This window comes from Oncorhynchus masou, chromosome 29 (genome assembly GCF_036934945.1).
Source record: "Oncorhynchus masou masou isolate Uvic2021 chromosome 29, UVic_Omas_1.1, whole genome shotgun sequence".
NCBI lineage: Eukaryota > Metazoa > Chordata > Actinopteri > Salmoniformes > Salmonidae > Oncorhynchus > Oncorhynchus masou.
This window is the reverse complement of record NC_088240.1, coordinates 89,473,569-89,545,657: the sequence shown is the minus strand read 5'-3', so window position 1 is coordinate 89,545,657 and position 72,089 is coordinate 89,473,569. Positions and strand designations below refer to the sequence as shown.

Below are 72,089 nucleotides of genomic sequence, written 5' to 3'. Positions count from 1 at the left end.
GTCACGCTTGAACTGAGAAACATCATCACAGTCATTCTCCATGATAACATGTAGTCAGGCTTGACCTGAGAAACATCATCACAGTCATTCTCCATGATAACATGTAGCCACTCTTGACCTGAGAAACATCATCACAGTCATTCTCCATGATAACATGTAGTCACTCTTGACCTGAGAAACATCATCACAGTCATTCTCCATGACAACATGTAGTCACTCTTGACCTGAGAAACATCATCACAGTCATTCTCCATGATAACATGTAGTCACTCTTGACCTGAGAAACATCATCACAGTCATTCTCCATGATAACATGTAGTCAGGCTTGACCTGAGAAACATCATCACAGTCATTCTCCATGACAACATGTAGTCACTCTTGACCTGAGAAACATCATCACAGTCATTCTCCATGATAACATGTAGTCACTCTTGACCTGAGAAACATCATCACAGTCATTCTCCATGATAACATGTAGTCAGGCTTGACCTGAGAAACATCATCACAGTCATTCTCCATGATAACATGTAGTCAGGCTTGACCTGAGAAACATCATCACAGTCATTCTCCATGATAACATGTAGCCACTCTTGACCTGAGAAACATCATCACAGTCATTCTCCATGACAACATGTAGTCACTCTTGACCTGAGAAACATCATCACAGTCATTCTCCATGACAACATGTAGTCAGGCTTGACCTGAGAAACATCATCACAGTCATTCTCCATGATAACATGTAGTCACTCTTGACCTGAGAAACATCATCACAGTCATTCTCCATGATAACATGTAGCCACTCTTGACCTGAGAAACATCATCACAGTCATTCTCCATGACAACATGTAGCCACTCTTGACCTGAGAAACATCATCACAGTCATTCTCCATGACAACATGTAGCCACTCTTGACCTGAGAAACATCATTACAGTCATTCTCCATGATAACATGTAGTCACTATTGACCTGAGAAACATCATCACAGTCATTCTCCATGACAACATGTAGTCACGCTTGACCTGAGAAACATCATCACAGTCATTCTCCATGTAGTCACGTTTGACCTGAGAAACATCATCACAGTCATTCTCCATGACAACATGTAGCCACTCTTGAACTGAGAAACATCATCACAGTCATTCTCCATGATAACATGTAGTCAGGCTTGACCTGAGAAACATCATCACAGTCATTCTCCATGACAACATGTAGTCACTCTTGACCCGAGAAACATCATCACAGTCATTCTCCATGACAACATGTAGTCAGGCTTGACCTGAGTAACATCATCACAGTCATTCTCCATGACAACATGTAGTCACTCTTGACCTGAGAAACATCATCACAGTCATTCTCCATGATAACATGTAGCCACTCTTGACCTGAGAAACATCATCACAGTCATTCTCCATGACAACATGTAGCCACTCTTGACCTGAGAAACATCATCACAGTCATTCTCCATGATAACATGTAGTCACTATTGACCTGAGAAACATCATCACAGTCATTCTCCATGACAACATGTAGTCACGCTTGACCTGAGAAACATCATCACAGTCATTCTCCATGATAACATGTAGTCAGGCTTGACCTGAGAAACATCATCACAGTCATTCTCCATGACAACATGTAGTCACTCTTGACCTGAGAAACATCATCACAGTCATTCTCCATGACAACATGTAGTCACTCTTGACCTGAGAAACATCATCACAGTCATTCTCCATGACAACATGTAGTCAGGCTTGACCTGAGAAACATCATCACAGTCATTCTCCATGACAACATGTAGTCAGGCTTGACCTGAGAAACATCATCACAGTCATACTCCATGATAACATGTAGTCAGGCTTGACCTGAGAAACATCATCACAGTCATTCTCCATGACAACATGTAGTCAGGCTTGACCTGAGAAACATCATCACAGTCATTCTCCATGACAACATGTAGTCACGCTTGACCTGAGAAACATCATCACAGTCATTCTCCATGATAACATGTAGTCAGGCTTGACCTGAGAAACATCATCACAGTCATTCTCCATGACAACATGTAGTCACTCTTGACCTGAGAAACATCATCACAGTCATTCTCCATGACAACATGTAGTCACTCTTGACCTGAGAAACATCATCACAGTCATTCTCCATGATAACATGTAGTCAGGCTTGACCTGAGAAACATCATCACAGTCATTCTCCATGACAACATGTAGTCATGCTTGACCTGAGAAACATCATCACAGTCATTCTCCATGACAACATGTAGTCACTCTTGACCTGAGAAACATCATCACAGTCATTCTCCATGACAACATGTAGTCAGGCTTGACCTGAGAAACATCATCACAGTCATTCTCCATGATAACATGTAGTCACTCTTGACCTGAGAAACATCATCACAGTCATTCTCCATGACAACATGTAGTCACTCTTGACCTGAGAAACATCATCACAGTCATTCTCCATGACAACATGTAGTCACTCTTGACCTGAGAAACATCATCACAGTCATTCTCCATGATAACATGTAGTCACTCTTGACCTGAGAAACATCATCACAGTCATTCTCCATGATAACATGTAGTCAGGCTTGACCTGAGAAACATCATCACAGTCATTCTCCATGACAACATGTAGTCAGGCTTGACCTGAGAAACATCATCACAGTCATTCTCCATGATAACATGTAGTCACTCTTGACCTGAGAAACATCATCACAGTCATTCTCCATGTAGTCACGCTTGACCTGAGAAACATCATCACAGTCATTCTCCATGACAACATGTAGTCAGGCTTGACCTGAGAAACATCATCACAGTCATTCTCCATGACAACATGTAGTCAGGCTTGACCTGAGAAACATCATCACAGTCATTCTCCATGACAACATGTAGTCAGGCTTGACCTGAGAAACATCATCACAGTCATTCTCCATGATAACATGTAGCCACTCTTGACCTGAGAAACATCATCACAGTCATTCTCCATGACAACATGTAGTCAGCCTTGACCTGAGAAACATCATCACAGTCATTCTCCATGATAACATGTAGCCACTCTTGACCTGAGAAACATCATCACAGTCATTCTCCATGACAACATGTAGTCAGCCTTGACCTGAGAAACATCATCACAGTCATTCTCCATGACAACATGTAGTCACTCTTGACCTGAGAAACATCATCACAGTCATTCTCCATGACAACATGTAGTCAGCCTTGACCTGAGAAACATCATCACAGTCATTCTCCATGATAACATGTAGTCAGGCTTGACCTGAGAAACATCATCACAGTCATTCTCCATGACAACATGTAGTCAGCCTTGACCTGAGAAACATCATCACAGTCATTCTCCATGACAACATGTAGTCACTCTTGACCTGAGAAACATCATCACAGTCATTCTCCATGATAACATGTAGTCACTCTTGACCTGAGAAACATCATCACAGTCATTCTCCATGATAACATGTAGTCAGGCTTGACCTGAGAAACATCATCACAGTCATTCTCCATGACAACATGTAGTCACTCTTGACCTGAGAAACATCATCACAGTCATTCTCCATGATAACATGTAGTCAGGCTTGACCTGAGAAACATCATCACAGTCATTCTCCATGACAACATGTAGTCAGCCTTGACCTGAGAAACATCATCACAGTCATTCTCCATGACAACATGTAGTCAGGCTTGACCTGAGAAACATCATCACAGTCATTCTCCATGACAACATGTAGTCAGGCTTGACCTGAGAAACATCATCACAGTCATTCTCCATGACAACATGTAGTCAGGCTTGACCTGAGAAACATCATCACAGTCATTCTCCATGATAACATGTAGTCACTATTGACCTGAGAAACATCATCACAGTCATTCTCCATGACAACATGTAGTCACGCTTGACCTGAGAAACATCATCACAGTCATTCTCCATGTAGTCACGTTTGACCTGAGAAACATCATCACAGTCATTCTCCATGACAACATGTAGCCACTCTTGAACTGAGAAACATCATCACAGTCATTCTCCATGATAACATGTAGTCAGGCTTGACCTGAGAAACATCATCACAGTCATTCTCCATGACAACATGTAGTCACTCTTGACCCGAGAAACATCATCACAGTCATTCTCCATGACAACATGTAGTCAGGCTTGACCTGAGTAACATCATCACAGTCATTCTCCATGACAACATGTAGTCACTCTTGACCTGAGAAACATCATCACAGTCATTCTCCATGATAACATGTAGCCACTCTTGACCTGAGAAACATCATCACAGTCATTCTCCATGACAACATGTAGCCACTCTTGACCTGAGAAACATCATCACAGTCATTCTCCATGATAACATGTAGTCACTATTGACCTGAGAAACATCATCACAGTCATTCTCCATGACAACATGTAGTCACGCTTGACCTGAGAAACATCATCACAGTCATTCTCCATGATAACATGTAGTCAGGCTTGACCTGAGAAACATCATCACAGTCATTCTCCATGACAACATGTAGTCACTCTTGACCTGAGAAACATCATCACAGTCATTCTCCATGACAACATGTAGTCACTCTTGACCTGAGAAACATCATCACAGTCATTCTCCATGACAACATGTAGTCAGGCTTGACCTGAGAAACATCATCACAGTCATTCTCCATGACAACATGTAGTCAGGCTTGACCTGAGAAACATCATCACAGTCATACTCCATGATAACATGTAGTCAGGCTTGACCTGAGAAACATCATCACAGTCATTCTCCATGACAACATGTAGTCAGGCTTGACCTGAGAAACATCATCACAGTCATTCTCCATGACAACATGTAGTCACGCTTGACCTGAGAAACATCATCACAGTCATTCTCCATGATAACATGTAGTCAGGCTTGACCTGAGAAACATCATCACAGTCATTCTCCATGACAACATGTAGTCACTCTTGACCTGAGAAACATCATCACAGTCATTCTCCATGACAACATGTAGTCACTCTTGACCTGAGAAACATCATCACAGTCATTCTCCATGATAACATGTAGTCAGGCTTGACCTGAGAAACATCATCACAGTCATTCTCCATGACAACATGTAGTCATGCTTGACCTGAGAAACATCATCACAGTCATTCTCCATGACAACATGTAGTCACTCTTGACCTGAGAAACATCATCACAGTCATTCTCCATGACAACATGTAGTCAGGCTTGACCTGAGAAACATCATCACAGTCATTCTCCATGATAACATGTAGTCACTCTTGACCTGAGAAACATCATCACAGTCATTCTCCATGACAACATGTAGTCACTCTTGACCTGAGAAACATCATCACAGTCATTCTCCATGACAACATGTAGTCACTCTTGACCTGAGAAACATCATCACAGTCATTCTCCATGATAACATGTAGTCACTCTTGACCTGAGAAACATCATCACAGTCATTCTCCATGATAACATGTAGTCAGGCTTGACCTGAGAAACATCATCACAGTCATTCTCCATGACAACATGTAGTCAGGCTTGACCTGAGAAACATCATCACAGTCATTCTCCATGATAACATGTAGTCACTCTTGACCTGAGAAACATCATCACAGTCATTCTCCATGTAGTCACGCTTGACCTGAGAAACATCATCACAGTCATTCTCCATGACAACATGTAGTCAGGCTTGACCTGAGAAACATCATCACAGTCATTCTCCATGACAACATGTAGTCAGGCTTGACCTGAGAAACATCATCACAGTCATTCTCCATGACAACATGTAGTCAGGCTTGACCTGAGAAACATCATCACAGTCATTCTCCATGATAACATGTAGCCACTCTTGACCTGAGAAACATCATCACAGTCATTCTCCATGACAACATGTAGTCAGCCTTGACCTGAGAAACATCATCACAGTCATTCTCCATGATAACATGTAGCCACTCTTGACCTGAGAAACATCATCACAGTCATTCTCCATGACAACATGTAGTCAGCCTTGACCTGAGAAACATCATCACAGTCATTCTCCATGACAACATGTAGTCACTCTTGACCTGAGAAACATCATCACAGTCATTCTCCATGACAACATGTAGTCAGCCTTGACCTGAGAAACATCATCACAGTCATTCTCCATGATAACATGTAGTCAGGCTTGACCTGAGAAACATCATCACAGTCATTCTCCATGACAACATGTAGTCAGCCTTGACCTGAGAAACATCATCACAGTCATTCTCCATGACAACATGTAGTCACTCTTGACCTGAGAAACATCATCACAGTCATTCTCCATGATAACATGTAGTCACTCTTGACCTGAGAAACATCATCACAGTCATTCTCCATGATAACATGTAGTCAGGCTTGACCTGAGAAACATCATCACAGTCATTCTCCATGACAACATGTAGTCACTCTTGACCTGAGAAACATCATCACAGTCATTCTCCATGATAACATGTAGTCAGGCTTGACCTGAGAAACATCATCACAGTCATTCTCCATGACAACATGTAGTCAGCCTTGACCTGAGAAACATCATCACAGTCATTCTCCATGACAACATGTAGTCAGGCTTGACCTGAGAAACATCATCACAGTCATTCTCCATGATAACATGTAGTCACTCTTGACCTGAGAAACATCATCACAGTCATTCTCAATGTAGTCACGCTTGAACTGAGAAACATCATCACAGTCATTCTCCATGATAACATGTAGCCACTCTTGACCTGAGAAACATCATCACAGTCATTCTCCATGATAACATGTAGTCACGCTTGACCTGAGAAACATCATCACAGTCATTCTCCATGACAACATGTAGTCACTCTTGACCTGAGAAACATCATCACAGTCATTCTCCATGATAACATGTAGTCACTCTTGACCTGAGAAACATCATCACAGTCATTCTCCATGATAACATGTAGTCAGGCTTGACCTGAGAAACATCATCACAGTCATTCTCCATGACAACATGTAGTCACTCTTGACCTGAGAAACATCATCACAGTCATTCATTCTCCATGATAACATGTAGTCACTCTTGACCTGAGAAACATCATCACAGTCATTCTCCATGATAACATGTAGTCAGGCTTGACCTGAGAAACATCATCACAGTCATTCTCCATGACAACATGTAGTCAGCCTTGACCTGAGAAACATCATCACAGTCATTCTCCATGACAACATGTAGTCACTCTTGACCTGAGAAACATCATCACAGTCATTCTCCATGATAACATGTAGTCACTCTTGACCTGAGAAACATCATCACAGTCATTCTCCATGATAACATGTAGTCAGGCTTGACCTGAGAAACATCATCACAGTCATTCTCCATGACAACATGTAGTCACTCTTGACCTGAGAAACATCATCACAGTCATTCTCCATGATAACATGTAGTCAGGCTTGACCTGAGAAACATCATCACAGTCATTCTCCATGACAACATGTAGTCAGCCTTGACCTGAGAAACATCATCACAGTCATTCTCCATGACAACATGTAGTCAGGCTTGACCTGAGAAACATCATCACAGTCATTCTCCATGACAACATGTAGTCACTCTTGACCTGAGAAACATCATCACAGTCATTCTCCATGATAACATGTAGTCACTCTTGACCTGAGAAACATCATCACAGTCATTCTCAATGTAGTCACGCTTGAACTGAGAAACATCATCACAGTCATTCTCCATGATAACATGTAGTCAGGCTTGACCTGAGAAACATCATCACAGTCATTCTCCATGATAACATGTAGCCACTCTTGACCTGAGAAACATCATCACAGTCATTCTCCATGATAACATGTAGTCACTCTTGACCTGAGAAACATCATCACAGTCATTCTCCATGACAACATGTAGTCACTCTTGACCTGAGAAACATCATCACAGTCATTCTCCATGATAACATGTAGTCACTCTTGACCTGAGAAACATCATCACAGTCATTCTCCATGATAACATGTAGTCAGGCTTGACCTGAGAAACATCATCACAGTCATTCTCCATGACAACATGTAGTCACTCTTGACCTGAGAAACATCATCACAGTCATTCTCCATGATAACATGTAGTCACTCTTGACCTGAGAAACATCATCACAGTCATTCTCCATGATAACATGTAGTCAGGCTTGACCTGAGAAACATCATCACAGTCATTCTCCATGATAACATGTAGTCAGGCTTGACCTGAGAAACATCATCACAGTCATTCTCCATGATAACATGTAGCCACTCTTGACCTGAGAAACATCATCACAGTCATTCTCCATGACAACATGTAGTCACTCTTGACCTGAGAAACATCATCACAGTCATTCTCCATGACAACATGTAGTCAGGCTTGACCTGAGAAACATCATCACAGTCATTCTCCATGATAACATGTAGTCACTCTTGACCTGAGAAACATCATCACAGTCATTCTCCATGATAACATGTAGCCACTCTTGACCTGAGAAACATCATCACAGTCATTCTCCATGACAACATGTAGCCACTCTTGACCTGAGAAACATCATCACAGTCATTCTCCATGACAACATGTAGCCACTCTTGACCTGAGAAACATCATTACAGTCATTCTCCATGATAACATGTAGTCACTATTGACCTGAGAAACATCATCACAGTCATTCTCCATGACAACATGTAGTCACGCTTGACCTGAGAAACATCATCACAGTCATTCTCCATGTAGTCACGTTTGACCTGAGAAACATCATCACAGTCATTCTCCATGACAACATGTAGCCACTCTTGAACTGAGAAACATCATCACAGTCATTCTCCATGATAACATGTAGTCAGGCTTGACCTGAGAAACATCATCACAGTCATTCTCCATGACAACATGTAGTCACTCTTGACCCGAGAAACATCATCACAGTCATTCTCCATGACAACATGTAGTCAGGCTTGACCTGAGTAACATCATCACAGTCATTCTCCATGACAACATGTAGTCACTCTTGACCTGAGAAACATCATCACAGTCATTCTCCATGATAACATGTAGCCACTCTTGACCTGAGAAACATCATCACAGTCATTCTCCATGACAACATGTAGCCACTCTTGACCTGAGAAACATCATCACAGTCATTCTCCATGATAACATGTAGTCACTATTGACCTGAGAAACATCATCACAGTCATTCTCCATGACAACATGTAGTCACGCTTGACCTGAGAAACATCATCACAGTCATTCTCCATGATAACATGTAGTCAGGCTTGACCTGAGAAACATCATCACAGTCATTCTCCATGACAACATGTAGTCACTCTTGACCTGAGAAACATCATCACAGTCATTCTCCATGACAACATGTAGTCACTCTTGACCTGAGAAACATCATCACAGTCATTCTCCATGACAACATGTAGTCAGGCTTGACCTGAGAAACATCATCACAGTCATTCTCCATGACAACATGTAGTCAGGCTTGACCTGAGAAACATCATCACAGTCATACTCCATGATAACATGTAGTCAGGCTTGACCTGAGAAACATCATCACAGTCATTCTCCATGACAACATGTAGTCAGGCTTGACCTGAGAAACATCATCACAGTCATTCTCCATGACAACATGTAGTCACGCTTGACCTGAGAAACATCATCACAGTCATTCTCCATGATAACATGTAGTCAGGCTTGACCTGAGAAACATCATCACAGTCATTCTCCATGACAACATGTAGTCACTCTTGACCTGAGAAACATCATCACAGTCATTCTCCATGACAACATGTAGTCACTCTTGACCTGAGAAACATCATCACAGTCATTCTCCATGATAACATGTAGTCAGGCTTGACCTGAGAAACATCATCACAGTCATTCTCCATGACAACATGTAGTCATGCTTGACCTGAGAAACATCATCACAGTCATTCTCCATGACAACATGTAGTCACTCTTGACCTGAGAAACATCATCACAGTCATTCTCCATGATAACATGTAGTCAGGCTTGACCTGAGAAACATCATCACAGTCATTCTCCATGACAACATGTAGTCACTCTAGAACTGAGAAACATCATCACAGTCATTCTCCATGTAGTCACGTTTGACCTGAGAAACATCATCACAGTCATTCTCCATGACAACATGTAGTCACTCTTGACCTGAGAAACATCATCACAGTCATTCTCCATGACAACATGTAGTCACGCTTGACCTGAGAAACATCATCACAGTCATTCTCCAAGATAACTTGTAGTCACGCTTGACCTGAGAAACATCATCACAGTCATTCTCCATGTAGTCACGCTTGACCTGAGAAACATCATCACAGTCATTCTCCATGACAACATGTAGTCACTCTTGACCTGAGAAACATCATCACAGTCATTCTCCATGATAACATGTAGTCAGGCTTGACCTGAGAAACATCATCACAGTCATTCACCATGACAACATGTAGTCACGCTTGACCTGAGAAACATCATCACAGTCATTCTCCATGTCACTCTTGACCTGAGAAACATCATCACAGTCATTCTCCATGTAGTCACGCTTGACCTGAGAAACATCATCACAGTCATTCTCCATGACAACATGTAGTCACTCTTGACCTGAGAAACATCATCACAGTCATTCTCCATGACAACATGTAGTCAGGCTTGACCTGAGAAACATCATCACAGTCATTCTCCATGACAACATGTAGTCACTCTTGACCTGAGAAACATCATCACAGTCATTCTCCATGATAACATGTAGTCACTCTTGACCTGAGAAACATCATCACAGTCATTCTCAATGTAGTCACGCTTGAACTGAGAAACATCATCACAGTCATTCTCCATGATAACATGTAGTCAGGCTTGACCTGAGAAACATCATCACAGTCATTCTCCATGATAACATGTAGCCACTCTTGACCTGAGAAACATCATCACAGTCATTCTCCATGATAACATGTAGTCACTCTTGACCTGAGAAACATCATCACAGTCATTCTCCATGACAACATGTAGTCACTCTTGACCTGAGAAACATCATCACAGTCATTCTCCATGATAACATGTAGTCACTCTTGACCTGAGAAACATCATCACAGTCATTCTCCATGATAACATGTAGTCAGGCTTGACCTGAGAAACATCATCACAGTCATTCTCCATGACAACATGTAGTCACTCTTGACCTGAGAAACATCATCACAGTCATTCTCCATGATAACATGTAGTCACTCTTGACCTGAGAAACATCATCACAGTCATTCTCCATGATAACATGTAGTCAGGCTTGACCTGAGAAACATCATCACAGTCATTCTCCATGATAACATGTAGTCAGGCTTGACCTGAGAAACATCATCACAGTCATTCTCCATGATAACATGTAGCCACTCTTGACCTGAGAAACATCATCACAGTCATTCTCCATGACAACATGTAGTCACTCTTGACCTGAGAAACATCATCACAGTCATTCTCCATGACAACATGTAGTCAGGCTTGACCTGAGAAACATCATCACAGTCATTCTCCATGATAACATGTAGTCACTCTTGACCTGAGAAACATCATCACAGTCATTCTCCATGATAACATGTAGCCACTCTTGACCTGAGAAACATCATCACAGTCATTCTCCATGACAACATGTAGCCACTCTTGACCTGAGAAACATCATCACAGTCATTCTCCATGACAACATGTAGCCACTCTTGACCTGAGAAACATCATTACAGTCATTCTCCATGATAACATGTAGTCACTATTGACCTGAGAAACATCATCACAGTCATTCTCCATGACAACATGTAGTCACGCTTGACCTGAGAAACATCATCACAGTCATTCTCCATGTAGTCACGTTTGACCTGAGAAACATCATCACAGTCATTCTCCATGACAACATGTAGCCACTCTTGAACTGAGAAACATCATCACAGTCATTCTCCATGATAACATGTAGTCAGGCTTGACCTGAGAAACATCATCACAGTCATTCTCCATGACAACATGTAGTCACTCTTGACCCGAGAAACATCATCACAGTCATTCTCCATGACAACATGTAGTCAGGCTTGACCTGAGTAACATCATCACAGTCATTCTCCATGACAACATGTAGTCACTCTTGACCTGAGAAACATCATCACAGTCATTCTCCATGACAACATGTAGTCACTCTTGACCTGAGAAACATCATCACAGTCATTCTCCATGACAACATGTAGCCACTCTTGACCTGAGAAACATCATCACAGTCATTCTCCATGATAACATGTAGTCACTATTGACCTGAGAAACATCATCACAGTCATTCTCCATGACAACATGTAGTCACGCTTGACCTGAGAAACATCATCACAGTCATTCTCCATGATAACATGTAGTCAGGCTTGACCTGAGAAACATCATCACAGTCATTCTCCATGACAACATGTAGTCACTCTTGACCTGAGAAACATCATCACAGTCATTCTCCATGACAACATGTAGTCACTCTTGACCTGAGAAACATCATCACAGTCATTCTCCATGACAACATGTAGTCAGGCTTGACCTGAGAAACATCATCACAGTCATTCTCCATGACAACATGTAGTCAGGCTTGACCTGAGAAACATCATCACAGTCATACTCCATGATAACATGTAGTCAGGCTTGACCTGAGAAACATCATCACAGTCATTCTCCATGACAACATGTAGTCAGGCTTGACCTGAGAAACATCATCACAGTCATTCTCCATGACAACATGTAGTCACGCTTGACCTGAGAAACATCATCACAGTCATTCTCCATGATAACATGTAGTCAGGCTTGACCTGAGAAACATCATCACAGTCATTCTCCATGACAACATGTAGTCACTCTTGACCTGAGAAACATCATCACAGTCATTCTCCATGACAACATGTAGTCACTCTTGACCTGAGAAACATCATCACAGTCATTCTCCATGATAACATGTAGTCAGGCTTGACCTGAGAAACATCATCACAGTCATTCTCCATGACAACATGTAGTCATGCTTGACCTGAGAAACATCATCACAGTCATTCTCCATGACAACATGTAGTCACTCTTGACCTGAGAAACATCATCACAGTCATTCTCCATGATAACATGTAGTCAGGCTTGACCTGAGAAACATCATCACAGTCATTCTCCATGACAACATGTAGTCACTCTAGAACTGAGAAACATCATCACAGTCATTCTCCATGTAGTCACGTTTGACCTGAGAAACATCATCACAGTCATTCTCCATGACAACATGTAGTCACTCTTGACCTGAGAAACATCATCACAGTCATTCTCCATGACAACATGTAGTCACGCTTGACCTGAGAAACATCATCACAGTCATTCTCCAAGATAACTTGTAGTCACGCTTGACCTGAGAAACATCATCACAGTCATTCTCCATGTAGTCACGCTTGACCTGAGAAACATCATCACAGTCATTCTCCATGACAACATGTAGTCACTCTTGACCTGAGAAACATCATCACAGTCATTCTCCATGATAACATGTAGTCAGGCTTGACCTGAGAAACATCATCACAGTCATTCACCATGACAACATGTAGTCACGCTTGACCTGAGAAACATCATCACAGTCATTCTCCATGTCACTCTTGACCTGAGAAACATCATCACAGTCATTCTCCATGTAGTCACGCTTGACCTGAGAAACATCATCACAGTCATTCTCCATGACAACATGTAGTCACTCTTGACCTGAGAAACATCATCACAGTCATTCGCCATGATAACATGTAGTCACGCTTGACCTGAGAAACACCATCACAGTCATTCTCCATGTAGTCACGCTTGACCTGAGAAACATCATCACAGTCATTCTCCATGACAACATGTAGTCACTCTTGACCTGAGAAACATCATCACAGTCATTCTCCATGTAGTCACGCTTGACCTGAGAAACATCATCACAGTCATTCTCCATGACAACATGTAGTCACTCTTGACCTGAGAAACATCATCACAGTCATTCTCCATGTAGTCACGCTTGACCTGAGAAACATCATCACAGTCATTCTCCATGATAACATGTAGTCACGCTTGACCTGAGAAACATCATCACAGTCATTCTCCATGACAACATGTAGTCACTCTTGACCTGAGAAACATCATCACAGTCATTCTCCATGATAACATGTAGTCACTCTTGACCTGAGAAACATCATCACAGTCATTCTCAATGACAACATGTAGTCACTCTTGACCTGAGAAACATCATCACAGTCATTCTCCATGATAACATGTAGTCAGGCTTGACCTGAGAAACATCATCACAGTCATTCTCCATGATAACATGTAGTCAGGCTTGACCTGAGAAACATCATCACAGTCATTCTCCATGACAACATGTAGTCACTCTTGACCTGAGAAACATCATCACAGTCATTCTCCATGTAGTCACGCTTGACCTGAGAAACATCATCACAGTCATTCTCCATGACAACATGTAGTCACTCTTGACCTGAGAAACATCATCACAGTCATTCTCCATGTAGTCACGCTTGACCTGAGAAACATCATCACAGTCATTCTCCATGACAACATGTAGTCACTCTTGACCTGAGAAACATCATCACAGTCATTCTCCATGACAACATGTAGTCACTCTTGACCTGAGAAACATCATCACAGTCATTCTGCATGATAACATGTAGTCACTCTTGACCTGAGAAACATCATCACAGTCATTCTCAATGACAACATGTAGTCAGGCTTGACCTGAGAAACATCATCACAGTCATTCTCCATGATAACATGTAGTCAGGCTTGACCTGAGAAACATCATCACAGTCATTCTCCATGATAACATGTAGCCACTCTTGACCTGAGAAACATCATCACAGTCATTCTCCATGACAACATGTAGTCAGCCTTGACCTGAGAAACATCATCACAGTCATTCTCCATGATAACATGTAGCCACTCTTGACCTGAGAAACATCATCACAGTCATTCTCCATGACAACATGTAGTCAGCCTTGACCTGAGAAACATCATCACAGTCATTCTCCATGACAACATGTAGTCACTCTTGACCTGAGAAACATCATCACAGTCATTCTCCATGTAGTCACGCTTGACCTGAGAAACATCATCACAGTCATTCTCCATGACAACATGTAGTCACTCTTGACCTGAGAAACATCATCACAGTCATTCTCCATGACAACATGTAGTCAGGCTTGACCTGAGAAACATCATCACAGTCATTCTCCATGACAACATGTAGTCACTCTTGACCTGAGAAACATCATCACAGCCATTCTCCATGACAACATGTAGTCACTCTTGACCTGAGAAACATCATCACAGTCATTCTCCATGACAACATGTAGTCACACTTGACCTGAGAAACATCATCACAGTCATTCTCCATGTAGTCACACTTGACCTGAGAAACATCATCACAGTCATTCTCCATGACAACATGTAGTCACTCTTGACCTGAGAAACATCATCACAGTCATTCTCCATGATAACATGTAGTCACTCTTGACCTGAGAAACATCATCACAGTCATTCTCCATGTAGTCACTCTTGACCTGAGAAACATCATCACAGTCATTCTCCATGACAACATGTAGTCACTCTTGACCTGGGAAACATCATCACAGTTATTCTCCATGATAACATGTAGTCACTCTTGACCTGAGAAATATCATCACAGTCATTCTCCATGATAACATGTAGTCACGCTTGACCTGAGAAACATCATCACAGTCATTCTCCATGACAACATGTAGTCACACTTGACCTGAGAAACATCACCACAGTCATTCTCCATGATAACATGTAGTCAGGCTTGACATGAGAAACATCATCACAGTCATTCTCCATGACAACATGTAGTCAGGCTTGACATGAGAAACATCATCACAGTCATTCTCCATGATAACATGTAGTCACGCTTGACCTGAGAAACATCATCACAGTCATTCTCCATGTAGTCACGCTTGACCTGAGAAACATCATCACAGTCATTCTCCATGATAACATGTAGTCAGGCTTGACATGAGAAACATCATCACAGTCATTCTCCATGATAACATGTAGTCACGCTTGACCTGAGAAACATCATCACAGTCATTCTCCATGTAGTCACGCTTGACCTGAGAAACATCATCACAGTCATTCTCCATGATAACATGTAGTCACTCTTGACCTGAGAAACATCATCACAGTCATTCTCCATGATAACATGTAGTCAGGCTTGACCTGAGAAACATCATCACAGTCATTCTCCATGATAACATGTAGTCAGGCTTGACCTGAGAAACATCATCACAGTCATTCTCCATGATAACATGTAGCCACTCTTGACCTGAGAAACATCATCACAGTCATTCTCCATGATAACATGTAGTCAGGCTTGACCTGAGAAACATCATCACAGTCATTCTCCATGACAACATGTAGTCAGCCTTGACCTGAGAAACATCATCACAGTCATTCTCCATGACAACATGTAGTCACTCTTGACCTGAGAAACATCATCACAGTCATTCTCCATGATAACATGTAGTCACTCTTGACCTGAGAAACATCATCACAGTCATTCTCCATGATAACATGTAGTCAGGCTTGACCTGAGAAACATCATCACAGTCATTCTCCATGACAACATGTAGTCACTCTTGACCTGAGAAACATCATCACAGTCATTCTCCATGATAACATGTAGTCAGGCTTGACCTGAGAAACATCATCACAGTCATTCTCCATGACAACATGTAGTCAGCCTTGACCTGAGAAACATCATCACAGTCATTCTCCATGACAACATGTAGTCAGGCTTGACCTGAGAAACATCATCACAGTCATTCTCCATGACAACATGTAGTCACTCTTGACCTGAGAAACATCATCACAGTCATTCTCCATGATAACATGTAGTCACTCTTGACCTGAGAAACATCATCACAGTCATTCTCAATGTAGTCACGCTTGAACTGAGAAACATCATCACAGACATTCTCCATGATAACATGTAGTCAGGCTTGACCTGAGAAACATCATCACAGTCATTCTCCATGATAACATGTAGCCACTCTTGACCTGAGAAACATCATCACAGTCATTCTCCATGATAACATGTAGTCACTCTTGACCTGAGAAACATCATCACAGTCATTCTCCATGACAACATGTAGTCACTCTTGACCTGAGAAACATCATCACAGTCATTCTCCATGATAACATGTAGTCACTCTTGACCTGAGAAACATCATCACAGTCATTCTCCATGATAACATGTAGTCAGGCTTGACCTGAGAAACATCATCACAGTCATTCTCCATGACAACATGTAGTCACGCTTGACCTGAGAAACATCATCACAGTCATTCTCCATGATAACATGTAGTCACTCTTGACCTGAGAAACATCATCACATTCATTCTCCATGATAACATGTAGTCAGGCTTGACCTGAGAAACATCATCACAGTCATTCTCCATGATAACATGTAGTCAGGCTTGACCTGAGAAACATCATCACAGTCATTCTCCATGATAACATGTAGCCACTCTTGACCTGAGAAACATCATCACAGTCATTCTCCATGACAACATGTAGTCACTCTTGACCTGAGAAACATCATCACAGTCATTCTCCATGACAACATGTAGCCACTCTTGACCTGAGAAACATCATCACAGTCATTCTCCATGACAACATGTAGCCACTCTTGACCTGAGAAACATCATCACAGTCATTCTCCATGATAACATGTAGTCACTATTGACCTGAGAAACATCATCACAGTCATTCTCCATGACAACATGTAGTCAGGCTTGACCTGAGAAACATCATCACAGTCATTCTCCATGTAGTCACGTTTGACCTGAGAAACATCATCACAGTCATTCTCCATGACAACATGTAGCCACTCTTGAACTGAGAAACATCATCACAGTCATTCTCCATGATAACATGTAGTCAGGCTTGACCTGAGAAACATCATCACAGTCATTCTCCATGACAACATGTAGTCACTCTTGACCCGAGAAACATCATCACAGTCATTCTCCATGACAACATGTAGTCAGGCTTGACCTGAGAAACATCATCACAGTCATTCTCCATGACAACATGTAGTCACTCTTGACCTGAGAAACATCATCACAGTCATTCTCCATGATAACATGTAGCCACTCTTGACCTGAGAAACATCATCACAGTCATTCTCCATGACAACATGTAGCCACTCTTGACCTGAGAAACATCATCACAGTCATTCTCCATGATAACATGTAGTCACTATTGACCTGAGAAACATCATCACAGTCATTCTCCATGACAACATGTAGTCACGCTTGACCTGAGAAACATCATCACAGTCATTCTCCATGATAACATGTAGTCAGGCTTGACCTGAGAAACATCATCACAGTCATTCTCCATGACAACATGTAGTCACTCTTGACCTGAGAAACATCATCACAGTCATTCTCCATGACAACATGTAGTCACTCTTGACCTGAGAAACATCATCACAGTCATTCTCCATGACAACATGTAGTCAGGCTTGACCTGAGAAACATCATCACAGTCATTCTCCATGACAACATGTAGTCAGGCTTGACCTGAGAAACATCATCACAGTCATACTCCATGATAACATGTAGTCAGGCTTGACCTGAGAAACATCATCACAGTCATTCTCCATGACAACATGTAGTCAGGCTTGACCTGAGAAACATCATCACAGTCATTCTCCATGATAACATGTAGTCAGGCTTGACCTGAGAAACATCATCACAGTCATTCTCCATGACAACATGTAGTCATGCTTGACCTGAGAAACATCATCACAGTCATTCTCCATGATAACATGTAGTCACTCTTGACCTGAGAAACATCACCACAGTCATTCTCCATGATAACATGTAGTCACTCTTGACCTGAGAAACATCATCACAGTCATTCTCCATGACAACATGTAGTCACTCTTGACCTGAGAAACATCATCACAGTCATTCTCCATGATAACATGTAGTCAGGCTTGACCTGAGAAACATCATCACAGTCATTCTCCATGACAACATGTAGTCATGCTTGACCTGAGAAACATCATCACAGTCATTCTCCATGACAACATGTAGTCACTCTTGACCTGAGAAACATCATCACAGTCATTCTCCATGATAACATGTAGTCAGGCTTGACCTGAGAAACATCATCACAGTCATTCTCCATGACAACATGTAGTCACTCTTGACCTGAGAAACATCATCACAGTCATTCTCCATGACAACATGTAGTCACGCTTGACCTGAGAAACATCATCACAGTCATTCTCCAAGATAACTTGTAGTCACGCTTGACCTGAGAAACATCATCACAGTCATTCTCCATGTAGTCACGCTTGACCTGAGAAACATCATCACAGTCATTCTCCATGACAACATGTAGTCACTCTTGACCTGAGAAACATCATCACAGTCATTCTCCATGATAACATGTAGTCAGGCTTGACCTGAGAAACATCATCACAGTCATTCACCATGACAACATGTAGTCACGCTTGACCTGAGAAACATCATCACAGTCATTCTCCATGTCACTCTTGACCTGAGAAACATCATCACAGTCATTCTCCATGTAGTCACGCTTGACCTGAGAAACATCATCACAGTCATTCTCCATGACAACATGTAGTCACTCTTGACCTGAGAAACATCATCACAGTCATTCTCCATGTAGTCACGCTTGACCTGAGAAACATCATCACAGTCATTCTCCATGACAACATGTAGTCACTCTTGACCTGAGAAACATCATCACAGTCATTCTCCATGTAGTCACGCTTGACCTGAGAAACATCATCACAGTCATTCTCCATGACAACATGTAGTCACTCTTGACCTGAGAAACATCATCACAGTCATTCTCCATGATAACATGTAGTCACGCTTGACCTGAGAAACATCATCACAGTCATTCTCCATGACAACATGTAGTCACTCTTGACCTGAGAAACATCATCACAGTCATTCTCCATGATAACATGTAGTCACTCTTGACCTGAGAAACATCATCACAGTCATTCTCAATGACAACATGTAGTCACTCTTGACCTGAGAAACATCATCACAGTCATTCTCCATGATAACATGTAGTCACTCTTGACCTGAGAAACATCATCACAGTCATTCTCCATGACAACATGTAGTCACTCTTGACCTGAGAAACATCATCACAGTCATTCTCCATGATAACATGTAGTCAGGCTTGACCTGAGAAACATCATCACAGTCATTCTCCATGACAACATGTAGTCACTCTTGACCTGAGAAACATCATCACAGTCATTCTCCATGATAACATGTAGTCAGGCTTGACCTGAGAAACATCATCACAGTCATTCTCCATGATAACATGTAGTCAGGCTTGACCTGAGAAACATCATCACAGTCATTCTCCATGACAACATGTAGTCACTCTTGACCTGAGAAACATCATCACAGTCATTCTCCATGTAGTCACGCTTGACCTGAGAAACATCATCACAGTCATTCTCCATGACAACATGTAGTCACTCTTGACCTGAGAAACATCATCACAGTCATTCTCCATGTAGTCACGCTTGACCTGAGAAACATCATCACAGTCATTCTCCATGACAACATGTAGTCACTCTTGACCTGAGAAACATCATCACAGTCATTCTCCATGACAACATGTAGTCACTCTTGACCTGAGAAACATCATCACAGTCATTCTCAATGACAACATGTAGTCAGGCTTGACCTGAGAAACATCATCACAGTCATTCTCCATGATAACATGTAGTCAGGCTTGACCTGAGAAACATCATCACAGTCATTCTCCATGTAGTCACGCTTGACCTGAGAAACATCATCACAGTCATTCTCCATGACAACATGTAGTCACTCTTGACCTGAGAAACATCATCACAGTCATTCTCCATGTAGTCACGCTTGACCTGAGAAACATCATCACAGTCATTCTCCATGACAACATGTAGTCACTCTTGACCTGAGAAACATCATCACAGTCATTCTCCATGATAACATGTAGTCACTCTTGACCTGAGAAACATCATCACAGTCATTCTCAATGACAACATGTAGTCACTCTTGACCTGAGAAACATCATCACAGTCATTCTCCATGATAACATGTAGTCAGGCTTGACCTGAGAAACATCATCACAGTCATTCTCCATGATAACATGTAGTCAGGCTTGACCTGAGAAACATCATCACAGTCATTCTCCATGACAACATGTAGTCACTCTTGACCTGAGAAACATCATCACAGTCATTCTCCATGTAGTCACGCTTGACCTGAGAAACATCATCACAGTCATTCTCCATGACAACATGTAGTCACTCTTGACCTGAGAAACATCATCACAGTCATTCTCCATGTAGTCACGCTTGACCTGAGAAACATCATCACAGTCATTCTCCATGACAACATGTAGTCACTCTTGACCTGAGAAACATCATCACAGTCATTCTCCATGACAACATGTAGTCACTCTTGACCTGAGAAACATCATCACAGTCATTCTCAATGACAACATGTAGTCAGGCTTGACCTGAGAAACATCATCACAGTCATTCTCCATGATAACATGTAGTCAGGCTTGACCTGAGAAACATCATCACAGTCATTCTCCATGTAGTCACGCTTGACCTGAGAAACATCATCACAGTCATTCTCCATGACAACATGTAGTCACTCTTGACCTGAGAAACATCATCACAGTCATTCTCCATGTAGTCACGCTTGACCTGAGAAACATCATCACAGTCATTCTCCATGACAACATGTAGTCACTCTTGACCTGAGAAACATCATCACAGTCATTCTCCATGATAACATGTAGTCACTCTTGACCTGAGAAACATCATCACAGTCATTCTCCATGTAGTCAGGCTTGACCTGAGAAACATCATCACAGTCATTCTCCATGATAACATGTAGTCACGCTTGACCTGAGAAACATCATCACAGTCATTCTCCATGACAACATGTAGTCACACTTGACCTGAGAAACATCACCACAGTCATTCTCCATGATAACATGTAGTCAGGCTTGACATGAGAAACATCATCACAGTCATTCTCCATGACAACATGTAGTCAGGCTTGACATGAGAAACATCATCACAGTCATTCTCCATGATAACATGTAGTCAGGCTTGACCTGAGAAACATCATCACAGTCATTCTCCATGACAACATGTAGTCACTCTTGACCTGAGAAACATCATCACAGTCATTCTCCATGTAGTCACGCTTGACCTGAGAAACATCATCACAGTCATTCTCCATGACAACATGTAGTCACTCTTGACCTGAGAAACATCATCACAGTCATTCTCCATGTAGTCACGCTTGACCTGAGAAACATCATCACAGTCATTCTCCATGACAACATGTAGTCACTCTTGACCTGAGAAACATCATCACAGTCATTCTCCATGACAACATGTAGTCACTCTTGACCTGAGAAACATCATCACAGTCATTCTCAATGACAACATGTAGTCAGGCTTGACCTGAGAAACATCATCACAGTCATTCTCCATGATAACATGTAGTCAGGCTTGACCTGAGAAACATCATCACAGTCATTCTCCATGTAGTCACGCTTGACCTGAGAAACATCATCACAGTCATTCTCCATGACAACATGTAGTCACTCTTGACCTGAGAAACATCATCACAGTCATTCTCCATGTAGTCACGCTTGACCTGAGAAACATCATCACAGTCATTCTCCATGACAACATGTAGTCACTCTTGACCTGAGAAACATCATCACAGTCATTCTCCATGATAACATGTAGTCACTCTTGACCTGAGAAACATCATCACAGTCATTCTCCATGTAGTCAGGCTTGACCTGAGAAACATCATCACAGTCATTCTCCATGATAACATGTAGTCACGCTTGACCTGAGAAACATCATCACAGTCATTCTCCATGACAACATGTAGTCACACTTGACCTGAGAAACATCACCACAGTCATTCTCCATGATAACATGTAGTCAGGCTTGACATGAGAAACATCATCACAGTCATTCTCCATGACAACATGTAGTCAGGCTTGACATGAGAAACATCATCACAGTCATTCTCCATGATAACATGTAGTCACGCTTGACCTGAGAAACATCATCACAGTCATTCTCCATGTAGTCACGCTTGACCTGAGAAACATCATCACAGTCATTCTCCATGATAACATGTAGTCAGGCTTGACATGAGAAACATCATCACAGTCATTCTCCATGATAACATGTAGTCACGCTTGACCTGAGAAACATCATCACAGTCATTCTCCATGTAGTCACGCTTGACCTGAGAAACATCATCACAGTCATTCTCCATGATAACATGTAGTCACTCTTGACCTGAGAAACATCATCACAGTCATTCTCCATGACAACATGTAGTCACGCTTGACCTGAGAAACATCATCACAGTCATTCTCCATGACAACATGTAGTCATGCTTGACCTGAGAAACATCATCACAGTCATTCTCCATGACAACATGTAGTCACTCTTGACCTGAGAAACATCATCACAGTCATTCTCCATGATAACATGTAGTCACTCTTGACCTGAGAAACATCATCACAGTCATTCTCCATGATAACATGTAGTCACTCTTGACCTGAGAAACATCATCACAGTCATTCTCCATGATAACATGTAGTCACGCTTGACCTGAGAAACATCATCACAGTCATTCTCCATGTAGTCACGCTTGACCTGAGAAACATCATCACAGTCATTCTCCATGTAGTCACTCTTGACCTGAGAAACATCATCACAGTCATTCTCCATGATAACATGTAGTCACTCTTGACCTGAGAAACATCATCACAGTCATTCTCCATGTAGTCACGCTTGACCTGAGAAACATCATCACAGTCATTCTCCATGACAACATGTAGTCACTCTTGACCTGAGAAACATCATCACAGTCATTCTCCATGACAACATGTAGTCACTCTTGACCTGAGAAACATCATCACAGTCATTCTCCATGACAACATGTAGTCACTCTTGACCTGAGAAACATCATCACAGTCATTCTCCATGATAACATGTAGTCACTCTTGACCTGAGAAACATCATCACAGTCATTCTCCATGATAACATGTAGTCACGCTTGACCTGAGAAACATCATCACAGTCATTCTCCATGTAGTCACGCTTGACCTGAGAAACATCATCACAGTCATTCTCCATGTAGTCACTCTTGACCTGAGAAACATCATCACAGTCATTCTCCATGATAACATGTAGTCACTCTTGACCTGAGAAACATCATCACAGTCATTCTCCATGACAACATGTAGTCACTCTTGACCTGAGAAACATCATCACAGTCATTCTCCATGTAGTCACGCTTGACCTGAGAAACATCATCACAGTCATTCTCCATGACAACATGTAGTCACTCTTGACCTGAGAAACATCATCACAGTCATTCTCCATGACAACATGTAGTCACTCTTGACCTGAGAAACATCATCACAGTCATTCTCCATGACAACATGTAGTCACTCTTGAGCTGAGAAACATCATCACAGTCATTCTCCATGTAGTCACGCTTGACCTGAGAAACATCATCACAGTCATTCTCCATGACAACATGTAGTCACTCTTGACCTGAGAAACATCATCACAGTCATTCTCTATGAGAAAGAGAACTAATAAAGTAGTGACAGGTAGTGTAGAGAGCATTGTGAATCTATTGTAAGACAGCAAAAGGTAGATGGAAAGAGGTCCTCGGTTACTTGTGGTTGTCATCAGATGCTCAGCTGGTAAAACAATGCCAGGATAGCGGGTTCGATTCCCTGGACCACCCAGTCGCTCTGGATAAAATCGTCTCCTAAATGGCATATATTATAATTATTAATTAGTTAGTCTGACTGAGCTGCAGCTGATGGGTCCAGCTCACATGGACGTTAATGAGCCACGAGACTTGAGGCTACCTCAGATCTCTAAGAGGGAAAACACCAAAGCTTGTATTTAACAGCAGCAGGTGGCCGTCCTATCACCTCTGACCAGAACATCAGCCATCAATGTCTATTCATTTCTAGGTGGTTCTATATGTTGAATCACTGCCGTTTCTAACACCCAGCAGGGGGTGGCTGCCGTTCGTATCACCCAGCAGGGGATGGCTGCCGTTCGTATCACCCAGCAGGGGATGGCTGCCGTTCCTAACACCCAGCAGAGGATGGCTGCCGTTCCTAACACCCAGCAGGGCAGGTGATGGCTGCCGTTCCTAACACGAAGCAGGGGATGACTGCCCTTCCCGAACACCCAGCAGGGGGTGGCTGCCGTTCGTATAGCCCAGCAGGTGAAGGCTGCCGTTCGTATCACCCAGCTGGTGATGGCTGCCGTTCCTAACACCCAGCAGGGGATGGCTGCAGTTCGTATCACCCAGCAGGGGATGGCTGCCGTTCGTATCACCCAGCAGGGGATGGCTGCCGTTCCTAACACCCAGCAGGGGATGGCTGCCGTTCGTATCACCCAGCAGGGGATGGCTACCGTTCCTATCACACAGCAGGGGATGGCTGCCGTTCTTAACACCCAGCAGGGGATGGCTGCCGTTCGTATCACCCAGCAGGTGATGGCTGCCGTTCCTAACACCCAGCAGGAGATGGCTGCAGTTCGTATCACCCAGCAGGAGATGGCTGCCGTTCGTATCACCCAGCAGATGATGGCTGCCGTTCCTAACACCCAGCAAGGGATGGCTGCCGTTCCTAACACCCAGCAGAGGATGGCTGCCGTTCCTAACACCCAGCAGGGCAGGTGATGGCTGCCGTTCCTAACACGAAGCAGGGGATGAATGCCGTTCCGAACACCCAGCAGGGGATGGCTGCCGTTCGTATAGCCCAGCAGGTGATGGCTGCCGTTCCTAACACCCAGCAGGGGATGGCTGCAGTTCGTATCACCCAGCAGGGGATGGCTGCCATTCGTATCACCCAGCAGGGGATGGCTGCCGTTCGAAACACCCAGCAGGGGATGGCTGCCGTTCGTATCACCCAGCAGGGGATGGCTACCGTTCCTATCACACAGCAGGGGATGGCTGCCGTTCTTAACACCCAGCAGGGGATGGCTGCCGTTCGTATCACCCAGCAGGTGATGGCTGCCGTTGCTAACACCCAGCAGGAGATGGCTGCAATTCGTATCACCCAGCAGGAGATGGCTGCCGTTCGTATCACCCAGCAGGTGATGGCTGCCGTTCCTAACACCCAGCAAGGGATGGCTGCCGTTCCTAACACCCAGCAGGGGAATGCTGCCGTTCTGAATGGTTTCTGTCCGCACCTGACAGTCCCAAATCAATCTGAATTTGGTTTCTGTCCACACCTGACAGTCCCAATTCAATCTGAATATGGTTTCTGTCCACACCTGACAGTCATAACTCAATATGAATATGGTTTCTGTCTACACCGGACAGTCCCAACTCATTATGAATATGGTTTCTGTCTACACCTGACAGTCATAACTCAATATGAATATAGTTTCTGTCCACACCTGACAGTCCCAACTCAATATGAATATGGTTTCTGTCTACACCTGACAGTCATAACTCAATCTGAATATGGTTTCTGTCCACACCTGACAGTCATAACTCAATCTGAATATGGTTTCTGTCTACACCTGACGGTCCCAACTCGATATGAATATGGTTTCTGTCCACACCTGACAGTCATAACTCAATCTGAATATGGTTTCTGTCCACACCTGACAGTCATAACTCAATATGAATATGGTTTCTGTCCACACCTGACAGTAATAACTCAATATGAATATGGTTTCTGTCCACACCTGACGGTCCCAACTCAATATGAATATGGTTTCTGTCCACACCTGACAGTCATAACTCAATATGAATATGGTTTTTGTCCAAACCTGACAGTCCCAACTCAATATGAATATGGTTTCTGTCCACACCTGACAGTCATAACTCAATATGAATATGGTTTCTGTCCACACCTGACAGTCATAACTCAATATGAATATGGTTTCTGTCCACACCTGACAGTCATAACTCAATCTGAATATGGTTTCTGTCCACACCTGACAGTGATAACTCAATCTGAATATGGTTTTTGTCCAAACCTGACAGTCCCAACTCAATATGAATATGGTTTCTGTCCACACCTGACGGTCCCAACTCAATATGAATATGGTTTCTGTCCACACCTGACAGTCATAACTCAATCTGAATATGGTTTCTGTCCACACCTGACAGTCATAACTCAATCTGAATATGGTTTCTGTCTACACCTGACAGTAATAACTCAATCTGAATATGGTTTCTGTCCACACCTGACAGTCATAACTCAATATGAATGTGGTTTCTGTCCACAACAGACAGTCCCAACTCAATCGGAATATGGTTTCTGTCCACACCTGACAGTCATAACTCAATATGAATGTGGTTTCTGTTCACACCTGACAGTCCCAACTCATTCGGAATATGGTTTCTGTCCACACCTGACAGTCATAACTCAATATGAATGTGGTTTCTGTCCACACCTGACAGTCCCAACTCAATATGAATATAGTTTCTGTCCACACCTGACAGTCCCAACTCAATATGAAAATGGTTTCTGTCCACACCTGACAGTCCCAACTCAATCGGAATATGGTTTCTGTCCACACCTGACAGTCATAACTCAATATGAATGTGGTTTCTGTCCACACCTGACAGTCCCAACTCATTCGGAATATGGATTCTGTCCACACCTGACAGTCCCAACTCAATATGAATATGGTTTCTGTCCACACCTGACGGTCCCAACTCAATATGAAAATGATTTCTGTCCACACCTGACAGTCCCAACTCAATCGGAATATGGATTCTGTCCACACCTGACAGTCCCAACTCAATCGGAATATGGATTCTGTCCACACCTGACGGTCCCAACTCAATCTGAATGTGGTTTCTGTCCACACCTGACAGTCCCAACTCAATCGGAATATGGATTCTGTCCACACCTGACGGTCCCAACTCAATATGAAAATGATTTCTGTCCACACCTGACGGTCCCAACTCAATATGAAAATGATTTCTGTCCACACCTGACAGTCCCAACTCAATCGGAATATGGATTCTGTCCACACCTGACAGTCCCAACTCAATCGGAATATGGATTCTGTCCACACCTGACGGTCCCAACTCAATCTGAATATGGTTTCTGTCCACACCTGACAGTCCCAACTCAATCGGAATATGGATTCTGTCCACACCTGACGGTCCCAACTCAATCGGAATATGGTTTCTGTCCACACCTGACAGTCATAACTCAATCTGAATATGGTTTCTGTCTACACCTGACGGTCCCAACTCGATATGAATATGGTTTCTGTCCACACCTGACAGTCATAACTCAATCTGAATATGGTTTCTGTCCACACCTGACAGTCATAACTCAATATGAATATGGTTTCTGTCCACACCTGACAGTAATAACTCAATATGAATATGGTTTCTGTCCACACCTGACGGTCCCAACTCAATATGAATATGGTTTCTGTCCACACCTGACAGTCATAACTCAATATGAATATGGTTTTTGTCCAAACCTGACAGTCCCAACTCAATATGAATATGGTTTCTGTCCACACCTGACAGTCATAACTCAATATGAATATGGTTTCTGTCCACACCTGACAGTCATAACTCAATATGAATATGGTTTCTGTCCACACCTGACAGTCATAACTCAATCTGAATATGGCTTCTGTCCACACCTGACAGTGATAACTCAATCTGAATATGGTTTTTGTCCAAACCTGACAGTCCCAACTCAATATGAATATGGTTTCTGTCCACACCTGACGGTCCCAACTCAATATGAATATGGTTTCTGTCCACACCTGACGGTCCCAACTCAATATGAAAATGATTTCTGTCCACACCTGACAGTCCCAACTCAATCGGAATATGGATTCTGTCCACACCTGACAGTCCCAACTCAATCGGAATATGGATTCTGTCCACACCTGACGGTCCCAACTCAATCTGAATGTGGTTTCTGTCCACACCTGACAGTCCCAACTCAATCGGAATATGGATTCTGTCCACACCTGACGGTCCCAACTCAATATGAAAATGATTTCTGTCCACACCTGACAGTCCCAACTCAATCGGAATATGGATTCTGTCCACACCTGACAGTCCCAACTCAATCGGAATATGGATTCTGTCCACACCTGACGGTCCCAACTCAATCTGAATATGGTTTCTGTCCACACCTGACAGTCCCAACTCAATCGGAATATGGATTCTGTCCACACCTGACGGTCCCAACTCAATCGGAATATGGATTCTGTCCACACCTGACAGTCATAACTCAATCTGAATATGGTTTCTGTCCACACCTGACGGTCCCAACTCAATATGAATATGGTTTCTGTCCACACCTGACAGTCCCAACTCAATATGAAAATGATTTCTGTCCACACCTGACAGTCATAACTCAATATGAATATGGTTTCTGTCCACACCTGACAGTCCCAACTCAATATGAATATGGTTTCTGTCCACACCTGACGGTCCCAACTCAATATGAAAATGATTTCTGTCCACACCTGACAGTCCCAACTCAATCGGAATATGGATTCTGTCCACACCGGACGGTCCCAACTCAATCTGAATATGGTTTCTGTCCACACCTGACAGTCCCAACTCAAAATGAATATGGATTCTGTCCACACCTGACAGTCATAACTCAATCTGAATATGGTTTCTGTCCACACCTGACAGTCCCAACTCAAAATGAATATGGTTTCTGTCCACACCTGACGGTCCCAACTCAATCTGAATATGGATTCTGTCCACACCTGACGGTCCCAACTCAATCTGAATATGGTTTCTGTCCACACCTGACAGTCCCAACTCAATCGGAATATGGATTCTGTCCACACCTGACGGTCCCAACTCAATCTGAATATGGTTTCTGTCCACACCTGACAGTCCCAACTCAATCGGAATATGGATTCTGTCCACACCTGACAGTCATAACTCAATCTGAATATGGTTTCTGTCCACACCTGACGGTCCCAACTCAATATGAAAATGATTTCTGTCCACACCTGACAGTCATAACTCAATATGAATATGGTTTCTGTCCACACCTGACAGTCCCAACTCAATATGAATATGGTTTCTGTCCACACCTGACGGTCCCAACTCAATATGAAAATGATTTCTGTCCACACCTGACAGTCCCAACTCAATCGGAATATGGATTCTGTCCACACCTGACGGTCCCAACTCAATCTGAATATGGTTTCTGTCCACACCTGACAGTCCCAACTCAAAATGAATATGGTTTCTGTCCACACCTGACAGTCATAACTCAATCTGAATATGGTTTCTGTCCACACCTGACGGTCCCAACTCATTATGAATATGGTTTCTGTCCACACCTGACAGTCCCAACTCAAAATGAATATGGTTTCTGTCCACACCTGACGGTCCCAACTCAATCTGAATATGGTTTCTGTCCACACCTGACAGTCATAACTCAATCTGAATATGGTTTCTGTCCACACCTGACAGTCATAACTCAATATGAATATGGTTTCTGTCCACACATGACAGTCATAACTCAATCTGAATATGGTTTCTGTCCACACCTGACAGTCCCAACTCAATCTGAATATGGTTTCTGTCCACACCTGACAGTCATAACACAATCTGAATATGGTTTCTGTCCACACCTGACAGTCATAACTCAATCTGAATATGGTTTCTGTCTACACCTGACAGTCCCAACTCAATATGAATATGGTTTCTGTCCACACCTGACAGTCCCAACTCAATCGGAATATGGATTCTGTCCACACCTGACGGTCCCAACTCAATCTGAATATGGTTTCTGTCCACACCTGACGGTCCCAACTCAATATGAATATGGTTTCTGTCCACACCTGACAGTCCCAACTCAATATGAAAATGATTTCTGTCCACACCTGACAGTCATAACTCAATATGAATATGGTTTCTGTCCACACCTGACAGTCATAACTCAATCTGAATATGGTTTCTGTCCACACCTGACGGTCCCAACTCAATATGAATATGGTTTCTGTCCACACCTGACAGTCCCAACTCAATATGAAAATGATTTCTGTCCACACCTGACAGTCATAACTCAATATGAATATGGTTTCTGTCCACACCTGACAGTCCCAACTCAATATGAATATGGTTTCTGTCCACACCTGACGGTCCCAACTCAATATGAAAATGATTTCTGTCCACACCTGACAGTCCCAACTCAATCGGAATATGGATTCTGTCCACACCTGACGGTCCCAACTCAATCTGAATATGGTTTCTGTCCACACCTGACAGTCCCAACTCAAAATGAATATGGTTTCTGTCCACACCTGACAGTCATAACTCAATCTGAATATGGTTTCTGTCCACACCTGACAGTCCCAACTCAAAATGAATATGGTTTCTGTCCACACCTGACGGTCCCAACTCAATCTGAATATGGTTTCTGTCCACACCTGACAGTCATAACTCAATCTGAATATGGTTTCTGTCCACACCTGACAGTCATAACTCAATATGAATATGGTTTCTGTCCACACATGACAGTCATAACTCAATCTGAATATGGTTTCTGTCCACACCTGACAGTCCCAACTCAATCTGAATATGGTTTCTGTCTACACCTGACAGTCATAACTCAATCTGAATATGGTTTCTGTCCACACCTGACAGTCATACCTCAATCTGAATATGGTTTCTGTCTACACCTGACAGTCCCAACTCAATATGAAGATGGTTTCTGTCCACACCTGACAGTCATAACTCAATCTGAATATGGTTTCTGTCCACACCTGACAGTGATAACTCAATCTGAATATGGTTTCTGTCCACACCTGACAGTCCCAACTCAATCTGAATATGGTTTCTGTCCACACCTGACAGTCCCAACTCAATCTGAATATGGTTTCTGTCCACACCTGACAGTCATAACTCAATATGAATATGGTTTCTGTCCACACCTGACAGTGATAACTCAATCTGAATATGGTTTCTGTCCACACCTGACAGTCCCAACTCAATCTGAATATGGTTTCTGTCCACACCTGACAGTCATAACTCAATCTGAATATGGTTTCTGTCCACACCTGACAGTCCCAACTCAATCTGAATATGGTTTCTGTCCACACCTGACAGTCATAACTCAATATGAATATGGTTTCTGTCCACACCTGACAGTGATAACTCAATCTGAATATGGTTTCTGTCCACACCTGACAGTCCCAACTCAATCTGAATATGGTTTCTGTCCACACCTGACAGTCCCAACTCAATCTGAATATGGTTTCTGTCCACACCTGACAGTCCCAACTCAATATGAATATGTTTTTTGTCCACACCTGACAGTCATAACTCAATCTGAATATGGTTTCTGTCCACAACTGACAGTCCCAACTCAATATGAATATGGTTTCTGTCCACACCTGACAGTCATAACTCAATATGAATATGGTTTCTGTCCACACCTGACAGTCCCAACTCAATATGAATATGGTTTCTGTCCACACCTGACGGTCCCAACTCAATATGAAAATGATTTCTGTCCACACCTGACAGTCCCAACTCAATCGGAATATGGATTCTGTCCACACCTGACGGTCCCAACTCAATCTGAATATGGTTTCTGTCCACACCTGACAGTCCCAACTCAAAATGAATATGGTTTCTGTCCACACCTGACAGTCATAACTCAATCTGAATATGGTTTCTGTCCACACCTGACAGTCCCAACTCAAAATGAATATGGTTTCTGTCCACACCTGACGGTCCCAACTCAATCTGAATATGGTTTCTGTCCACACCTGACAGTCATAACTCAATCTGAATATGGTTTCTGTCCACACCTGACAGTCATAACTCAATATGAATATGGTTTCTGTCCACACATGACAGTCATAACTCAATCTGAATATGGTTTCTGTCCACACCTGACAGTCCCAACTCAATCTGAATATGGTTTCTGTCTACACCTGACAGTCATAACTCAATCTGAATATGGTTTCTGTCCACACCTGACAGTCATAACTCAATCTGAATATGGTTTCTGTCTACACCTGACAGTCCCAACTCAATATGAAGATGGTTTCTGTCCACACCTGACAGTCATAACTCAATCTGAATATGGTTTCTGTCCACACCTGACAGTGATAACTCAATCTGAATATGGTTTCTGTCCACACCTGACAGTCCCAACTCAATCTGAATATGGTTTCTGTCCACACCTGACAGTCCCAACTCAATCTGAATATGGTTTCTGTCCACACCTGACAGTCATAACTCAATATGAATATGGTTTCTGTCCACACCTGACAGTGATAACTCAATCTGAATATGGTTTCTGTCCACACCTGACAGTCCCAACTCAATCTGAATATGGTTTCTGTCCACACCTGACAGTCATAACTCAATCTGAATATGGTTTCTGTCCACACCTGACAGTCCCAACTCAATCTGAATATGGTTTCTGTCCACACCTGACAGTCATAACTCAATATGAATATGGTTTCTGTCCACACCTGACAGTGATAACTCAATCTGAATATGGTTTCTGTCCACACCTGACAGTCCCAACTCAATCTGAATATGGTTTCTGTCCACACCTGACAGTCCCAACTCAATCTGAATATGGTTTCTGTCCACACCTGACAGTCCCAACTCAATATGAATATGTTTTTTGTCCACACCTGACAGTCATAACTCAATCTGAATATGGTTTCTGTCCACAACTGACAGTCCCAACTCAATATGAATATGGTTTCTGTCTACACCTGACGGTCCCAACTCAATATGAATATGGTTTCTTTCCTCACCTGATGGTAGAAGTAGTTCAGTGTAGGTTTATCTTCTGAAAAATGGTTCAAGAATCCTTTTGGCAAGTAGCGTATCCGTAGCTCATACCTGTGGAGAAAGAAATGCCATATGGTTAGCTCGATGCTAACGAGGATGAAGGACAACTCAGAAACAAGGTTCCAAAGGAACGCATTGATGCAGAAGAGTTAGGACAGACAGAATGCTGTTTTGATATCTAACAACCTCTGTGTTATTATACAGCGCTGTGAATGTGGAAGTCAGCACGTTGTCATTATTCTGTACTTTCCCAGAGGATCCTTTCATATGGAACTTATCAAAGAGATCAGTGAGACTGAGTCTGCGTCCCAAATGGCACCCTATTACCTACATAGTGCACTACGTTTGACCAGAACCTTATGGGCCCTGGTCAAAATTAGTGCCCTATATAGGCATAGACATCATCGAGACATCATCATCATTACCTTTGGCAGGGAGAGACCTCAATGATCATTCCTGGAATAACTACAGCATCCAGCCACAGCCTTCTGATCAACCTACAAGGTGAAATAAACTACTGAACTGCTTGAAATAGCTGCTTGTTCAAACTCTGTTCTAAGCCTGTTCCTTCTAATTACAAAGTCTCTGACTAGAGAAAACCTTTCCTGGTCTTTGTAGTTCTGGTGTTTCTAGTCAGCTGTGATCTACACAAGAGAGAGATAATAGAACAGCAGCCAGTGGAAGGTACATGACTCAGTACATTGAGATTCTATGTGTAAAAGGCATTCATCTGCACGAATGTACGAATGGCTTGAGGACAGTGTCATGGGTATTGAATGAGTATTTTAGAGTGTCTGCTGCTCTGTCAACACTTCCATTGAACCAGTGTTCTAGAATGTTTCTTCGATGAACATGCTATTGATACGACTGCGAGAGCCAATGTTCAAGATAAATTTCCCTTCGACAATAAGGTAAATTAGGATCATTTTCTCCTAATGTATCAATCGCTTGCTTTTATTGTGCAACCTACGCACCATTCACCAGCTCAACAACGGAGACACAGAAAGACAAGCAGTAACAGGCTCCATGGCATGAAAGCATTGAGACGAGGTCAACCCCCCACACACACACACACACACAGATATCCATCCATTATCCATTCTTCCTTTCAACGGCCTTGTACAGCCTGGTGAGGAATGCAGGGCTAATGAGACACATAGCATGTGGTCTGACACGGTATGCGTCCCAAATGGTTTCCTATATAGCCCCTACAGGCCCTGGTCAAAAGTAGTGCACTTTAAAGGTAACATGGAACCATTTGGGATGCAGACATTGAAAGGCTCTAAACAACAGAAATGTAACAAATGGACACTGCAATAGGTCTACTTCCTGTGTTAAACAACTACAGCATCTGAGTGGTGTTTTATTTTTGCTATTACTGACGATACAGGGCTTATTCTATCGCCAGACGGAATTAAGGCTGAATAAATAGACTATTTCATAATGAATGAGCAGCACAGTCACTGAGTATCTCCTGAGCTAACTTCAGCAGAGAACCACTAACAATAGCACACAGTCAATTCATTTCCTCTCTATTATTTAGCTCCATTACTTCTGCACTGATGCCTGACTGAGATGAGGTGGGGACAGACAGAATGAGCTCTGCTGTGGTGGTTGTGGTCTACAGTATAAAGCATGTATTATCTCACTGTGTTCAATGGTAGCTCCTACCGTCCTATGCAAATACAATGCTGCTTAGGAGCAGAACAGGTTGTTCCCCGAGGTAGAACGTATTGTATCGTTGAGTATTCTTAGAACATTCACATTCACAGAACAGTTACGTTCCATCTTGATTTGTGAACAGCACAGTTGGGATTCATATAGAATTCTGAGACGGACAGGTGGCCAGGGTTTAAACTGAGTCATGAAACGCCTGCTGTCATGTTTTTATTCTTTGGGAACATCTATCTAGGCCTGCTACATTATTCAAATCTTCCAGCTGGACACATTTCAGAATTGAAGAGACGCATGCGCACATGCACACAAGCACACACACAAGCACACACACAAGCACACACACAAGCACACACACAGGCACACACACAGGCACACACACAAGCACACACACAGGCACACACAGACACAAAGTTATAATAAGGTGAGTGAGAAGCAACCTGCCCAGAGAACAGTAGTGTCTGTTAGAGGAAGGCTGGATACAGTTGTAAAACACGTCCTGTACCTCCCAAACATGTCAACACACTGCCCTGTCTGGCCATGAAGGAAGCAGAGGTGAGGGGGAGTACAGTGTGAAATATCACCCAAATAAAAGCTGTCTAGACATTGCTCTGCTATCTCTGATATGGCATTTCTCTCTCCATATCTTAATTCAGTCAGGAAGGGAATCTATCAGCATTAGGCTCCAACACTGAGATCACATCAACAGATAGTTCAGTCCTCTCTAATTACTCTCCTCCTCAACACTTTCTCACTTGACTTTGTCAGTGAATCTCTCATTGTAGTCTAATTTCCCTTCCAATAAGAGTGAAGAGACAGGAGGAAACATGTATCTCAGCCCATAGAGGCCTAATTCCACTGGAACGCCATATGAAGGGTTTTCAGCTTGCTTCTGTGGAACCATGATTTATGCAGGCGGATTGGAAGGAAATTCAAGGCCACTCGGCCCAACTGACAGGATGGCAACAATTGATTTTCAGTTCCGTTGCAACTCTGCCCAATTCCCCCATCAGTGGGTTTACATTTGAAAATGCAAGGCACATAAAGTCCTGATTTCATCCCCTTACTACATTGATTAAATAACCAAGCGCCTTGCAGCGACATAGACTGCACACATCTCCCTGGTAACAAGGTCACTTCTATCCGTGACATACTTTAGCCCCTTGGCTTTGCCACTGGTCTGAATCCATTAAAACAACCAAATTTGTTCCCAGATTTTCTCTTCCAAAAAACAGGCCTAGGAAATCTGCCATTTTAGCTAGTGAGCACTAGTTAGACAGTTAAAGCACGGTCAAGCGTTTCAAGGGGCAAGGCTGTAGCCCGGATGGCTTACTCACATAATTGAGTTATGACTTAAGTTACGCAAAGCTCATAAGGTGCTGTACATGCACTTATAATGCATTTATGCATATGATGATGGTATTCATAGGAAGTGTTTGAATATTTATATTAAAGCAGAATTACATGGAGCCAATATGCATAAAGGCGGCGGCGTCAAGGCTGTTCAGGTGACAGATCAGTGTAGATGTGGCTTTATACACTATTTCAACGTGGCTATGTAGCCTGCTCCCAGATCAGTTTGTGCTGTCTTGCCAAAGCAACAATGACAATAGGAGTTGGTCAAACAGCACACACGGACAGAACTGGGACCAGGGATCAGCAGTGTAAATATAGCTTCATACAGTATGTCTCTGTCCTAGTTCTTACCTCCACTCGTCCTGAGGGTGGAGCAGCTCGTACCTCTCCCTGACGCGGGACACCCCCATGTCAGGGTGCAGCCAGTGGATGTTCCCTGAGCGCAGGTGGCTGAGACGCAGGCCCAGACAGGAAACACACTTCACCTTGTGGATGTCTGCTATCTTCTGGATGATACCCTGTCAGGGGACACACATGTAGACACACACTTAGGCTATAGAGTCACTCTGAAAGGAATTTCAGTCAATGTCAATGGACAGACGTGTAGACAGTATACACACTGAGGTTAGAGGAGGAACCACTCAGAGATGAGATTCAAATCAACAACACGTCAGTCATAATCCCTAACAGATCAGTGTGGCTGTGTTCCAAATGGCACCCTATTCCCTTTGCAGACGAAGAGTTTGATTGACAGTAATTGACAGTAATGAACTGTCCTACATATTGTAGTTTGTGATTCAGAGGGCAGGAGATATAGATAAATAAATAGCAGTCATAGTGACATATTGGTAGTGTGAAAGACAGCAGTGGGGAGGGCCTTCCTTGGCCCATCCATCCCTGTAGTCCAGGAGAACCATCTATTCACCCATTCATCCCTGTAGTCCAGGAGATCCATCTATTCACCATCCATCCCTGTAGTCCAGGAGAACCATCTATTCACCCATCCATCCCTGTAGTCCAGGAGAACCATCTATTCACCCATCCATCCCTGTAGTCCAGGAGAACCATCTATTCACCCATCCATCCCTGTAGTCCAGGAGAACCATCTAGTCACCCATCCATCCCTGTAGTCCAGGAGAACCATCTAGTCACCCATCCATCCCTGTAGTCCAGGAGAACCATCTATTCACCCATCCATCCCTGTAGTCCAGGAGAACCATCTATTCACCCATCCATCCCTGTAGTCCAGGAGAACCATCTATTCACCCATCCATCCCTGTAGTCCAGGAGAACCATCTATTCACCCATCCATCCCTGTAGTCCAGGAGAACCATCTATTCACCATCCACCCCTGTAGTCCAGGAGAACCATCTATTCACCCATCCATCCCTGTAGTCCAGGAGAACCATCTATTCACCATCCATCCCTGTAGTCCAGGAGAACCATCTATTCACCCATCCATCGCTGTAGTCCAGGAGAACCATCTATTCATCCCTGTAGTCCAGGAGAACCATCTATTCACCATCCATCCCTGTAGTCCAGGAGAACCATCTATTCACCCATCCATCCCTGTAGTCCAGGAGAACCATCTATTCACCATCCATCCCTGTAGTCCAGGAGAACCATCTATTCACCCATCCATCCCTGTAGTCCAGGAGAACCATCTATTCACCCATCCATCCCTGTAGTCCAGGAGAACCATCTATTCACCATCCATCCCTGTAGTCCAGGGGAACCATCTATTCACCCATCCATCCCTGTAGTCCAGGAGAACCATCTATTCACCATCCATCCCTGTAGTCCAGGAGAACCATCTATTCACCCATCCATCCCTGTAGTCCAGGAGAACCATCTATTCACCCATCCATCCCTGTAGTCCAGGAGAACCATCTATTCACCATCCATCCCTGTAGTCCAGGAGAACCATCTATTCACCCATCCATCCCTGTAGTCCAGGAGAACCATCTATTCACCCATCCATCCCTGTAGTCCAGGAGAACCATCTATTCACCATCCATCCCTGTAGTCCAGGAGAACCATCTATTCACCCATCCATCCCTGTAGTCCAGGAGAACCATCTATTCACCCATCCATCCCTGTAGTCCAGGGGAACCATCTATTCACCATCCATCCCTGTAGTCCAGGGGTGACATCTCTTCACCCATCCATCCCTGTAGTCCAGGAGAACCATCTCGTCACCCATCCATCCCTGTAGTCCAGGGGTGACATCTCTTCACCCATCCATCCCTGTAGTCCAGGGGTGACATCTAGTCACCCATCCATCCCTGTAGTCCAGGGGTGACATCTCTTCACCCATCCATCCCTGTAGTCCAGGGGTGACATCTCTTCACCCATCCATCCCTGTAGTCCAGGGGTGACATCTCTTCACCCATCCATCCCTGTAGTCCAGGGGTGACATCTCGTCACCCATCCATCCCTGTAGTCCAGGGGTGACATCTCTTCACCCATCCATCCCTGTAGTCCAGGGGTGACATCTCGTCACCCATCCATCCCTGTAGTCCAGGGGTGACATCTAGTCACCCATCCATCCCTGTAGTCCAGGGGTGACATCTCTTCACCCATCCATCCCTGTAGTCCAGGGGTGACATCTCTTCACCCATCCATCCCTGTAGTCCAGGGGTGACATCTCGTCACCCATCCATCCCTGTAGTCCAGGGGTGACATCTAGTCACCCATCCATCCCTGTAGTCCAGGGGTGACATCTCTTCACCCATCCATCCCTGTAGTCCAGGGGTGACATCTCTTCACCCATCCATCCCTGTAGTCCAGGGGTGACATCTCGTCACCCATCCATCCCTGTATTCCAGGGGTGACATGAGGACTCCAGGGGAACCATCTATCTATAACAGTAGATAGAATAGAAAGAACAGCTTGGCAGAGTTACACTGAATGATAGATCGTCCCCTCTCTCTCTTCCAGGAAGAGATTGTCATTGTGTGCAGAAGCAAGGGAAGGGGAGTGGGGCGGGTTAAATAATCCATCATTGAAATGCCACTATGGGGCTTATGACACAATCTGAGAAGTGACACCCCTGCTTGGTTAAAATGATTAACGAGACGACCCCCCCATCTCTTTCAGGGATGACACGTTCCATCACATCCCTCAACATCATCTGACATCACTACTTCAGGTATTGAAGTTAGAGGCCATTGAAGCAGAAATTAGAAGCAGTCTACTTTGAAATGAAGCGCGTTGCCATTCCAGAGCCAGACACCTAACAGAAGAGATGGTAGCAAAGCCTTTTGGAATCTTTTCCAAGAAACACCTGTTTAATCACCTATTTAACTAGCTATTCTTATCACCTCCTAAACTCTCTTAGTCTTGTTTCATCTGAATAGAAGTCATTATTAAACGGGGATGGAAGACACTAAATGTAAAAATGTCAACCTCATAAATACCCGGGTTGTGTCCAGTAGGGAGAAAACGTTTTGAAACACTTTAAAATTGTGATGTAGTCCGAGGTACTAAGTGAATTTGTCTAATAAGAAAACTTGTTTTCATTTTCTGTTACAAAACATTGTAGCTACAGTGTGACCTACTGAACGGCAGGTCGCCTAGCGGTTAAGAGCTTTGGGCCAGTAACCAAAAGGTTGCTGGTTCAAATCCCTGAGCCGACTGGTTGAAACATCTGCCAATGTGCCCTTGAGCAAGGCATTTAACCCTAATTGCTCCTGGAAGTCGCTCTGGATAAGAGCGTCTGCTAAATGACTAAAATGCAAATGTTAAAGAAACATCGCCCAGGTGACAGGGGGAGTTCTACAGTGAGACGCTCAAGTCCCAAATGGCTGTCTGCATATGACACATTTCCATACAGTGTTTTACCAAAAAGGCCCAAAATGCTCTGTTTCCATCTAAAGGCGTCCGCATGCCTCAGTTCAGCTGGTGGCTAGCCTGAAGTCGTCTAGGCGAACTGAATGAGTGTCCTCGCATACTCCCTTAAAAAAACCTTTGCTTGAAAAACTAGAAAAAATACACAATAGTACTGTTTGTCCATTTAGAGAAGCCGTAGCCAGAGTACACTTCAGCAAAATAGTCAGAATTAATCGAAGATAACTCAAGAAATCTGTCATTCATTTGGACGTTTATGCGGAGGAGATCTTGGTTGAGCAATTTTACATCGAACTAAGACGTTTGGTGCAGTATTTCTCAATTTAAAAAATTGCATGAAAGCAGGTCGTCTCTCATTGAATGACAACAAAGTCTTTATTGAACAATGCCTACTGTTGACCAATCACCAACAAAGGGGCCTAGACTTCAGCTACTGACTTCGGCCTCAAGAAAGATGTGTGCCTGAACAGCCGGAAAAACCGTTATCGAAATCCAAAACTAACTAAACGTCACAAAATGGCATCATAATATATTCACTTAACTCTTCCTAACTGTTTTGGCTGGGAACCATTTGGAAGCCTTCAGCAGGCCGGCACCCGTGTCCCACTGGGCCATGGCTCCGGTGGACTTGCTCTCACCTGGGGCCAAAGCCAGGCCACTGGTACATTTACATAACAAGGCAAACTGTGGACTTTAACACCTAATCACAAAGCACCTTCTCACAAGTCCTCACTGTCAGCCCTAGCTATGGAAACACCATTTCCCTAGTATACCATTAGGGTGTCTTTTTTGATTTCACCTTTATTTAACTAGGCAAGTCAGTTAAGAACAAATTCTTATTTACAATGACGGCCTACCAGGGAACAGTGGGTTAACTGCCTGTTCAGGGGCCGAACTAGTGTAACACTGATGTTAAAGTTGAAAAGCAGCAATAGTGCACTTCTTTTGACCAGCGACTATAGGGCTGTATAGGGAACAGGGAGCCATTTGGGACACTCAGGGTGTTGATAGGTAACTGTCTGTCTGTCTAGTACGTAGAGTTGATAGGTAACTGTCTGTCTGTCTGTCTGTCTGTCTGTCTGTCTGTCTGTCTGTCTGTCTGTCTGTCTGTCTGTCTAGTAGGTAGAGTTGATAGATAACTGTCTGTCTGTCTGTCTAGTAGGTAGAGTTGATAGGTAACTGTCTGTCTGTCTAGTTGGTAGAGTTGATAGGTAACTGTCTGTCTGTCTGTCTGTCTAGTTGGTAGAGTTGATAGGTAACTGTCTGTCTGTCTGTCTGTCTGTCTAGTTGGTAGAGTTGATAGGTAACTGTCTGTCTGTCTGTCTGTCTGTCTAGTAGGTAGAGTTGATAGGTAAACTGTTTGTCTGTCTGTCTGTCTTGTAGGTAGAGTTGATAGGTAACTGTCTGTCTGTCTGTCTGTCTGTCTAGTTGGTAGAGTTGATAGGTAACTGTCTGTCTGTCTGTCTGTCTAGTAGGTAGAGTTGATAGGTAACTGTCTGTCTGTCTGTCTGTCTAGTTGGTAGAGTTGATAGGTAACTGTCTGTCTGTCTGTCTGTCTGTCTGTCTGTCTGTCTGTCTAGTTGGTAGAGTTGATAGGTAACTGTCTGTCTGTCTGTCTGTCTGTCTGTCTGTCTGGTAGGTAGAGTTGATAGGTAACTGTCTGTCTGTCTGTCTAGTTGGTAGAGTTGATAGGTAACTGTCTGTCTGTCTGTCTGTCTAGTTGGTAGAGTTGATAGGTAACTGTCTGTCTGTCTGTCTGTCTGTCTAGTTGGTAGAGTTGATAGGTAACTGTCTGTCTGTCTGTCTGTCTGTCTGTCTGTCTGTCTGTCTAGTTGGTAGAGTTGATAGGTAAACTGTTTGTCTGTCTGTCTAGTAGGTAGAGTTGATAGGTAACTGTCTGTCTGTCTGTCTGTCTAGTAGGTAGAGTTGATAGGTAACTGTCTGTCTGTCTGTCTGTCTGTCTGTCTGTCTGTCTAGTTGGTAGAGTTGATAGATAACTGTCTGTCTGTCTGTCTGTCTGTCTGTCTGTCTGTCTAGTTGGTAGAGTTGATAGATAACTGTCTGTCTGTCTAGTTGGTAGAGTTGATAGGTAACTGTCTGTCTGTCTGTCTGTCTAGTAGGTAGAGTTGATAGGTAACTGTCTGTCTGTCTGTCTGTCTAGTTGGTAGAGTTGATAGGTAACTGTCTGTCTGTCTGTCTGTCTGTCTGTCTGTCTGTCTGTCTGTCTAGTTGGTAGAGTTGATAGGTAACTGTCTGTCTGTCTGTCTGTCTGTCTGTCTGGTAGGTAGAGTTGATAGGTAACTGTCTGTCTGTCTGTCTGTCTGTCTGTCTAGTTGGTAGAGTTGATAGGTAACTGTCTGTCTGTCTAGTTGGTAGAGTTGATAGGTAACTGTCTGTCTGTCTGTCTGTCTAGTTGGTAGAGTTGATAGGTAACTGTCTGTCTGTCTGTCTGTCTGTCTGTCTGTCTGTCTGTCTGTCTGGTAGGTAGAGTTGATAGATAACTGTCTGTCTGTCTGTCTAGTAGGTAGAGTTGATAGGTAACTGTCTGTCTGTCTAGTACGTAGAGTTGATAGGTAACTGCCTGTCTGTCTGTCTGTCTAGTAGGTAGAGTTGATAGATAACTGTCTGTCTGTCTGTCTGTCTGTCTGTCTAGTTGGTAGAGTTGATAGGTAACTGTCTGTCTGTCTGTCTGTCTAGTAGGTAGAGTTGATAGGTAACTGTCTGGCTGTCTAGTTGGTAGAGTTGATAGGTAACTGTCTGTCTGTCTGTCTAGTAGGTAGAGTTGATAGGTAACTGTCTGTCTGTCTAGTTGGTAGAGTTGATAGGTAACTGTCTGTCTGTCTGTCTAGTAGGTAGAGTTGATAGGTAACTGTCTGTCTGTCTAGTTGGTAGAGTTGATAGGTAACTGTCTGTCTGTCTGTCTAGTAGGTAGAGTTGATAGGTAACTGTCTGTCTGTCTAGTTGGTAGAGTTGATAGGTAACTGTCTGTCTGTCTGTCTAGTAGGTAGAGTTGATAGGTAACTGTCTGTCTGTCTAGTAGGTAGAGTTGATAGGTAACTGTCTGTCTGTCTGTCTGTCTGTCTGTCTGTCTGTCTGTCTGTCTAGTAGGTAGAGTTGATAGGTAACTGTCTGTCTGTCTAGTAGGTAGAGTTGATAGGTAACTGTCTGTCTGTCTGTCTGTCTGTCTGTCTGTCTGTCTGTCTGTCTAGTTGGTAGAGTTGATAGGTAACTGTCTGTCTGTCTGTCTAGTAGGTAGAGTTGATAGGTAACTGTCTGTCTGTCTAGTTGGTAGAGTTGATAGGTAACTGTCTGTCTGTCTAGTTGGTAGAGTTGATAGGTAACTGTCTGTCTGTCTGTCTAGTAGGTAGAGTTGATAGGTAACTGTCTGTCTGTCTAGTAGGTAGAGTTGATAGGTAACTGTCTGTCTGTCTGTCTGTCTAGTTGGTAGAGTTGATAGGTAACTGTCTGTCTGTCTAGTTGGTAGAGTTGATAGGTAACTGTCTGTCTGTCTGTCTAGTAGGTAGAGTTGATAGGTAACTGTCTGTCTGTCTAGTTGGTAGAGTTGATAGGTAACTGTCTGTCTGTCTGTCTAGTAGGTAGAGTTGATAGGTAACTGTCTGTCTGTCTAGTAGGTAGAGTTGATAGGTAACTGTCTGTCTGTCTAGTAGGTAGAGTTGATAGGTAATTGTCTGTCTGTCTGTCTCGTTGGTAGAGTTGATAGGTAATTGTCTGTCTGTCTGTCTAGTTGGTAGAGTTGATAGGTAACTGTCTGTCTGTCTGTCTGTCTGTCTAGTAGGTAGAGTTGATAGGTAATTGTCTGTCTGTCTGTCTAGTTGGTAGAGTTGATAGGTAATTGTCTGTCTGTATGGACAGTATGTGTCCCTACTGTAGGAATGATAGGGAGAGACTATACAGACAGTAACCTAAAGAAGCATAGTTGCTGTAACTGTGGTAAACTGTGTTTACCCAATCAGCTGCTCAGCTCACCCTGATGTCAGTGGCGTCTCCATGGCGGATGTGGCTGGCCCAGGTGGATGGTTCACTGTTGCTCTCCAAGTAGTGGTGGATCTTGAGCACCCGGTCCATGGTCCCCGGCTTCGACACCCCACCGCCCAACCCAGCGTGGTGGTTCAGGTTGGGGTCCAGGTACGCTGACGCCATGCTTCCTTTGGTGGGGGCTAGCTGTCTGTCATATTCTGAAGGTAGAGAGACAGAGGGGAGAGAAAGAGAGAGAGCGAGGAGGGATGCAAAGAGAGAGATAGGGGAGGGAGAGGTAGAGATAGAGAGTGAGAGTGAGAGTGAGAGTGAGAGAGAGAGAGATAGATAGATAGATAGATGAGATAGAGGAGGTAGATAGATATATGAGATAGAGGAGGTAGATAGAGAGAGATAGGGGAGATAGAGGAGGTAGAGAGATAGAGAGAGAGAGAGAGAGAGAGGAGGTAGAGAGAGATGAGGTAGAGAGAGAGGAGATAGAGGTAGAGAGAGATGAGATAGAAGAGGTAGAGAGAGAGAGAGAGAGAGAGAGAGGTAGAGAGAGAGAGATATAGGAGATAGAGGAGGTAGAGAGAGAGAGAGAGGAGATAGAGGGGGTAGAGAGAGAGGAGGTAGAGAGAGAGAGAGAGAGAGATAGAGGAGATAGAGGAGGTAGAGAGAGAGGAGGTAGAGGAGGTAGAGAGAGAGAGAGATAGAGGAGATAGAGGAGAGAGAGAGAGAGAGAGAGGAGGTAGAGAGAGAGAGATAGAGGAGGTAGAGGAGGTAGAGAGAGAGGAGGTAGAGAGAGAGAGAGAGAGAGAGGAGATAGAGGAGGTAGAGAGAGAGGAGGTAGAGGAGGTAGAGAGAGAGGAGGTAGAGGAGGTAGAGAGAGAGAGAGAGATAGAGGAGATAGAGGAGGTAGAGAGAGAGAGAGAGAGAGAGAGGGGAGGTAGAGAGAGAGAGATAGAGGAGAGAGAGAGATAGAGGAGATAGAGGAGGTAGAGAGAGAGGAGGTAGAGAGAGAGGAGGTAAAGAGAGAGAAGGCTTCAGGTGAATTCCCACTAGACGACTGTGTAACTTTCTCACCATTATAACTTCATCTGTAATCAGTAACAAAAGTGGACGGCTGGACAGACTGGCAGATAACAGTGAGGTCTGCAGGTTGAAGTGGACTGAGCTGGGCTTGCTACAGTAGGCTGGCCAGACAGCTGGGTGGCTTTGGAGAGTGAGCAGGGAGCAGCACTGTCAGAAGCACTGCCAGCATTACAACAACCCTCCTCACCAACCACAAACTGGGGCCATTATACATAAGCTGTTTGGATTGTGGTAGAAACGGTCAGGGGTGAAATTTGGGGTGTGTGTGTGTGTGTGTGTGCGTGGGGGGGGGGGTGTATGGTAATAGGTACAGCGAAGACAGTACCGCTGTGCTTGTTAAAACATGGCTTTTCTAGTGTTTTGGAAAGACTGACCCAGAGCAGCTCAGTGACATTCCTCAGCCTTCCTGACTGTATCTGCTGTTGGTAACATCACTAGAATAGAGCACCACAGGAAAACCTGCCAACACCAAAAACACACACATTCTCAGATGGCGACCTCTTCGATGGTACTTTCTGGTAACCCAGGCAGAACACGTGTTTGAAGACAGAGGTAAATATCCTAACTCTTGACAATCAGTCAGACAACATTGAAGCAATGGAGATCAGTACAGACACAACTGGTCCATTTGACTGGTCCAACTTCCTTTCAGAGTTGTTCTTTAATAAACTCCTGTCAAACTCAATTCAAACACTACTATTCTGATCTAACACCAGCACAGCAACAACAGTCCAATCAGTCACTCCTCCTACCTTTACTGATGAAGGGCCAGCAGGTACACTCCACTGTAGAGTTCCGTAGTGACAACATTAGTGCTATAGCAAGAGCACACTAGGTTACCCAGTAGATGTCCACGAGGTTACACAGTAGAGTCTGTCCACGAGGTTACACAGTAGAGAATGTCCACTAGGTTACACAGTAGAGAATGTCCACTAGGTTACCTGGTAGAATATGTCCACTAGGTTACACAGTAGAGTATGTCCACGAGGTTACACAGTAGAGTCTGTCCACGAGGTTACACAGTAGAGAATGTCCACGAGGTTACACAGTAGAGTCTGTCCACGAGGTTACACAGTAGAGTATGTCCACTAGGTTACACAGTAGAGTATGTCCACTAGGTTACACAGTAGAGAATCGACAGATCCATGGGATTTCTTCTTGGTTTCTTCCAGGCACAAACACACTTCTTCTTACCCACACATTCCTCTCTCTCTCTCTCTCTCCCATACACACACACACAAAGTGAACAACACATTCACGTCTTTCCTGTCCAGTCACGTCACATCCTGGTTCTCACAATGCGTCCTGTCCGCTCAGGAGCCACAGTGAGTCATCACTCCTGTCTCCTCACACGGCACAGAGCTCTTCCTGGCTGAGAAGAGGAGAAGCCTGTGCTGTGATCAACATGTCACTCCTGTCTCCTCACACGGCACAGAGCTCTTCCTGGCTGAGAAGAGGAGAAGGCTGTGCTGTGATCAACATGTCACTGCTGTTTCGTGGTAGAGCTCTTCCTGGACTGAACTGAGGAGGGCGAGGCCAGAGTCCTCTCTGCAACACAACATAGCTCCTCTCTCTTCCTGAGCTGAGGGGAAGGCGAGGCAAAGCCCAGAAGCCTGTCTATATTCACAACAGAGTCCTCCAGCTCCACAACACAACACAGTCCTGTGAATAATGGGAATGCTGTGAACACAGTCAGGCTGCTAGCCTATAGCCTAACTCCACCGTGGCTGCTGTTACCCAGGCAAGACAGAATGAGGTTCACTTCCACAGGAAGAGAGAGGCAGGCTGTGATTGGCTTGGTGACAGACGGAGTTGAGTAAACAAGGCGTGCTTAGTGGGAGCCCAGCCAACATGGTGGATTGGATGATAGGAGGGCCGGCCTGGGAGGAGTCAACAACATGGTTGATAGGAGGATAGCAGGGCCGGCCTGGGAGGAGTCAACAACATGGTTGATAGGAGGATAGCAGGGCCGGCCTGGGAGGAGTCAACAACATGGTTGATAGGAGGATAGCAGGGCCGGCCTGGGAGGAGTCAACAACATGGTTGATAGGAGGATAGGAGGGCCGGCCTGGGAGGAGTCAACAACATGGTTGATAGGAGGATAGGAGGGCCGGCCTGGGAGGACAACAACATGGTTGATAGGAGGATAGCAGGGCCGGCCTGGGAGGAGTCAACAACATGGTTGATAGGAGGATAGTAGGGCCGGCCTGGGAGGACAACAACATGGTTGATAGGAGGATAGTAGGGCCGGCCTGGGAGGAGTCAATAACATGGTTGATAGGAGAATAGGAGGGCCGGCCTGGGAGGAGTCAACAACATGGTTGATAGGAGGATAGTAGGGCCGGCCTGGGAGGAGTCAACAACATGGTTGATAGGAGGATAGGAGGGCCGGCCTGGGAGGACAACAACATGGTTGATAGGAGGATAGGAGGGCCGGCCTGGGAGGACAACAACATGGTTGATTGGAGGATAGTAGGGCCGGCCTGGGAGGAGTCAACAACATGGTTGATAGGAGGATAGTAGGGCCGGCCTGGGAGGAGTCAACAACATGGTTGATAGGAGGATAGGAGGGCCGGCCTGGGAGGAATCAACAACATGGTTGATAGGAGGATAGGAGGGCCGGCCTGGGAGGAGTCAACAACATGGTTGATAGGAGGATAGTAGGGCCGGCCTGGGAGGAGTCAACAACATGGTTGATAGGAGGATAGGAGGGCCGGCCTGGGAGGACAACAACATGGTTGATAGGAGGATAGGAGGGCCGGCCTGGGAGGAGTCAACAACATGGTTGATAGGAGGATAGTAGGGCCGGCCTGGGAGGAGTCAACAACATGGTTGATAGGAGGATAGGAGGGCCGGCCTGGGAGGAGTCAATAACATGGTTGATAGGAGGATAGGAGGGCCGGCCTGGGAGGAGTCAATAACATGGTTGATAGGAGGATAGGAGGGCCGGCCTGGGAGGACAACAACATGGTTGATAGGAGGATAGTAGGGCCGGCCTGGGAGGAGTCAACAACATGGTTGATAGGAGGATAGTAGGGCCGGCCTGGGAGGAGTCAACAACATGGTTGATAGGAGGATAGGAGGGCCGGCCTGGGAGGACAACAACATGGTTGATAGGAGGATAGTAGGGCCGGCCTGGGAGGACAACAACATGGTTGATAGGAGGATAGTAGGGCCGGCCTGGGAGGACAACAACATGGTTGATAGGAGGATAGGAGGGCCGGCCTGGGAGGAGTCAACAACATGGTTGATAGGAGGATAGCAGGGCCGGCCTGGGAGGAGTCAACAACATGGTTGATAGGAGGATAGTAGGGCCGGCCTGGGAGGAGTCAACAGCATGGTTGATAGGAGGATAGGAGGGCCGGCCTGGGAGGAGTCAACAGCATGGTTGATAGGAGGATAGGAGGGCCGGCCTGGGAGGAGTCAACAACATGGTTGATAGGAGGATAGTAGGGCCGGCCTGGGAGGACAACAACATGGTTGATAGGAGGATAGCAGGGCCGGCCTGGGAGGAGTCAACAACATGGTTGATAGGAGGATAGTAGGGCCGGCCTGGGAGGACAACAACATGGTTGATAGGAGGATAGTAGGGCCGGCCTGGGAGGACAACAACATGGTTGATAGGAGGATAGTAGGGCCGGCCTGGGAGGAGTCAACAACATGGTTGATAGGAGGATAGCAGGGCCGGCCTGGGAGGAGTCAACAACATGGTTGATAGGAGGATAGCAGGGCCGGCCTGGGAGGACAACAACATGGTTGATAGGAGGATAGGAGGGCCGGCCTGGGAGGAGTCAACAACATGGTTGATAGGAGAGCCGGCCTGGGAGGAGTCAACAACATGGTTGATAGGAGGATAGGAGGGCCGGCCTGGGAGGAGTCAACAACATGGTTGATAGGAGGGCCGGCCTGGGAGGAGGAGTCAACAACATGGTTGATAGGAGGGCTGGCCTGGGAGGAGGGGTCAACAATATGATCAATGAGATGATAGGAGGGCCGGCCTGGGAGGAGGAGTCAACAACACACAAAGCTTTTGTGAATGTGAGGAAAGATTGTCAATTATACTGACAAGATCGTCAAGCGACCGCTCTAACAATGGAATTTTTAATTATTAATATATAATATATATATATATATATATATATATATATATATATATATATATATATATATATATATATATATATATAAAAATATATTAAGATATTTTTTTCTTCTAACAATGGAAATACATGTCCTCAAAGACAGAAGGCAGGCGGGAGGAGGCCAGATCAGGTAGGACCATTTAGATGGAAGATACACATGTGAACAATAGGGCATAGAGATCGATAGAGGACTCATCATTGTATCTGTGCACTTAAAACATCTGTGATAGCCTCAATGGTGCTGCCCATACTATCTCCATTATAAAGTAGTACATTTTCTCATTTTTCATTGGCCGATTTCCCAACTCATAGGAATCCCCACCCAGTTGACTACTTTAAAATGGTGGAAGCCCTCAACGACAACGCTAAAACGGGTTATATCCATGATGAGTCCTATATCCATCACTATGACAACAGGAACAACCCCGATTTTTTTTCCAAAGATGACAAAAAGCCACGTAAGTCCACATATCAGTGCATTCATTCGTATCAACCTAACCATTACAAAATGTAGTAGTCAGCCAGTCAGTCAGTCAGTAGTCAGCCAGTCAGTAGTCAGCCAGTCAGTCAGTCAGTAGTCAGTCAGTCTGTAGTCAGCCAGTCAGTCAGTAGTCAGTCAGTCAGTAGTCAGCCAGTCAGTCAGTAGTCAGTCAGTAGTCAGTCAGTCAGTAGTCAGCCAGTCAGTCAGTCAGTCAGTCAGTCAGTCAGTCAGTCAGTAGTCAGCCAGTCAGTCAGTAGTCAGCCAGTCAGTCAGTAGTCAGCCAGTCAGTAGTCAGCCAGTCAGTCAGTCAGTAGTCAGCCAGTCAGTAGTCAGCCAGTCAGTCAGTCAGTAGTCAGTCAGTCTGTAGTCAGCCAGTCAGTAGTCAGCCAGTCAGTCAGTCAGTCAGTCAGTCAGTAGTCAGCCAGTCAGTAGTCAGCCAGTCAGTCAGTAGTCAGCCAGTCAGTATTCATCCAGTCAGTAGTCAGCCAGTCAGTCAGTCAGTAGTCAGTCAGTCTGTAGTCAGCCAGTCAGTAGTCAGCCAGTCAGTAGTCAGCCAGTCAGTCAGTAGTCAGTTAGTCAGTCAGTCAGTCAGTCAGTCAGTCAGTCAGTCAGTCAGTCAGTAGTCAGCCAGTCAGTCAGTCAGTAGTCAGCCAGTCAGTCAGTAGTCAGCCAGTCAGTAGTCAGCCAGTCAGTCAGTCAGTAGTCAGTCAGCCAGTCAGTCAGTAGTCAGTCAGTCAGTAGTCAGCCAGTCAGTCAGTAGTCAGCCAGTCAGTAGTCAGTCAGTCAGTAGTCAGTCAGTAGTCAGTAGTCAGCCAGTCAGTCAGTAGTCAGTCAGTCAGTAGTCAGCCAGTCAGTCAGTAGTCAGTCAGTAGTCAGTCAGTCAGTAGTCAGCCAGTCAGTCAGTAGTCAGTCAGTAGTCAGCAGAGCAGGCACAAGGACAGTGATGAGGGGGAAGTATAGCCTAGCCTATCTGCTGACTCTGCTAGTTTACGGATTGACCAACAGTCACCTCTAACTGAGATACTCTCTCGCACACACTCAATCCAACATCAATCAAAATACTTGTTTATTCGATGTTGTCATCAGGTCATTGCCGTGGGATGTTTAGTTATCAAATGAATTCTTCATTTCCTTGTAGTATGGACAAAGCTTGGTATATAAGCTTAGATAATATAATCAATAGAGTAGCCCACTGTCTGTCTAGCTCGTGAGAGTATTGACCTCATGACTCTAGTTGTACTGTAGTCTCATCCTAAAGAGATTGTGTAACAGTGTCTCGTGGCTCAGAGGGATTGACTGTGGGACTGCAGTCTTCTCTCTAGGTTAGTTATTGACAGTAGTCTGAGCCCACATTGGCCAGAGCAACGCTGCTATAACAACACGTGTCAATTCCAATGAAAGTCAAACAGCACTTCATCAGCACTACTGAGCAACCATACATTTCTGTTCCACTGTTTCGCTGCGGTGAAGAAAAACATGGCCTTTTTCCCAACTCACAGAGGGCCCATTCAGCAGCTAGGCCAGGCTATCTCCAGGGAGAGCCCGTTCAGCAGCTAGGCCAGGCTATCTCCAGGGAGGGCCCATTCAGCAGCTAGGCCAGGCTATCTCCAGGGAGGGCCCATTCAGCAGCTAGGCCAGGCTATCTCCAGGGAGAGCCCGTTCAGCAGCTAGGCCAGGCTATCTCCAGGGAGGGCCCGTTCAGCAGCTAGGCCAGGCTATCTCCAGGGAGGGCCCATTCAGCAGCTAGGCCAGGCTATCTCCAGGGAGGGCCCATTCAGCAGCTAGGCCAGGCTATCTCCAGGGAGGGCCCATTCAGCAGCAAGGCCAGGCTATCTCCAGGGAGGGCCCGTTCAGCAGCTAGGCCAGGCTATCTCCAGGGAGGGCCCATTCAGCAGCCAGGCCAGGCTATCTCCAGGGAGAGCCCATTCAGCAGCTAGGCCAGGCTATATGGGAATTAATGGGGATGAACGGAAATATATGCAAATTAATATGAATTCCATTTAAATGTAAATGTTTTTTGCATTGCATATATTTACCATATCATATGGAGACAGAAACATAAACCTTTTACCTCATCATAAGTACACATACAGTAATTGTAAATGATTAAATCCTTCCAATAGAAATACAAAAAACTATTTAGTTACGAATTGAACTTTAATTAAATGAGTTGACTCTTCACATGGGATGATTTCACTGAACAACAAAATAAAGGGAATATCTAATGTTCCCCAATGAACCATCGCGTCTTCCAAAAATGTTCTCAACATACATCTGTAAAATGATAGTCTCGAAACTAAAGCTTTGGTAGTCTTCCTCTCAGGCTTCCATGTCTTCTCCCTGGACCTCCTGAACATCAGACCCTGAGGCCTCATGTTCACTGTCCCTTTCCAACCTTGTTGAGGACGGCTCGTTGTCAGAGTCAAAAAGCCTCAAATTTGCCTGGATGGTCACCAATTTTCCAACCCTTGTATTCGTCAGCCTGTTGTGTGCTTTGGTGTGTGTGTTCCCTACCAAGAACCAGATGCGCTCTGAGACGGCTGATGTTGGTGGGATTTGGAGGATGATGGAGGCAATGGGAAAGAGTCTCAGATCCACATAGTCCCTTCCACCAGGTGGGTGATGAGATATGTTGGCACGACTGCCATATTGTATCTCCATCCCAAAGCCCTTGCACTACGTCAGACTGCCAAGACCCTTGCCCTCATCCAGGCCAAGGTGGCGAGACACGGTAGTGATGACACCATAGGTCTTGTTGATCTCTGCACCAGACAGGATGCTCTTGCCAGCATACTTGGGGTCCAACGTGTACGCTACGGCGTGTATGGGCTTCAGGCAGAAGTCTTCACACTTTTTGATGTATTTCAGAACTGCAGTTTCCTCTGCTTGGAACAACAGTGAAGTGGGCAGGGCAGTACGGATTTCTTCTCTTACATCTGCAAGCAGAGTCTGAACATCAGACAGGATGGCATTGTCTCCCTCAATCCGTGCAATGACTACTGCTATAATTTTCAGGAGTTTCAGGCTGCTTACCACTCTCTCCCAAAATCCCGGAGGATCCTCTTGATGGGGCTGTCCATATCGGCAGACTGTGATATGGCCATTTCTTGGAGAGACTCCTTCCCCTCCAGGAAACTGTCAAACATGATGACAACACCACCCCAACGGGTGCTGCTGGGCAGCTTCAATGCGGTGCACTTATTCTTCTCACTTTGCTTGGTGAGGAAGATTGCTGCTATAACTTGATGACCCTTCACATACCTAACCATTTCCTTGGCTCTCTTCTGCCTTCAGCTCATCTGCAATGTAGAGACCGGTGTGCCTGTGCTCTTGTAGAATACTGGATGAGGGGTGGAGATGATTTAGTTAATTATTTCTTGCCCATGAACATTTGACCACCCATCAGAGATGATTGCAATACAGTCAGCTTGCTCTATGATTTGCTTGACCTTCACTTTAACTCTGCATCTAGAAAATAAGTAGATAAAGTATGTCTGGTTGGAGGGGTGTATGCTGGGCGAAGAACATTCAGAAATCTCTTCCAATACACATTGCCTGTGAGCATCAGAGGTGAACCAGTTGCATACACAGCTCGAGCAAGACATTCATCAGCATTTCTCTGACTACGTTCCTCCATTGAGTCAAAAAAAACTTCTGATTCTAGGAGGACTGTGAGCGGTTGATATCGATAAGGTGTCTGATTCATCATTTCCACCTCGAATAGAAGTAGAGGGACTTTTGTCAGAGGTTGCTTGTTGTGAGCGCAGAGAGAACTTTTTGCACTTCGTCGTATATGGATCTGTTGTGGCGGTATGCAAATTGGGAGTGGGTCTGGGTGTCTGGGATGATGGAGTTAATGTGGGCCATAACCTTCCTCTCAATGCACTTCATTATTAAAGAAGTAAGTGGTACAGGGCGGTAGTCATTGTGCCGTGAAGCCTAAGAGTTCTTGGGAACAGGAATGATGGTGGTCAGTTTAAAATATGTGGGGGACAAGGACAAGGAGAGGGTGTAAGCGCCATGATAAAAGCATATATCATATTTCAGATTAATACTAAAGAGGCATTTTCTATTGAACTGCCATTGTCCTCAATGTACAGCTGCTGAAACTCCAGTGGCCGTCCCACTGCTTGGAGGGGGGTGGAGAACGGAGCAGAAGACACATTTACGTTGTTCGCTGTAACACGTGGACAATAATATACGGTGCCGTGCGAAAGTATTCGGCCCCCTTGAACTTTGCGACCTTTTGCCACATTTCAGGCTTCAAACATAAAGATATAAAACTGTATTTTTTTGTGAAGAATCAACAACAAATGGGACACAATCATGAAGTGGAACGACATTTATTGGATATTTCAAACTTTTTTAACAAATCAAAAACTGAAAAATTGGGCGTGCAAAATTATTCAGCCCCCTTAAGTTAATACTTTGTAGCGCCACCTTTTGCTGCGATTACAGCTGTAAGTCGCTTGGGGTACGTCTCTATCAGTTTTGCACATCGAGAGACTGAAATTTTTTCCCATTCCTCCTTGCAAAACAGCTCGAACTCAGTGAGGTTGGATGGAGAGCATTTGTGAACAGCAGTTTTCAGTTCTTTCCACAGATTCTCGATTGGATTCAGGTCTGGACTTTGACTTGGCCATTCTAACACCTGGATATGTTTATTTTTGAACCATTCCATTGTAGATTTTGCTTTATGTTTTGGATCATTGTCTTGTTGGAAGATAAATCTCCGTCCCAGTCTCAGGTCTTTTGCAGACTCCATCAGGTTTTCTTCCAGAATGGTCATGTATTTGGCTCCATCCATCTTCCCATCAATTTTAACCATCTTCCCTGTCCCTGCTGAAGAAAAGCAGGCCCAAACCATGATGCTGCCACCACCATGTTTGACAGTGGGGATGGTGTGTTCAGGGTGATGAGCTGTGTTGCTTTTACGCCAAACATAACGTTTTGCATTGTTGCCAAAAAGTTCAATTTTGGTTTCATCTGACCAGAGCACCTTCTTCCACATGTTTGGTGTGTCTCCCAGGTGGCTTGTGGCAAACTTTAAACAACACTTTTTATGGATATCTTTAAGAAATGGCTTTCTTCTTGCCACTCTTCCATAAAGGCCAGATTTGTGCAATATATGACTGATTGTTGTCCTATGGACAGAGTCTCCCACCTCAGCTGTAGATCTCTGCAGTTCATCCAGAGTGATCATGGGCCTCTTGGCTGCATCTCTGATCAGTCTTCTCCTTGTATGAGCTGAAAGTTTAGAGGGATGGCCAGGTCTTGGTAGATTTGCAGTGGTCTGATACTCCTTCCATTTCAATATTATCGCTTGCACAGTGCTCCTTGGGATGTTTAAAGCTTGGGAAATCTTTTTGTATCCAAATCCGGCTTTAAACTTCTTCACAACAGTATCTCAGACCTGCCTGGTGTGTTCCTTGTTCTTCATGATGCTCTCTGCGCTTTTAACGGACCTCTGAGACTATCACAGTGCAGGTGCATTTATACAGAGACTTGATTACACACAGATGGATTGTATTTATCATCATTAGTCATTTAGGTCAACATTGGATCATTCAGAGATCCTCAATGAACTTCTGGAGAGAGTTTGCTGCACTGAAAGTAAAGGGGCTGAATAATTTTGCACGCCCAATTTTTCAGTTTTTGATTTGTTAAAAAGGTTTGAAATATCCAATAAATGTCATTCCACTTCATGATTGTGTCCCACTTGTTGTTGATTCTTCACAAAAAATACAGTTTTATATCTTTATGTTTGAAGCCTGAAATGTGGCAAAAGGTCGCAAAGTTCAAGGGGGCCGAATACTTTCGCAAGGCACTGTATACAATAATACTACTACTACTACTACTACTACTAATAATAATAATAATAATAATATGGACAATAAAGTTATATTCCAGGTTGAACAAAAACATGAGGGCTGGCCTTTTGCATCATGCTCCTTGTTTGGACTACAAGGCCCTGTAGCGACACAGTAGCCTATATTTCCCCCTACAGACTCCATCTACCCTCCATAGTTCCCCAGGTGGTCTCTGTAAGCTGTGGCACTAGAGGGAGGGAGATGACGGAGAGACAGCCTGGTGCGTGGGGCTGCCACATGCAGGGGTGACCTACAGGAGGCCTGGTGCGTGGAGGAGGCATCGGATGGACCAGGCTGTGGGGAGCACTGGAGCTCTGGTGTGCAGCCTTGGCACCACTCCTCCAGGCTGGATGACCACTTTAGCCCGGACCCTCCAGAGTGCAGGCACAGGTTGAACCGAGCTGTGGGGGAGCATTGGAGATCTGCTGCATACCACTTGCACCTCTCCCTTAGGCTCAATACCCATATTCGTCCGGCACGGGCGGAGCGCAGGCTTAGGACGCACTGCACCTTCCCAGCGCCCCGGAGACACAGCACGCGGCACCGGCGCAGGATACCCTGGGCCGAAACGGCGTACCGGAGACCAAACATGCTGGGCCTGCACAATACGCCCTGGCTGGATGTCTACACTCGCATGGCACTTGCGGGGGACTGGCCTATAGCGCACCGGGCTATGAGCGCATACTGGCGACACCATGCGCTTGAATGCATAACACGGTGCCTGACCAGTACTGCACTTCCTCTGGTAAGCACGAGGCGTGGGCTCAGGTCTCCAACCTGACTCCGCCACACTCCCCGTGTGCCCCCACCCAAAAATGTTTTGGGTCTGCCTCTCATGCCTGTCTCGCTGCCGTGCTATCTCCTCATATCGCCGCCGCTCAGCTCTCGCTGCCTCCAGTTCTTCTTTGGGGCGGCGATATTCCCCAGCCTGTGCCCAGGGTCCCTTACTGTCTAAAATCATCCAGACAATGCTGCTTATCGATACCACACTGCTTGGTCCTTGGTTGGTGGGTGTTTCTGTAACAGTTTTCGTTGGTGGAAGAAGGTGAGGACCAAAGCGCAGCGTGGTGAGTGTTCATGAGTATTTAATAGAACAGAACACTGAATGACAAAAACAACAAGAGACCGAAATGAAAACTAAACAGTTCTGCCAGGTGAACAGACACGAAACAGAAATGAAACACCCACAACCAAAATGGGGAAACCAGGCTACCTAAGTATGATTCTCAATCAGAGACAACTAACGACACCTGAATCTGATTGAGAACCATACTAGGCCAAACACATAGAAATATAAAAAGAACATAGACTACCCACCCCAACTCACGCCCTGAACAACCTAACTGTAACAATCCGGGTGTCGTGGGTGTGGAGTCAAAGGCAGGAGACAGAGAGTACAATGCTGTGCTCTTTAATGCACTAAACGCACCTCAGGGTGCTAACAATGATCACGGCCCCAAAACACAGGGAATGTCAAAATGTGTTAGTTCACTCGCATGGCACTTGCGGGGGACTGGCCTATAGCGCACCGGGCTAACACGTTCCTCTGATACAGAGCAGAAGGTTACAAAGAATAATCCCGCACAACAACCAGGCGGGCCGGCTGTCTAATAAAGACAAACTAATCATACACACAGGTGCTACCAATAAACATACAAGGGGGGGGGGGGAAAGACAATCAGTGGCAGCTAATAGGCCGGTGACGACGACCACCGAGCGCCACCCGACCGGGAAGGGAAACCACCCTCAGTCGGACTCGTGACACTAACACAAAGACATAAAAAGGAACTAAGGTCAGAATGTGACAGTGTCCTTTATTGCTGTTGCATCTCACATGTTTCATTGACCACAACATTCCTCCAGCTGAAAACTAAGCCTTATCTTTTAATGGCTTTGAAATCTCTTGCTTTGACCAAGAAATGTTAACAAAATACCACAGATCAGTGTGACTGTATTGTGTGGGGTGGGGTGGGGTGTGTGTGTGTGTGTGTGTGTGTGTGTGTGTGTGTGTGTGTGTGTGTGTGTGTGTGTGTGTGTGTGTGTGTGTGTGTGTGTGTGTGTGGGGACAAGTGAGTCACAGTACAAAATCTGATTTGATCCATTTGGCCCCAACAGCATTACCATGAACCAAGGGCTCAAACAAAACCCCTCCTTCTATTGTACAGTAGAACTGATCACATCATGTCCAGTACATGGAGCACCATAACTTCACCATCACCATCCTTTACTGTGGAGTTAGTGCTCAGGGTACAACACCTGCTGCCTCTGCAGCCTGTATGGTCACGTCCCAAACAGCACCCTATTCCCTACATACTGCACCTATGAGCCCTGGTCAAAAGTACTGCACTCTATAGGGAATAGGGTGACAATTAGAACGCATCCAGTATCTATCCTATAGCCTGTGGGGACCAAAGCGGATACCCACTGACTCTCTCCCTCAGTCCCACGGCTCTGCTCTACACTCCTACATCATCATTACGACCTGCTACTGCTGGAGCTACTTCCTCCCTGGAATAAAGCTTCCTTTCCTCTCATCCTCTGCCTACTGTACCAGCTCACACAGAACTATCCAGCCCCCCCCCCCCAAAAAACTACATCAAGGCTTTGCCTGGGTTTAATATATGCTGCGTTCACACTAACCCTGGAGGATGCAGTTAGAAGGAGAGCCATAGCCTCTAAATAGATGAAGACAGAAGGGAAGACATCCCCAGTGTTATTCTGTTCTGGCTTTTCTAAAGCACCAGGACTCATGATAGATACTGATATCCAGGGAGAGAGTAAAGCAGCTGCCACTGCTGCTGTTTCTGCTACTAGTTCTGTTTCTACTACTACTAGTTCTGTTTCTACTGCTACTAGTTCTGTTTCTACTGCTGCTAGTTCTGTTTCTACTGCTACTAGGTCTGTTTCTACTGCTACTAGTTCTGTTTCTACTACTACTAGTTCTGTTTCTACTGCTACTAGTTCTGTTTCTACTGCTACTAGTTCTGTTTCTACTTCTGCTAGTTCTGTTTCTACTGCTACTAGGTCTGTTTCTACTGCTACTAGTTCTGTTTCTACTACTACTAGTTCTGTTTCTACTGCTACTAGTTCTGTTTCTACTGCTACTAGTTCTGTTTCTACTTCTGCTAGTTCTGTTTCTACTGCTGCTAGTTCTGTTTTTACTGCTACTGCTGCTAGTTCTGTTTCTACTGCTACTAGTTCTGTTTCTACTACTACTAGTTCTGTTTCTACTGCTGCTAGTTCTGTTTCTACTGCTACTAGTTCTGTTTCTACTGCTACTAGTTCTGTTTCTACTGCTACTGCTGCTAGTTCTGTTTCTACTGCTACTAGTTCTGTTTCTACTGCTACTGCTGCTAGTTCCGTTTCTACTGCTACTAGTTCTGTTTCTTCTGCTGCTAGTTCTGTTTCTACTGTTACTAGTTCTGTTTCTACTGCTGCTAGTTCTGTTTCTACTACTACTGCTGCTAGTTCTGTTTCTACTGCTACTAGTTCTGTTTCTACTGCTACTAGTTCTGTTTCTACTGCTACTAGTTCTGTTTCTACTGCTGCTAGTTCTGTTTCTACTGCTACTAGTTCTGTTTCTACTGCTACTAGTTCTGTTTCTACTGCTACTAGTTCTGTTTCTACTGCTACTGCTGCTAGTTCTGTTTCTACTGCTACTAGTTCTGTTTCTACTGCTACTAGTTCTGTTTCTACTGCTGCTAGTTCTGTTTCTACTGCTACTAGTTCTATTTCTACTGCTACTAGTTCTGTTTCTGTTTCTACTAGTTCTGTTTCTACTGCTACTAGTTCTGAATCGGTTTCTACTTCTACTAGATCTGTTTCTGTTTCTACTAGTTCTCTTTCTACTGCTACTAGTTCTGAATCTGTTTCTACTGCTACTAGTTCTGTTTCTCCTGCTGCTAGTTCTGTTTCTACTGCTACTAGTTCTGTTTCTACTGCTACTAGTTCTGTTTATACGGTTTCTACTGCTACTAGTTCTATTTCTACTGCTACTAGTTCTGTTTCTACTGCTGCTAGTTCTGTTTCTACTGCTACTAGTTCTGTTCTACTGCTACTAGTTCCGTTTCTGTTTCTACTAGTTCTGTTTCTACTGCTAATGCTGCTAGTTCTGTTTCTACTGCTACTAGTTCTGTTTCTACTGCTACTAGTTCTGTTTCTCCTGCTACTAGTTCTGTTTCTACTGTTTCTACTGCTGCTAGTTCTGTTTCTACTGCTACTAGTTCTGTTTCTACTGCTACTAGTTCTGTTTCTACTGCTACTAGTTCTGTTTCTACTCCTACTGCTGCTAGTTCTGTTTCTACTGCTACTGCTACTAGTTCTGTTTCTACTGCTACTAGTTCTGTTTATACTGTTTCTACTGCTGCTAGTTCTGTTTCTACTGCTACTAGTTCTGTTTATACTGCTACTAGTTCTATTTCTACTGCTACTAGTTCTGTTTCTACTGCTGCTTGTTCTGTTTCTACTGCTGCTAGTTCTGTTCTACTGCTACTAGTTCCGTTCCTGTTTCTACTAGTTCTGTTTCTACTGCTAATGCTGCTAGTTCTGTTTCTACTGCTACTAGTTCTATTTCTACTGCTACTAGTTCCGTTCCTGTTTCTACTAGTTCTGTTTCTACTGCTAATGCTGCTAGTTCTGTTTCTACTGCTACTAGTTCTGTTTCTCCTGCTGCTAGTTCTGTTTTTCTGATTCTACTGCTGCTAGTTCTGTTTTTCTGATTCTACTGCTGCTAGTTCTGTTTTTCTGATTCTACTGCTACTGCTGCTAGTTCTGTTTCTATTGCTACTAGTTCTGTTTCTGTTTCTACTGCTACTAGTTCTGTTTCTACTGCTACTAGTTCTGTTTCTGTTTCTACTGCTACTAGTTCTGTTTCTACTGCTACTGCTGCTAGTTCTGTTTCTACTGCTACTAGTTCTGTTTCTGTTTCTACTGCTAATAGTTCTGTTTCTACTGCTACTAGTTCTGTTTCTACTGTTACTCGTTCTGTTTCTACTGCTACTAGTTCTGTTTCTACTGCTACTCGTTCTGTTTATATTTCTACTGCTACTGCTACTAGTTATGTTTCTGTTTATATTGCTACTAGTTCTGTTTCTACTGCTACTGCTGCTAGTTCTGTTTCTACTGCTACCATTTCTGTTTCTGTTTCTACTGCTACTAGTTCTGTTTCTACTGCTACTGCTGCTAGTTCTGTTTCTACTGCTACAAGTTCTGTTTCTACTACTACTAGTTCTGTTTATACTGCTACTCGTTCTGTTTCTACTACTGCTAGTTCTGTCTCTACTGCTACTAGTTCCGTTTCTTTTTCTACTGCTGCTAGTTCTGTTTCTACTGCTACTAGTTCTGTTTCTGTTTCTACTGCTACTAGTTCTGTTCCTTTTTCTACTGCTACTGCTGCTAGTTCTGTTTCTACTGCTGCTAGTTCTGTTTCTACCGCTACTAGTTCTGTTTCTACTGCTACTAGTTCTGAATCTGTTTCTACTGCTGCTAGTTCTGTTTCTACTGCTACTAGTTCTGTTTCTACTGCTACTAGTTCTGTTTCTACTGCTACTGCTGCTAGTTCTGTTTCTACTGCTACTGCTGCATGTTCTGTTTCTACTGCTACTAGTTCTGTTTCTACTACTACTAGTTCTGTTTCTACTGCTACTAGTTCTGTTTCTACTGCTACTAGTTCTGTTTCTACTGCTACTAGTTCTGTTTCTACTGCTACTGCTGCTAGTTCTGTTTCTACTGCTACTAGTTCTGTTTCTACTGCTACTGCTGCTAGTTCCGTTTCTACTGCTACTAGTTCTGTTTCTTCTGCTGCTAGTTCTGTTTCTACTGCTACTAGTTCTGTTTCTACTGCTGCTAGTTCTGTTTCTACTACTACTGCTGCTAGTTCTGTTTCTACTGCTACTAGTTCTGTTTCTACTGCTACTAGTTCTGTTTCTACTGCTACTAGTTCTGTTTCTACTGCTGCTAGTTCTGTTTCTACTGCTACTAGTTCTGTTTCTACTGCTACTAGTTCTGTTTCTACTGCTACTAGTTCTGTTTCTACTGCTACTGCTGCTAGTTCTGTTTCTACTGCTACTAGTTCTGTTTCTACTGCTACTAGTTCTGTTTCTACTGCTGCTAGTTCTGTTTCTACTGCTACTAGTTCTGTTTCTACTGCTACTGCTGCTAGTTCTGTTTCTACTGCTACTAGTTCTATTTCTACTGCTACTAGTTCTGTTTCTGTTTCTACTAGTTCTGTTTCTACTGCTACTAGTTCTGAATCGGTTTCTACTTCTACTAGATCTGTTTCTGTTTCTACTAGTTCTCTTTCTACTGCTACTAGTTCTGAATCTGTTTCTACTGCTACTAGTTCTGTTTCTCCTGCTGCTAGTTCTGTTTCTACTGCTACTAGTTCTGTTTCTACTGCTACTAGTTCTGTTTATACGGTTTCTACTGCTACTAGTTCTATTTCTACTGCTACTAGTTCTGTTTCTACTGCTGCTAGTTCTGTTTCTACTGCTACTAGTTCTGTTCTACTGCTACTAGTTCCGTTTCTGTTTCTACTAGTTCTGTTTCTACTGCTAATGCTGCTAGTTCTGTTTCTACTGCTACTAGTTCTATTTCTACTGCTACTAGTTCTGAATCTGTTTCTACTGCTAATAGTTCTGTTACTGTTTCTACTAGTTCTGTTTCTACTGCTACTCATTCTGAATCTGTTTCTACTGCTACTAGATCTGTTTCTGTTTCTACTAGTTCTGTTTCTACTGCAACTAGTTCTGAATCCGTTTCCACTGCTACTAGTTCTGAATCTGTTTCTACTGCTACTAGTTCTGTTTCTCCTGCTGCTAGTTCTGTTTCTACTGCTACTAGTTCTGTTTCTACTGCTACTAGTTCTGTTTCTACTGCTACTGCTGCTAGTTCTGTTTCTACTGCTACTGCTGCTAGTTCTGTTTCTACTGCTACAAGTTCTGTTTCTACTGCTACTAGTTCTGTTTCTACTGCTACTAGTTCTGTTTCTCCTGCTACTAGTTCTGTTTCTACTGTTTCTACTGCTGCTAGTTCTGTTTCTACTGCTACTAGTTCTGTTTCTACTGCTACTAGTTCTGTTTCTACTGCTACTAGTTCTGTTTCTACTCCTACTGCTGCTAGTTCTGTTTCTACTGCTACTGCTACTAGTTCTGTTTCTACTGCTACTAGTTCTGTTTATACTGTTTCTACTGCTGCTAGTTCTGTTTCTACTGCTACTAGTTCTGTTTATACTGCTACTAATTCTATTTCTACTGCTACTAGTTCTGTTTCTACTGCTGCTTGTTCTGTTTCTACTGCTGCTAGTTCTGTTCTACTGCTACTAGTTCCGTTCCTGTTTCTACTAGTTCTGTTTCTACTGCTAATGCTGCTAGTTCTGTTTCTACTGCTACTAGTTCTATTTCTACTGCTACTAGTTCCGTTCCTGTTTCTACTAGTTCTGTTTCTACTGCTAATGCTGCTAGTTCTGTTTCTACTGCTACTAGTTCTATTTCTACTGCTACTAGTTCTGAATCTGTTTCTACTGCTACTAGTTCAGAAATCTGCTTCTACTGCTACTAGTTCTGTTTCTCCTGCTGCTAGTTCTGTTTTTCTGATTCTACTGCTGCTAGTTCTGTTTTTCTGATTCTACTGCTGCTAGTTCTGTTTTTCTGATTCTACTGCTACTGCTGCTAGTTCTGTTTCTATTGCTACTAGTTCTGTTTCTGTTTCTACTGCTACTAGTTCTGTTTCTACTGCTACTAGTTCTGTTTCTGTTTCTACTGCTACTAGTTCTGTTTCTACTGCTACTGCTGCTAGTTCTGTTTCTACTGCTACTAGTTCTGTTTCTGTTTCTACTGCTAATAGTTCTGTTTCTACTGCTACTAGTTCTGTTTCTACTGTTACTCGTTCTGTTTCTACTGCTACTAGTTCTGTTTCTACTGCTACTCGTTCTGTTTATATTTCTACTGCTACTGCTACTAGTTATGTTTCTGTTTATATTGCTACTAGTTCTGTTTCTACTGCTACTGCTGCTAGTTCTGTTTCTACTGCTACCATTTCTGTTTCTGTTTCTACTGCTACTAGTTCTGTTTCTACTGCTACTGCTGCTAGTTCTGTTTCTACTGCTACAAGTTCTGTTTCTACTACTACTAGTTCTGTTTATACTGCTACTCGTTCTGTTTCTACTACTGCTAGTTCTGTCTCTACTGCTACTAGTTCCGTTTCTTTTTCTACTGCTGCTAGTTCTGTTTCTACTGCTACTAGTTCTGTTTCTGTTTCTACTGCTACTAGTTCTGTTCCTTTTTCTACTGCTACTGCTGCTAGTTCTGTTTCTACTGCTGCTAGTTCTGTTTCTACCGCTACTAGTTCTGTTTCTACTGCTACTAGTTCTGAATCTGTTTCTACTGCTGCTAGTTCTGTTTCTACTGCTACTAGTTCTGTTTCTACTGCTACTAGTTCTGTTTCTACTGCTACTGCTGCTAGTTCTGTTTCTACTGCTACTGCTGCATGTTCTGTTTCTATGGCTACTAGTACTGTTTCTACTACTACTAGTTCTGTTTCTACTGCTACTAGTTCTGTTTCTACTACTACTAGTTCCGTTTCTACTGCTGATAGTTATGTTTCTACTACTACTAGTTCTGTTTCTACTACCAATAGTTCTGTTTCTACTACTGATAGTTCTGTTTCTACTACTACTAGTTCTGTTTCTACTGCTGATAGTTCTGTTTCTGTTTCTACTACTACTAGTTCTGTTTCGACTGCTGATAGTTCTGTTTCTACTGCTACTAGTTGTGTTTCTTTTTCTACTGCTGCTAGTTCTGTTTCTACTGCTACTAGTTCTGTTTCTGTTTCTACTGCTGCTAGTTCTGTTTCTACTGCTACTAGCTCTGTTTCTGTTTCTAATGCTACTAGTTCTGTTTCTACTGCTACGGCTACTAGTTCTGTTTCTACTGCTACCAGTTCTGTTTCTGTTTCTACTGCTGCTAGTTCTGTTTATACTGCTACAAGTTCTGTTTCTACTACTGCTAGTTCTGTTTCTACTACTACTAGTTCTGTTTATACTACTACTAGTTCCGTGTCTACCACTACTAGTTCCATTTCTACTACTACTAGTTCTGTTTCTGTTTCTACTACTACTAGTTCTGTTTCTACTACTACTAGTTCCGTTTCTACTACTACTAGTTCCGTTTCTACTACTACTAGTTCCGTTTCCACTACTGCTAGTTCCGTTTCTACTACTACTAGTTCCGTTTCTACTACTACTTGTTCTGTTTCTACTGCTACTAGTTCTGTTTCTACTACTACTAGTTCCGTTTCTACTACTACTAGTTGCGTTTCTACTACTACTAGTTCCGTTTCCACTACTGCTAGTTCCGTTTCTACTACTACTAGTTCCGTTCTACTATTACTAGTCCTGTTTCTACTGCTGATAGTTCTGTTTCTACTGCTGATAGTTCTGTTTCTACTACTACTAGTTCCGTTTCTACTATTACTAGTTCTGTTTCTACTACTACTAGTTCTGTTTCTACTACTACTAGTTCTGTTTCTACTGCTACTAGTTCTGTATCTGTTTCTATTGCTACTAGATCTGTTTCTGTTTCTACTAGTTCTGTTCTACTGCTACTAGTTCTGTTTCTACTACTAATAGTTCTGTTTCTACTGCTGATAGTTCTGTTTCTACTACTACTAGTTCTGTTTCTACTACTACTAGTTCTGTTTCTACTGCTACTAGTTCTGAATCTGTTTCTACTACTACTAGTTCTGTTTCTACTGCTACTAGTTCTGAATCTGTTTCTACTACTACTAGTTCTGTTTCTACTACTACTAGTTCTGAATCTGTTTCTACTACTACTAGTTCTGAATCTGTTTCTACTACTACTAGTTCTGAATCTGTTTCTACTACTAATAGTTCTGTTTCTACTGCTGATAGTTCTGTTTCTACTAGTAATAGTTCTGTTTCTACTACTAATAGTTCTGTTTCTACTGCTACTAGTTCTGAATCTGTTTCTACTACTACTAGTTCTGTTTCTACTACTAATAGTTCTGTTTCTACTGCTACTAGTTCTGAATCTGTTTCTACTACTACTAGTTCTGTTTCTACTACTACTAGTTCTGAATCTGTTTCTACTACTACTAGTTCTGTTTCTACTACTACTAGTTCTGAATCTGTTTCTACTACTACTAGTTCTGTTCCTACTAGTAATAGTTCTGTTTCTACTGCTGATAGTTCTGTTTCTACTGCTACTAGTTCTGAATCTGTTTCTACTACTACTAGTTCTGAATCTGTTTCTACTACTACTAGTTCTGTTTCTACTGCTACTAGTTCTGAATCTGTTTCTACTACTAATAGTTCTGTTTCTACTACTACTAGTTCTGAATCTGTTTCTACTACTACTAGTTCTGTTTCTACTACTACTAGTTCTGTTTCTACTGCTACTAGTTCTGAATCTGTTTCTACTACTACTAGTTCTGTTTCTACTACTACTAGTTCTGTTTCTACTGCTACTAGTTCTGAATCTGTTTCTACTACTACTAGTTCTGTTTCTACTACTACTAGTTCTGAATCTGTTTCTACTACTACTAGTTCTGTTTCTACTACTACTAGTTCTGAATCTGTTTCTACTACTACTAGTTCTGTTTCTACTACTACTAGTTCTGAATCTGTTTCTACTACTACTAGTTCTGAATCTGTTTCTACTGCTACTAGTTCTGAATCTGTTTCTACTACTACTAGTTCTGCTGCTACTGCTACTAGTTCTGAATCTGTTTCTACTACTACTAGTTCTGCTGCTACTGCTACTAGTTCTGAATCTGTTTCTACTACTACTAGTTCTGCTGCTACTGCTGTGCAGTTCCTGGGCACCTCTCGCTCTACCTGGCCTAGTTATTCAACAGCTATCCCCTCTCCTCACAAGAACACTAATCACAGCCCTGCCCGACACTTAATCAGTTCAAGACTAATGGGAATTCACCCCTCTGCTCCGTAATATGTTCAGGGGACAGACAGACAGCAGTCCTCCTGTAAGTCAGTGCTCAGCAGTAGTCAGCGTTTCCCAGCTCCGGTTCTCCAGTACCCCCACCAGCACACATTTCTGTTGTAACCCGGGACAAACATACCTCATTCAACTCCTTTAGGGCCTGATGATTAGTTGAATCAGGTGTGCTTGTCCAGGGCTACAATAAAAATGAGGACTGGAGTTGGGAAACCCTGTGTTAGATGCTGTACTGATTACTTAATAACCACTGTGGCTTGGTTTGTTGTGGTGATCAGATGACAGAAGAATACCTTTGTCTCTATGGCAACCTACGGTACAGTGCTACTGTACACATTGGGGCATTGCCATTCAGCGCACCTGACGTCTTGGCATGTTATAGTAGGAGAGGCAGCAATAATACCTGCATAAAGCAGGGCATGGCAAATCACATTCATCTCTAACTGTAGCAGAGTTCTGGGAATTAGCATTCAGTCAGTGTAGCCTTAAATCACATTCATATTCATCACACATCCAAACACAGCCATCATCAACAGAAAGACCTCAAAAACACTGAGACCTAGTGTGCATAACATATCTGCTGTGTGTACACAGTACATACTTGGGAGTGGAGGGTGTTGAGCATAAACACAGGCGCCCCGGGCCCAGCATAGGGGGATGCAGCCACTCCTCTCCATGATGGCCGCAGCAGCGCCTGTCTTTCTATCCCACCACCAGACCCTGCAGCCTGAACCAGCCCCAGGCTCCCTGACCCTGTCCCTTTCCACAACCGCATAGAGGCCAGGCCAGGCTGTTGCTTCTTCCTTTGCCCCTGAGGACCCCGGCACAGCCCCTCTCCGCTCCTCACAGCCCCTACCGCTGCCCCCCTCGGACCCGTTCACACAGCCCTGCCTCAGGGGAGAGAACTGTGGGGTGAGGAAGAGAAGACGTCAAGGGAGCAACTCAGTGAAATCCTCAAGAGGTTTTAATCCTAACATCCACCTTGCCTGACAGACAGGCTGTTTCCGGGTTAGAGGTGTTTGGTGTCACTCCGAGAGAGAGAGAGAGAGAGAGAGAGAGAGAGAGAGAGAGAGAGAGAGAGAGAGAGAGAGGGAGTGAGACAGAGACAGAGAGAGAGAGAGAGAGAGAGAGAGAGAGAGAGAGAGACAGAAGATCAATATGGGACAGGTCTGTGTTGTCAGCTCCTTATCTTCCGATTCCTCTTCAGATCCCCTCAGCGTTGACTTCCAGCCTCTAAATAAATCCCTCTGCGTGCCTCTGCACAGCCTTGTAAATTAATCAAGCCCGGGAGGCAGCTGACTTGGAAAACAGTGTAGTAGAAGACACAGAGGAGGCAAAAAACCAAAACAATCCTTCAGTTAGTTCAGCACTACAACCGCCTGTCTACTCCGATGTGACAGCCTTGTAATCCAGGACAAGCTGCTGCTGCTGCTGCTGCTGCTGTTCAACCCTGCTGCCGAGTCGGCTGTGTCAGGAGGGAGTGTGAGCTGGGTTTGTGTGTGACTCAGAGAGAGAGAGGTAGAGGTAGGGAGAAAGTGAGGGAGGCGGGAGGCAGGGTGGGAGGAGAGAGAGGGAACCTCATTTAGGGAACTACACTCAGCTCTTCTCCTGTTTACAAAATGGACAGCGACTCTTACATCCAGGGTCATGACTAGCGTTCAGTTCATTAGCAAACAATATCTCTTCCTCCTCCTCATCCTTCTCCTCCTTACAACAAGGTCTGCCCCTATGCCTCTGGCTATCAATCAAAACATGTCCCTCCCGCTCTCATTTCCTCCCTTCTTCCTCTCCTCCTCTCTCCTGTATGCTTTCCATTTGCAGCATTCTATTTTCCTCCAAGGTGTAGACAGGTGAGGAATATTGATGACGTTACATAAGATGTTTTCAGTGATATGAAAAGTAACTCTGCAATGCTATCACCATCCTAGTGAATGTCTGGGATCAGATACTGGATCTGTGGTGTGTTGAGGTCACAGCTATCTCCATGTCTTAGTGGCAATGGAGCTTTTTGATTTCACCAATCACACAACAGAACAGAGGTTCTATGGAATAACGTCATAATGCATGAATTAGGCCTTGGCTATTGCATACACAAGCAGTTCTAAACCTGCTGCAAAACACAATGGTATCATCAAGCTTTGATTATTTAAATCAGCCGGGGGGTCAAATTCATTCCATGGAGGGCCTAGCATCTCCTAGACAACCAGGTGAGGAGAGTTCCTGACTAATCAGTGATCTTCCTTAGTTCATCAATCATGTACAACGGGGGAGTGAAAACCCCCTGACACTTGGGGAATGAGTTTGACAGATGATTGACCCAGAAAACGATAGTTTGATGTGTTTAGTCACTCCACTCAATTGAAGCTCTGTGAACAGACAGACAGCCTGGCTTGTACCCACTGACTACCTCAACAGCTCTACATGATGGTGCTGTTCTATAGTTCTTATAATCCAGCACAGACTCAACCTACATTATTCACTATAGAGAGAGGAGGGGGATCTGGTTGTCATTGGGTTCTTGACAGTATAGGCCTTCTGTCTATACATCCTTTCAAAGAGGAGTATTTTTCCACATGCACCCAGTATAAATTGAATATGTATGATCAATTCCTCTCAAGGGGTGCTACATCAATTCCTCATTTTCAGCGAGCGCATTAACACACTTTAAGGCTTCATCCAAAAAGGCACCCTAGTCCCTTTATAGTACACTACTTTAGATCAGGGCCCATAGGGCTCTGGTCAAAAGTAGTGCACTATATAGGGAATTTGGGACATAGTGTGAGACCAACAAAATGTTTTAATTGCTGCAATTACCATGACAATTATTCAAGATGTCTGTAAAACTAAAGAAGAACAAATAACAATATTAATTGTGGCTGTGAATCACCCCGACATGAAAACAATAAACCTAATCAATAGAGAAATCTCACTCTACTCATTACACACAGGCAGTTCTATGGTCCCTTTAAACATTCAGAAGTGTGTGTGTGTGTGTGTGTGTGTGTGTGTGTGTGTGTGTGTGTGTGTGTGTGTGTGTGTGTGTGTGTGTGTGTGTGTGTGTGTGTGTGTGTGTTTTGCAACATGTTTTTCTGGGCCTGTAGCTGAAACAAAGAGAGAGTAGATTGCAGCTGCCATGAACAGCTTTCATTCTGTAATCAAGCAGTGATTTATCACAGCCAGATCTAGCCTAGCTCTCCACAAACTACAACCTTCCACTAAATCACACTAACCTCCAAGCAACGCCAAGGTGCTGCAGCACATCTGTATTTTTGGACACCGATTTGGCAGATTTTTTTACACCTTTACACCTTTATTTAATCTTTATTTAACTCGGCAAGTCAGTTAACAACACATTCTTATTTCCAATGACGGCCTAGGAACAGTGGGTTAACTGCCTGTTCAGGGGCAGAACAACAGATTTTCACCTTGTCAGCTCGGGGGAACCATTCTTGCAACCTTACAGTTAACTAGTCCAACGCCCTAACCACCTGCCTCTCATTGCACTCCACGAGGAGCCTGCCTGTTACGCGAGTGCAGTAGAAGCCAAGGTAAGTTGCTAGCTAGCATTAAACTTATCTTATAAAAAACAATCAATCAATCATAATCACTAGTTAACTACACATGGTTGATGATATTACTAGTTTATCTAGTGTGTCCTGCGTTGCATATAATCGATGCGGTGCGTATCGTTGCTCCAATGTGTACCTAACCATAAACATCAATCTTCTTAAAATCAATACACAGAAGTATATATTTTTAAACCTGCATATTTAGCTAAAATAAATCCAGGTTAGCAGGCAATATTAAGCAGGTGAAATTGTGAAATCATTTCTCTTGCGTTCATTGCACGCAGAGTCAGTGAATATGCAACAGTTTAGGCCAGCCTAATTTGCCAGAAGTGTACGTAATTATGACATAACATTGACGGTTGTGCAATATAACAGGAATATTTAGACTTATGGATGCCACCCGTTAGATAAAGAAAGAATAAACGTCTTGTTTTCGAGATGATAGTTTCGTATTTCTGTGTGTTATTATGTTATAACTAAGTCTATGATTTGATTGAGCAGTCTGACTGAGCGATGGTAGGCAGCAGCAGGCTCGTAAGCATTCATTCAAACTGCACTTTCGGGCGTTTTGCCAGCAGCTCTTCGATGTGCTTCTGCACTGTTTATGACTTCAAGCATATCAACTCTCGAGATTAGGCTGGTATAACCGATGTGAAATGGCTAGCTAGTTTGCGGGGTGCGCGCTAATAGCATTTCAAACGTCACTCACTCTGAGACTTGGAGTGGTTGTTCCCCTTGCTCTGCATGGGTAGCGCTGCTTCAAGGGTGGCTGTTGTCGATGTGTTCCTGGTTCGAGCCCAGGTAGGAGCGAGGAGAGGGACGGAAGCTATACTGTTACACTGGCAATACTAAAGTGCCTATAAGAACATCCAGTAGTCAAAGGTTAATGAAATACAAATGGTATAGAGAGAAATAGTCCTATAATTCCTATAATAACTACAACCTAAAACTTCTTACCTGGGAATTTTAAATTTACCTTTATTTTACTAGGCAAGTCAGTTAAGAACAAATTCTTATTTTCAATGACGGCCTAGGAACAGTGGCTTAACTGCCTGTTCAGGGGCAGAACGACAGATTTGTACCTTGTCAGCTCGGGGATTCAAACTTGCAACCTTTCGGT

General features: G+C 43.9%; 1 protein-coding gene across 1 annotated transcript; it reads right to left on the bottom strand.

Annotated features, from left to right (window-relative positions):
* Positions 1-37,365: 37,365 nt before the first annotated feature.
* LOC135520951 (focal adhesion kinase 1-like) lies at positions 37,366-68,875 on the bottom strand. The gene is made up of 3 exons (XM_064946824.1): positions 68,002-68,875; positions 44,855-45,063; positions 37,366-37,536 (listed from the first exon to the last, which is right to left on the bottom strand). The coding sequence occupies exons 1-3, from the start codon at positions 68,075-68,077 to the stop codon at positions 37,366-37,368; spliced, it is 456 nt and encodes a 151-aa protein (XP_064802896.1). The 5' UTR covers positions 68,078-68,875.
* Between the last annotated feature and the right edge of the window lie 3,214 nt (positions 68,876-72,089).

Excerpts from the sequence above, each read along its gene's own strand:
- LOC135520951 (XM_064946824.1), bottom strand. The coding sequence starts at position 68,077 with ATGGAGAGGAGTGGCTGCATCCCCCTATGCTGGGCCCGGGGCGCCTGT. Across the intron at positions 45,064-68,001 it reads TCAACACCCTCCACTCCCAA|AATATGACAGACAGCTAGCC; the intron begins GTATGTACTGTG and ends CTCTACCTTCAG. Across the intron at positions 37,537-44,854 it reads GAGACGCCACTGACATCAGG|GGTATCATCCAGAAGATAGC; the intron begins GTGAGCTGAGCA and ends GTCCCCTGACAG.